At 35.4% G+C, this 72,089-nt stretch overlaps 3 protein-coding genes across 3 annotated transcripts; all 3 read right to left on the bottom strand.

The window, feature by feature from the left end:
* Positions 1–4,349: 4,349 nt before the first annotated feature.
* RIBC2 (Protein Tax-1) lies at positions 4,350–12,126 on the bottom strand (the record flags this gene model as incomplete). Its single annotated transcript, XM_012941191.3, has 6 exons — positions 4,350–4,412; positions 7,266–7,454; positions 8,287–8,629; positions 11,506–11,854; positions 11,890–11,971; positions 12,010–12,126. The coding sequence occupies 6 exons, from the start codon at positions 12,124–12,126 to the stop codon at positions 4,353–4,355; spliced, it is 1,140 nt and encodes a 379-aa protein (XP_012796645.1). The 3' UTR covers positions 4,350–4,352.
* Positions 12,127–22,426: 10,300 nt separating this feature from the next.
* Positions 22,427–25,037, bottom strand: MS3_00000869 (uncharacterized protein). Its single transcript, XM_051208465.1, has 2 exons — positions 24,859–25,037; positions 22,427–22,880 (listed from the first exon to the last, which is right to left on the bottom strand). Exons 1-2 carry the CDS (start codon positions 25,016–25,018, stop codon positions 22,645–22,647), a joined length of 396 nt encoding a protein of 131 aa, XP_051074678.1. The 5' UTR covers positions 25,019–25,037; the 3' UTR covers positions 22,427–22,644.
* A 16,885-nt stretch (positions 25,038–41,922) lies between these two features.
* CTDSP2_1 (CTD (Carboxy-terminal domain, RNA polymerase II, polypeptide A) small) lies at positions 41,923–71,583 on the bottom strand. The gene is made up of 7 exons (XM_051209242.1): positions 71,016–71,583; positions 65,361–66,208; positions 59,801–59,905; positions 56,813–56,869; positions 49,048–49,140; positions 46,421–46,606; positions 41,923–45,341 (listed from the first exon to the last, which is right to left on the bottom strand). The coding sequence occupies exons 1-7, from the start codon at positions 71,374–71,376 to the stop codon at positions 45,024–45,026; spliced, it is 1,968 nt and encodes a 655-aa protein (XP_051074677.1). The 5' UTR covers positions 71,377–71,583; the 3' UTR covers positions 41,923–45,023.
* Positions 71,584–72,089: the final 506 nt, after the last annotated feature.

Here is a 72,089-nt window from a genome sequence, read left to right as displayed (position 1 = left end):
TGTTGAACTGGATGAAAGATTCAGTAGACGCACAAAGTCATGACCAATAGGTTTGATTTTGTAAGGATTGATCGTGCACAGAGCAATTTGTGGCACTACAAATCATTGCTGAGCAATCGATTGAATGGAACTCGTCACTATACATCAACGTCCCTGACTATGAGAAAGCATTTAACAACGTGGATAGGAGATAACTATGGAATCTTCCTCGACATTATGATATATGTGAGGAGATCATCAACATCATATGCAATTCATTAGATACAATATCGTGCTGTCAGTACACCTCACATTTGCATTGCAATTGAGGATCAGTGTCAGTCAAGACTGCTTCATTTCATTCTATTTCTTCTAGTGGTCAACCAGATTATATAGGCCCACACATGTAAGAGAAGTAAGGAATACAATGAACAGCCTGGATGCAACTTGTAGTGTCAGTTATTATGTTAAGCCCATATACTGTATTCTAACTTTCGGACATCCCATTCTATTCATTCTACTTGAGCCATACTTTGACCTTGTTATTTATTCGCTTATCAATCTAGACTTTTTATATGAGCGCATATGTGTGTGCCCTTCTTATCCCATTAATCACATGTCTATAGCTTTATTTTGTTTGACTATAAATATTGAGTAATGCTTGACTAAAGGCGAGTTGGCTTACCAGTCATCTCCACTGCGCATCATTTTTACTTGGCTTCACCATGTGCTTGGTTGCTGTACACTTGAGGATTTTTATTAATCATTAACAATAAATTATCTCTACAACTGATGTTCGGACTTTTGAATAATCTCGCGTAAAATCCATAATTCTACCAGGAGATTTAGCCTGCATTAAATACTCAGTTTACGGGATATTATTTATTGGAGTCAGATATAGAGGACATTAGCCTCAACATATTGGTGAACCGCCGTTTCATCAAACTTCACAGATGCAATACAGAGTGACAATAACAGGTGAAAACAGTTGACATAACAGCAGCCTGTACAACAGTAGTCCTCAATATACACAAAGATAAATGCATGGTCCTGAAATACAACACGGAGAACGTCAACTCAATTTTACGTAATGTAAAAGCTCCGAAACACGTAGAAACTTTCACGTATCTGGTCAGCATCATTGATGAACGGGAATGATTCGATGTAGATATAAATGTAAGGCTAGGCAAATCAAGAGTGATATTCTTACAGTTGAAGAACACATGGAACTCAAAATAACTGCCAATTAATATCAAAGTCATAATCTTCAATACTAACGTCATGACAGTTCTACTGTATGGAGCTGAAACTTGGAGAACTACCACAACTATCATCAAAAAGGTACAAGTATTTATAAACAATCGTCCACGTATATTACTGAGTGTCCGCTGACCGGATACCATCAACAACAGCCTAATGTGGAAGAGAACAAACCAGGTTCCAGTTGAAGAAATTAGGAAGGTACGTTGAAGGTGGATAGGACATATGTCATGGGAAACATCATTTCGAATCGGGAAGGAAGTTCTAACTTGGAATAATAAAGTTAAAAGGAAAAGTTGAAGACCAAGTAATACAATGAGTCGAGAACTGGAGATAGACATAAAAATGAGTAGCGATTGACAGTAATCGGACGGGGGAGTCTGGGAAAATGTAGTTGTGATAATCCTGGTCGGTGGCCTACAATCTTTGAGAGTTAAAACGCTTAGATAACTGTTACACTTCCAGGACTGAAACTATAAGCCAAAACTTTTCTGTTAGTACTTTATTATTATGAGGAATAAATAAAAGATCATGAATTTACAGATTCCTAAAGCCGAATTCTCTTTATCCTATCGACACATCCGAAAGTACGCCCAAACAGTCAGTGAGTTTCTAAGCTGACAATGTGGATAAAATTAAAATGTCTAGAAGATATGACGGGGATTAACGGTAATTTATAATATACTGTGTTTCAGGAAAAGAAAGGTCGGTTTAAATGGGATTATACGAAGTATTGAGCGATGAAGGATGGAAAAAACTATTCAACTGTAGAATTGATACCATAATCGCATGAGATTATAGAGTAATTGCAGCAAGTTATGTAGTTAGTAAAAGTACTTCAGGTATATATATAAACAAATAAAATATAAACTACTGTTCATTTGTTAGTAGTACAGCGACCAATCAAAAAACAACCTACGAGGGATTAAAGTTAGCTTCTAAAAATACCAGTTCTTATCACAATTCTTGTAATTTATTTTATATTTTAATAGACTATTCTGCGCAACATTAGAGGCTACGTAAGGAGAATTTTTCTTGGTATTCCGATTGTTGGGACATGTTCATTCAGTCCTGATCTACATGGAAAATAATTCTTACTATATGAAGTAACTGATAGATGGATGCTTCTTACAATTTTAGATGAATTCGCCCACTTATTCTAAGTAGAAAATCATCGTGATCAGTTTCACATCACTGGTGTAATTAGTGGTAAAGACTGAAATTAACGACAGTTAGTGAGACTATAAGGACCAGTGATTTTCGTTTACTAAAATATTCTACACAGTATCTAATAAAGTATGCAATGCAGTGAAAGTCTCAAATTTTAAACATCTGTACGAACACATCAGTCCTCAAATATTTATTGATAAGAATGAACCACGTTTACTTTTGTCACTGAATTAAACAGTAGTATGGTCTATACTTCAAACAATGGAATTACCATAAATTAGAAACTAAGTTCTGAAAACCTGACTAATCTTAATGTGGGACCGAAATCCAATAACAGGTCATCAGTAGCTTCACTGATATAACTGCCTACCGTAGATAAATTTTTTCTCACTAGCTAGTAGCAAGAATTCGGACTCGTAAGATTCCGATTTTAATACTCGTTTAATTACATTGGAAATATTTTGTTGCTTCAAGTAATCTTAAAAGAAAATTCACTTTGTTGTTGGATAAATCAACTAATAGAACTTTGTTCATTTAACCGTTCTTTCTTATTTTTAGTAAGGAATTTGCCATAGTTGACCATTATCACAGATCATAGATGTATTTGATTAGGTTATATACTGTAACTATTTATAAAGTTGTGGTCTTTCAAACTTGTTGATTAAATATTTTGATACCTACTAAGAAATAATATTCAATGTGAGTTCATGAGAAAACGCTATTATTAGACTGTATTGTCTAAATAAATGAAGGGAAGTCACGGTGACTTGTACTCAAATGAAAATATTTACTTGGCCAAATCGAGTTGGGTTGCCATGATATTAATGACTTACCAATTCTACTGATCCTAAGAGATAGTGGATAATTAATTTAAACATTGAGTTACTTAAGGAAAGAGTATGAATTCAAGAGACTGAATGATCAGGTTTAAAATAATGGCCGATGTCCCAAATAAGGTGAAATGGTAGCTATCAGTGTTGAACTTATAGAAACACACAACTAGTTCAGTAATTTCATAAAATGTATGTAAAGTGACTACAACTTCATAGACAATCGGTTTACTATTTCATTAAATTCGATTATACGAAGCATTTATCCATTGAAGTTATATCTACAGCAGTTTTTGGCTTCATATCTGAGAATGATAATAACAAAATGCTTCAAACAACTGTTAACATATAATATAATTTCAGATTTCGGTTAGTCGAACGATAGAACATCTTTTTCCATAGAAGATAGATATTTTAAATTGGGATACCTAAGCGCTTTTGAGTATAGAATTCGAAGCAACCTTACGCTTCTACGAGCTAGATCGAATACCATTATAAACATATGTACATCTAAAAATGTATCTGCCATTCTTAACAATAACGCAAAACCATAAAATGATTTGAAGTCAAGAATTACCCTAACAGAAAATTATGAAAAGTTTACCTCACAACAAAATGAATATTTACCATTTAAAGTCCACTTCAAAGTATAATCAAAACGCTTATAAGCATTTGGTAGAAAACATCAATAAAAATTTTAAAAAAAACTGTAAAACGATTGTAATGACTTAACAAAACAAACAAATGAACTAAATGTAAAGAATTTTTTTAAAAAAAGAGTCGAATATTTCAAGGAATAGATGCTTTTATTATGTTGAATTTTGAACAAATTAATTAATCTAATAATAATAATAATAACAATCCCTAGTAACTCTTATACCTAAACATTTTTAAATAGCTGTAATATGTTGTTGTCAATAGATTTCAATTTTATTCATTACTATTAATGTTACTGTTTGTTTGAAATAAAGTAAAATAAAATGACTTCTTTTGAACTTTTAAAAATATTATTTTGAAAGTTTATTATTTCTAGAATTTTATTCGAAAAATTTGATCAATATGGAATATAACATATTCATCGATGGTAGTAGTAGTATATTATTATTATTTTTTTTAACGTGATGTAGTATTGAATTGGGTGAAATAATGACCAGTTGGTTGATTTGTATATAGCTGAAAAATGATTACAATTAAAAAATATGGAAAATAATGAATAATTTAGTTAAAACAAACATGATAGTAATTGCATAATTTAATATTAAGATTTATGTTATAATAATGATAGTTAATCATTACAAAATAATATTAAATAGAAAACTAGGGCATGCTATACAATAATTTCATTTTGTCTGGAACTTTCCAATGATACATTCCTATGATTTTGTGGATGGTCAAATCTATGGGTTTAGCTATAAAATTTTAGACTATAGAGTTGATATCAAGTGATCCATATGAACAACTTCAGCCATTTTATGTTATGAAAAGATCCTTATCTTAACATTTAGCGAATATCTATAAAACACTCAAGTTATCGTTTAATTGAACGATTTTATTGTATTGATAATGAATTATGAGTAATCAGAAATATATCTGTATACATATACTCCTACTGTTCATACTCTTTCAGTAGTAAATTTCAACAATTAATAAGTTTTTTTCAATTTAGTAGTTGAATTCATAAGTCAGTTGAAGCTAAGCCACCACAGGAGACCTAGAAACACTGGATGGCGGTTTCGTCCTAGTATAAGACTCCTCAGCAGTGTGCATCCATGAATCCAACTATTAGATTACTAAAATCTCCACAAAACCCTCTTCTATAATAATCATCATGTACTCATTGGTGATTGGCTTCGAGAGGTATTTCTTGGAGTTCTAGTGAGAAGCTATGACCAGTGAAGTTCAACCAGGTCTGTTGTGAGATAGTAACTCACTGAAGACAGTGGTAGACGGTGGAGCATTTTCGTGAATTGGTTGAAATTAGATATTAATACCGTTGGATGCCAGCTCAGTGGTCTAATGGTTAAGCGTTCGCGCACGAGATTGATGGGTCCTTGGTTCGAATCCCGCAGGGCGGGTCGTGGATGCGCGCTACTGAGGAGTTCCATACTAGGGCAAAACGGCCTTCCAGTGCTTACTGATTTCCTATGGTAGTCTGGCATTAACTGACGTATGGATTCAATTATTAAATTACTAAAATTTCCACAAAAAATATTGCTGAATACGTTATGAATATACTTTGTGAGAATTAAATTGTTTTATCCATAGATAATAAGGTTTAACTGACTATACAAAAAAATCATCAGCAAAATTGATTATATTGAAATGACCTAAATAAAACACTTTAATTGTATAGATCTTAATATTTCATGTTTACTTAGTAATTATTCCTTAAAAACTATAGAACAGAAACTTGTAAGTATATCTAATACCAGTGCTATTATGTGTCCTCTTAAATTAAAATGATAATATATCACCTCTCTGATCACACCCTAATAAAAGGAAAAAATGTTTGCCTTCTATTTTTGCATCTTTTCTGCATTTTTCTATCTAAAAGTATTAATTTTAAAATTACATGCATTTAATGCTTTGTTTTAGAAATTTACAGGGTTATATATATATATATATATATCATATAATTGCTAAAACCAAAAGTTTCATATGGCAGGATTCTTACCGATATGTTAATATTAGCAATATGAGAGATATAATGAAACATAGTTTAATATAATAGATAATGATACATGAAAGAAATCATATATTTTCGATGTTATATTACAAGTGAAACAGTTTCACATTTAAAAGAACTCAATGTAAAACAAATAGACATTCTTATAAGTAATAAATTTAGATAAATGTAAGAGAATCTTGATCATTCGGGAATGATAACATTGAGTTGTTAACTTAAATCTTTAATTTGGCTTGAAATAAAAATGATGAATATAAAATCATCAGAAAAATTGTTTGTCAAATGCGTTTTTTCACATTCGCCTTTATTTTTTATTTTCATAAAGTTGAATTAAGTTAAAAGATCAATACTTTGGTTACTAACGTAATCTGACGTTTTTAGGATAAATACTCATGGAACCCATTCTTAACTGAGGTATACTAGTTGCAATCCTTTAGTGATATATATATATATATATATATATATATATATATATATATAACATGCATGAAATCTTTTTCTCAACACTATTTGTCATTTAATTCACCTTGTAGGCTTGTAAACGTTTCTCTTCCAAGTTTATTCATAACACATATCTTAATATTTAATTTGTTTTTGGTCATACATTTTCACACCAATTGTCTGATACAACCAAAAGATTTATAACGGGAAAATTTAAAACGTTTTGCATTTTCCTGTTTCTCATTTTGTTTGATTTATATACCTTGATTTAACTATCATTTCATTTTAAATGTAGATTTTTCATTTTAAATGATATTAAGGCGTTCAACAAAGTCACTAAAATATTCCATCTAACAGAAAAAACCAATCGCACAAGATTTTATATAAGTGCGATATATCGCTTCAAGTTACTTTTTTGCACCAGAGCAAGAAAAGAAAATCAACGACAACGACTTGAAATAAAATTAATGATGATAGAGAATATAATTAGTTCGGTATAAAGGAAATCAAAGAGTGGTAATGGCGAAATAATATTCAAATATAGGAGTTTGAGGGTGATGATTGATAAAAATTGTACTAGTAACATAATATTTCAACCGTGTAACATAAGGCCTTTAATCAAAGAGGAGGATCACCTCTAGAGACTCAATAAACGAGTCTATATTTTATGGTACAGCTCAGACTGGAAGACAGTCATTTCACCAGTAGGTGCCATTTTGTTTTTTGGTCAGCAGAAGTCCTTTTTTAACTGATTACTGTGATAACAATCAAAACAAAAAATCATGATGATGGTTACTTAGGCAGCCATAGATAAAAATAATCTTATTATCAACGTTTTATAACTTTGAATTGAAGGGAAGATAATTTTATATGCATTAAAAAACGACTTCACAACTTACTTCTTTGTTCAAGTAATCTTGAAAAGCTTTCTGTTCATGAGCTAGCTGAAGATTTTTTTCAGCTACTTTTCGATTTATTTCACGTGTGGATCGTTCAATTTCTCTTTCTATTAACAAGCCTAGTCTAGATGATTTTAATAGTTGATTATCCCATTCTTCATCTTCTTGCTTTTGTCTTGCTAACTGACGCTTCAATAAACAAATAAATAAACATAAGAGATGTTCATTAGATGTTGGTCTAATTTATTGAGTACTGTATACCAATAACTCGTTTGTAGACTGATAACTTTCAGGCGACGGTCATGTTTCATGTAAAAACTCGAATGCAAATCCATAATAAATGTAATAAATTTAAAGTAACAAATAATTAACTAGTAAATGGGAGAATTTACAAATCTTACTTATTTTTATCTCGAAATGGTCATTGTTTAAATTGACTAACTAACTAACTTGAAAACTTATTATTTTAAAACATTTTCAGCAACATTAATCTTCTGTGCTTATCAGGAGGATAAGTTAAAAATTCATTTTCGCGTTGATAACCATGATGACCTAATGTTTTATCTGACTTTTGTTCTAAAGAATGATCTTTAAGAATGAGAAATTTAATAATTTTAAGTTCTTTTATTTACATTAACAGTTACAGACGGCTAATATCAACAGGATATTTGTAAGTTGTAACAGTAAAATATACTTGAATTTGTTGAAATAATATTGCGTGAAAAATGAATGAAACGTTATCTGATATATTTCTTAAATTTTGTGCCGTTTCGTTTTTGTTTGTGACCAAAGCAATCTCTATTTACCTTTATTTTAACGAATAAAAATAATTTTGTCATTAAATGCACAACATAATGCATAATATTTAGCCATTTTCTCACTAGGTTGAGCTGAGCAAAAGCGCATCCTCAATGCTTATAACCAGTAAACTTCCTAAAGCGATGTGTTAGAAAACCTATAAGAACGTTTGGTTGAATTTTGAATGCTTTAAACTCAATATTACTGCTAACCAATCTGATACCTCTCTTTCTTTCATTTGCTCCTCCTGAGATTTACGAATATCTTTTATTTGTTCAAGTGTCATTCCTTTGTAACGGTCAGGAATTATTCGATTAGTTCCAAAAGCAGATATTGCTTGAGCAGGATTCTCGCTAAGGAAATCACCATATATTGCATTGCATATCTCTGTCATATTGTCATCTTCTGTTTGTTTGGCTTTTAGAAGAGCTTTTTGGTCACTTTCTTCTTTTAATAATTTGTTATATCTCTGCATGGCTACATTTATTGCTCGTCGGCATTGTTCCTCAGCTTTTTGAAGTTCACATGCACGTTGATCTAATTCTCTTCTTTTAAGATCATACAATCTAGGTGTTTTCGAAATTCAGATGAAAAAAATTAAAACATTTCAAAATAAGAATCACCTTACTAAAAATAGAAATGACCAAGTAGTTCTGCTCATATTTCAACTAATATTCATTCAATAACGTGTTCCTTACTTCTGCTGCGTAAAATAGGCGAAAATGTAGTAGGGTCTAGTTTATTTGCGGTTAATTTAAACCAGTGATATACAAGTCAGAAGAAAGTAAACACCCAGTTTTCATGCTTGATGAATGTATATCTAATAGTCTATTGACAAATATAAAGAATTGGTTATCAGACGGTCTTGTAATTAAGCAAAGTGAAATTGTACACCGTTGATACTAGGCTATATAATACTGAAAATCAAAATGTTTCAGATTATCTGCTTACATATGTAGGCTTAACAAGCAGGAAACTCTATAGCAACGCACATGTTTGTGGGCATTCAAACAAGTGGTGGCGAAGCAGTTAATTTGATAATGTCTGTTGATGAAATAATTTCTATGAATAATCATCGACAAACTGTATCCGCACAAAGAGTTTTTTGGTAATTGCTATTGGTTATCAATTTTAATTACTACGTTTTCAGAGTAACTACAACTTATTTCACAAAAAGCAGCCGGGTAAATTGTTGTCGAACTTAGATTTTCTAATTAAATGCTTTTTATATTACCAAGGGCTGTGGTCCCCAAAATCAAAAGTTTTTATTAGTTTATCTTTTGTTTGGCTTCCTGTCACCGATAAAGTTTTCAGAGAGAAGAGCTAAAATAACCTGAATACTGCAGTATTATTAGGCATTATAACACAAGTGCAAGACGAACTGATTAAATTTTACATGAATGAAATAAGACTACCTGAGATGTTAAACTGATAAAACAAGACTAAAGTGAAAAAGAGTCGAATCATCTGTTTAAAGTTGATCTTTTTTGCTCAGAATGTCACCACGCAAATGTCTTGTAAACCACTAGGAATATTAGGTTGTGCAATTGTTTTATAAGGGATGCTATTCAATTTTCAAGGCATACCAAACAAGTTGATTAATTAAATGAGTAATTCGTCGTTGATTTTGCTTTTAAACGTTGCTAAATTCGTACAAAGCAAAATAATGAGTTGACAAAATATATATATCTATTTCAGACAATATACGTTTCAAAAGACCTTAAACATTGAGGTCTCATGCTAACAAAACTTAGTAAATTGTTTCTTGTAGTATTCTGTAGCTGATTATAAAATGCAAAAACGAAAGAAAGCGCTTCTGGTAATAACCACTATTAATAAACATCGCTAACTACCAACAAAAAAGCGACTAGTTAGTCAAAAATTCAGTTAGAATGGATTTTCATATTGTTCTGGTGCTGGAATCTGGCTTAGGCATTAGATTGACAGACAAAGGCGACTACCTTTAAATGAGCAAGCTAGTCGTTCCGGCTGATGAAGAAAAAATCACTGAAAACATATTACTAGGCCTAAATAAATTTATATTACTGCATTTCACATTGTGAAATGTTCAGTATAGTTTGCAAGAGACATGTTAATTCCGTACGACATTATACTCATTTTGAACAAGACCCGACACAGAACGTGATCGTTGAATTCATCCAACTAACTTGTGTTGAGTCGTGTGACCGATTAAAATGCCTATACTTACGGTATCTTTTGATTGTTTATCCATCTATTTATTTAACTGTTAACTATATTTCATTACTCTATTGATATATAAATATTTGGCACACGTTGATTAGGTGACACGTTGGACAGTTTGAACTCATATCAATAAAATGTCAAACAGACGTGCATAACGTAGTCATGGATTTGTTTCTGCTCCGACACAACTGCTGGTAATTGTAGTGACAGTTTTAACATAAGTAAAATATAATTAATGAAAGATCTGCATCACAATTACTTTACTTCTGCTGCGTCGATTCAATTCTTTTGTGACTGTACTGTACGTGTCGGTTAAGTTACTTGTTTATATATATTCAAGAATATTGCTAGTCGAGTTCTTATTCAGTCTTTTCGTCATCATCAATCGACTAAATGTGAAAACCATAACATAATCCTTCGTACTGAAATTATTTAATTTTATCAGGGTGGATAAATTATTACTTACTCTTGGAATTTGATCACGTGATAGTTAAAATACCTAGATCACACTAATTGAACCCTTGTAAGAAAGTGGTTTTTATCATGCTTTGTATAAACACAATCGATCTCTCAACCTAAATCTAAATTTATCTGGATTATCAAGAAGAGCGAATTTTTCCATCACCAGGCTTATCTTCGCAAAAGTAACCAAAACGAGAGAGAGCTGTACAGATCTTCTTTAGAGTAGCTCCAATTTAGAATTCCTGAAAATCTTGTGAAAAATTATAACTTAAAAGCCTTTCGCTGATTGAAACAAGAAATAGACAGCATGCAAGAATTTGGATTTGCGTTCAGATTCACTGCAAATTAACCGAAGTCAAAACACACAATACTTTCTAAATGTTCAAAATGCCATGTGGTCCCTGGATGAATTGAGTTATATAGGTTTAATTTAGTGTTACAACAAATGTGAACACCACTAAAATGTTGCATATCGAGGGAAAAGACTGTTAAATCTTTGCCTGTGTGTAACAGTTGTGTAGATAGTGTGAGTGACTTATGAAAACTCATCTTCGAAACCAAACAAAATCCCTAAAAAATCATTCAATCTAAAAACTATAGTATTCTAAAAACGACCTCAGTACAATGAAGAGAAATTTAAAAATTTTAGTGCACAGACATATAACAAGGTCATAAAAGATCACTTTTTTCACAAAAAACTCCAAATAAGTAAAAAGCTAATAAGGAGTAGTCACTCCTCACTGACTCCTCGAGGAGCACATAGATTTATATTTACCTGTCTGCCTCCTTCTTAGCATTTTCGGCCCTATTCCTTTCTTCAATCTGTCTGTCAAACCAGTTTTGTAACTGTTCTCGTTGATACTTCATTCTAGCCTTTAAATTCAAATCTTCACCATCAAACTTTTGAAGAGAGGCGACGCCACATCGAGGGTCATCATCAGAAACACGAGCAGGACGGTCTAACTTTAATGCATTGGGATCGTAAAGGTCAAATTCTCTTCTTGACTCAGGCTGCTGATGAACAGATCTGAATTCATTAAGATTCTTTGCGAGTTCTCTCTCATCGTCATGTTGTCGTTTCTCAAATAAGCACGCAATCTTGTCGTTGCGCGCTGCATCAGCAGCTAAGCCCCATATAAATAAACAATTATCAATTTACCATATGCTAAATCACGTTGTTTCTCGTCTAGCTCTCGAAGTTTTTTCTCCTCCACTTGATGTTTAAGAGCTTCGTCATCAATCTGTAGCATAGTGAATTCAATGAACTTTTAGAAATTACTCCAATTTGACGAATACGGGAGTCAAAAATACGTGCTTGACGCTCTTTCTCTCTTCTCCTTCTTAATTCAATCGCTGCTGCCTCTTTAGTATCTATCGGCAAATCAAGTTTATACATTGGAACCGACGGCCGTCAACTTTCGTAATCGTACCCTCTCGGTTGTTATAGTAATACGGTACATAACACTATGAGCAGTAGATATCATGATTTTGAATTGTCAGAATGATCTGCCTTTCAATATTCTTTACAATATTTCTGTTGTAAATAGTTGGGATGTTTACTTGATGCGTGGATTTCCTCATTGTAGTTTGTCTTCATTGGATAATGGATTGATAACAACCACGAGTGACTGTCTATATTTTTAACTTACTGTTCAATGTATGAGATTCATACTCAAAAAGGGGTCGCTCTTATATCATGTTGCTAAACCATTTTGTCTAAAAGATGCTACAAATATTCAGGGTTTGACAAAAGTTTTGTCTGTAGGACATTAATACATAATAGACAACTCAGTCGGGTCAAAAGTCAGAGATGAATGAGTCCGATGATATATTTTGAAAGTTGCCAATACATTAAGAAGCATTTGATCCGGTCTGACCAGTAGTTCCAAGGTAGGCGGACGGACGAGAACCAGGGCTTTCAACGTGGTATGGTCGCCGTCATTCTCTCGTGATCTTGTGCGGATGAGTGAACAAGTATCTTTAACTAGGATATGTCCAGCTATAATTGTGAGGTCAGTATAAATATCAAAGATTTACAAGTTCATTCATTTGTGGGTTTATTTGCTGCGATAGCTCATTCATTCTTGGAGGGGTTGTGATGAATCTAAGACGCGATGAACCAGAAGTTTACACCCAGCAACCATGTCTTTGATAAACACTATTCTGATGGCTTGCTATGTTCAGTAGCATCTGGTTTTCTTTCTTTGGCACAAGGGGCTATATGGAACAATATAACAATAAAAAATGTACAATTAAAGTTTTGACTCATTGTATTGTTTGTCACTTTCTATCTTTTTCCGTCATCCCGGGAAAAGAAACAAATTAACATGTAAGTGCGTGTCGAAATACACTCGCAATTGCATAAGGATACAGAACGTGAGAAACCAATTCAGTATATGAGAGTATGCATACCAAGCGACAGCATGAACAATATTAAGACAAAAAGGTTGCTTTTGGTTTTTTCCCCATAGGAAAAATAATGAACACATGTATAAGCATATTAGAGGAAGATGATATTGATGATGGCACAAGTATTCAGTGTTTGACAACGCTTTTACCAGCAACACCTTCTAATATAATTCGTACCCACCAAGAGAAATCAAAAGACAGAGTCGAAGAGATCGGAAGAGTGTATTTGGTGATTACAAATATATCGGAATTCTCTGATCTAATCTGGCTAGCGATTGCGGTAGATGTTGAGCACAGCGTTACCACACGTGATCTGGTGCGGATGCATGACCGAGCGTCTTCAGCAAGGTGAGTCCACTAAAACTAATCTGGTCAGCATCCAATGTCGAAAACTTACAGAGCTATTTATTTTGGGGATTTATTTACCGCTGCAGATCACTCCCCTCCCCCTAGTAGGGTAGTGATGACCCTAGGACGTGGCCAGCCAGAAGTTTAAACCCAACGAGTTTTGTCGCTGGCACACACTCTTCTGATGGCTTGCTAGGTTTAGCAGCGTCTGGTCGTCTTTCCTTACTATATGGGACCGAGGTACAACATAGTAAAAACAGAAAAAGTACGATGAAAATCCCGGCTCCTCGTAAACTGCATCGTTCTTTTCCAGCCGTCCTGGAAAAGAAAAAAGAAAATGTAAGTGCATGTCGAAATACAATCGTATGTGCGTAAAAACACAATGTCGACGAAAAAAAAGGAAAATAAACTCAAGCACACGTAATAGCGTTAAAAAATTTTGTTTTTTTGTTTGTTTTTTTGAAACAAAAAAATAAATATATAGGCATATTAAAATTGTTTTTTTTAAATATTATATATCGTAAAAAGAAAGATCGAGATAATGTAAAGTGTCGAGTAGTTTCTTACGTGCAGTAGTCGTTTAAATGTTCTGGAAATCTTACTCATCTTCCAGAACGCGTCGTTTTAAGTTTGTTTTCAGACACATTCTGAGTATCATCGCCAGTGTTGGTTGTCGGTTGAGGAATTATGAGTGTAGGAGTCGTGTTTTGCGATTGTACCGAAGGAAAGTCGACGTGAATAGGATTTCCTTCTAAATACGCTGCTTTTAAGCGATCGATGCTGATGCTATTGTTTGTTCCGTTCTTATCGACTATATAGTACTTAGATTCACGTTGAAGAACTTTGAAAGGTCCTTCGTACGCTGATTCGAATGGTCGTCGATGCGAGTCTCGACGAACGAAAACGTGTGTACTATATCGTAAGTCAGGTTGAATGAAAACATCGGTGGATTGCGGTCGAGTGGAAGCAGGTTTAACTGAACGCATCGCGTTTGTAAGCCTGTTCGTGTAGGAGGTTAGATACATGTTCATTGAAGAGGATGAAGGATCCACGAATTCTCCTAGAAGTCGAAGTGTCGCTCCATAGACGAGTTGAGCCGCAGTGTATCCAATGTCAGCTTTCACTGCATTGCGGATACCTAGTAAGACGAGTGGAAGAGCGTCGGTCCACTGAGAAATGTTTGCAGCTGATAGTGAAGCTTTTAGTTGTCGATGAAAACGTTCTACCGACCCGTTTGCTTGTGGATGGTGGGCGGTCGTTCGGAAGCGAGTGATTCCTAAAAGTGTGGTCAGACAACGGAAAATTTCAGATTCGAACTGACGTCCGCGGTCTGTAGTGATGGTTGAAGGGCAGCCGAAGTTTGCTACCCATCGTTCGACGAAGGTGCGGGCCACTGTTTCAGCAGTGATGTCCCTGATAGGTACTGCTTCTGGCCATCGAGTGAAACGGTCCACGCAGGTTAAGAGGTAAGCGTATCCATTTGAATCTGGTAACGGTCCTACCAAATCCAGATGAACATGGTCGAAACGAGCATCGGGAGTTTTAAACGAGCCTAAGGGAGATTTATTGTGTCTGATAACCTTAGATTTTTGGCAGCTTACACAGGAGCGTGCCCACTTCCTCACGTCTTTATTCATGCCAGGCCAGCAAAACCGTTCTGCTATAAGCTTGATGGTTGCACGAACACCTGGATGAGAAAGTTTGTACAATGTATTGAAGACATTGCGTCGATAATGTTTCGGCACGATCGGGAGATCCCTACCTGTAGATGTGTCACAAAGTAAGGTTTCCTTACCTTTTCCCATCTGTTTGATGCGTAGTTTAAGGGTTGTGGACGATAACTCGTGCTGAAGATCACTGTCTTCTTTTTGAAGCTCTGCGAGTTTAAGAAGGTCGATTCCTTGGAAACTGTTCAAGGAAGTTATGCGAGATAAGGCGTCTGCAACTACATTGTTTGCTCCAGAGATGTGTTGAATATCTGAAGTAAACTGCGAAATGTAGTCCAGTTGTCGAGACTCACGGGGAGAGTACTTGTCTGAAGGAGAGCTTAGAGAGAAGGTGAGTGGTTTATGGTCAGTGAAAAGAGTGAATTCACGACCTTCGATGTAGTGTTGGAAATGCCATACAGCACAATACATAGCTAGGAGTTCCCTACCGAATGTGCTGTACCTCGATTCAGTGTCTAGCAACCTTCTAGAGAAAAATGCCAATAGTTGCCAGGAGTTGTTAACCCATTGTTGTAAGACTCCTCCGATTGCTGAGTCGGATGCGTCTACTGCGATACTAATGGGTGCGCGGGTGTCCTGATGTGCGAGCATTGTTGCTTTAGAGATGAGTTCCTTAATTGTGGAGAATGCTTTTCGTGTGGTGTCGTCCAAATTAATGAATTTCGCATTTTCACGAAGTTGGTCGGTAAGAGGTTTCATGAGTAACGCGCATTTCGGTATGAATCGTCTACAGAAACTTACAAGGCCGTTAACCATTCATAGTTGCTCGATCGTGGTCGGTTCTGGGTAATCCAGAATGGCCGCCACTTTGGTCCTAAGAGGTCGAATGCCTTGAGCATCTATAGTGTGTCCCAGAAAGTCTAACGAGTCGGTTCCGAATTGGCATTTCTGAACGTTTACAGTAATGCCATGTTTTTGAAGTCGTTCGAAAACAAGATCCAGATGCTTGAGATGTGATTCTCTGTCCGGACTTGCGATTGGGCAGTCGTCAACATACGCATGTACGAAGTTCAGACCTCGAAAAACGTCGTCTATGAATCGTTGGAATGTTTGAGCAGCGTTTCTTAGACCGAAAGGCATTCGCGAAAATTCATGGAGTCCGAAGGTAGTAATGATGGCGGTTTTCAGTATGTCGTCTGTGACCATGGGAATTCGGTTATACGCTTTGACCAAAGCGATTCTCGAAAAGGCAGTTGTACCTTTCAAGGTAGCTGTCAAATCGTGAATGTAAGGCAACGGGTAACGATCGGGAATGGTTTTCGCATTCAATCGCCGATAGTCACCAGTTGGACATCAATCGTTGCTGTCCTTTTTAGGGACCATGTGCAACGGAGATGCATGTGGGCTATTTGACGGTCGTATGATTCCTAAGTCCATCATGTGATCGAACTCGTTTTTCGCCTACCTTAGCTTCCCAGGGGCTAGTCGTCGTGCTTTAGAGAAAACAGGTGGTCCTGTAGTTGTGATGTGATGTGTAACGTTGCTGGTTACACACGGCAGTTTCGGTTGCGTTTAATGAATCCCAGGGTACTTATCGAGTAGCGGTTTATAAGGTGGGTCTTTCGTATGCTTAATTATGACTGGGAATAATCTGCACTTAGAAAAAGAAGTTACGCAAACGGATAATTTGGTGTTTCCGTCTACTAGCCTCCGTTTGCGCGTATCAATGATTAGATTATGGTGTTGTAGAAGGTCCATTCCAATGATTGGTATAGAAACATCTGCAACAACGAAGATCCAGTGAATGGGTTTGCGTAAACTCACGTTAAGGTAAACGTACATTTTGCCATACGTAGCGATCGGTTTTCCGTTTGCCGCCTGTAAATTTAAAGCCGATTCGTGAAGCCGGTCGTTGGGATTCGCTGAGAGAACGCTAACTTCTGCGCCAGTGTCGACGAGGTAGCGAACACTCGTTGTCACATCTGTGACGTACAACAGACGGCTATGTTCGCCGGCTACGGTTGCCGTTAACGCGTGCCGGCTTGGAAGTTTCCCGAGTTGTTTTTCGAGTCGATCGGTTTTGAGTTGGGAAAATTGCAGGGTTTTCTGCAATTTCCGGAAGACTTTTCATACTGGTTATGATATCAGCACCAGTCGGGGTTATCCGTCTCTCGTGGTCTAGAGACAGATCGCTTACGTGAAGTGCTTCTACGTGGGGTGTGTGATCGCTTACGGTCGGTACGAAAATTAAGATAACGCGTAAGTGTATGACATAACTCGGTTATGTCATTCTGAGTTCTTTGACTGAAAAAACCTCGGTAGTAGAAGATTTCGTAATTTCTAAGATACGATTGGCAGATGTACCCAGCTCGTCCAAGGCGTTGTTCTGAAACGAGACCAGGACCGCTTGCACCTGTTGGGGAAGTTTAGACAAGGAAAGTTGTTTGAATAGGCCTTCGTCGAAAGTTCTTAGGCCAATAACCTCTCTCATCCTTTGCAACATGTCCGTCGCAGAACCGTGCTGCAGGTCTACGTTATTAAAGAGTTGATCTAACCTTTGTCGATCGGTTAGGTCTCCTCGTTTAAGAATGGAACGCTTTTAGGTTTAGTACGGGTCAGAAACATCACTAGTAAACATACTAGGTGTTACGTACCTGTTGGATTCCCACGGTAGTGCCTTGACTACTGCGAGGAATTGTGCACGTGTGTCGATCACGCCGTGCTCGCGGAAGTCGGCTTTTGTGTAGCAGAACCAGGCTTCGATATTGTCGGGTCAGAAGGGTATGATTTGGAACGAGGGTGGGGACATGGTCTTAATCTTAAATACCTTAGGAGTCTGTTCGATCATAGGGTAATATTAAGTACGAGAATACGAGGAAAAAATATATAGATATACTGAGACACGAGGAAAAGAATATCACAATGTATAGAAATTAAAAAATAAGGCAATAATATATAAAAATCCCAAAAAGGAACACACTCACAGTTGCAATTGGGTGTACCAGATCGCGTCGGTCTCACCAATGATGATGGCACAGGTATTCAGTGTTTGACAACGCTTTTACCAGCAACACCTTCTAATATAATTCGTACCCACCAAGAGAAATCAAAAGACAGAGTCGAAGAGATCGGAAGAGTGTATTTGGTGATTACAAATATATCGGAATTCTCTGATCTAATCTGGCTAGCGATTGCGGTAGATGTTGAGCACAGCGTTACCACACGTGATCTGGTGCGGATGCATGACCGAGCGTCTTCAGCAAGGTGAGTCCACTAAAACTAATCTGGTCAGCATCCAATGTCGAAAACTTACAGAGCTATTTATTTTGGGGATTTATTTCCCGCTACAATATCTTTTGACGCGCTTAAATTAATTAACTTGATATCCAGCCAAATGATTGTGAACGTGAAGGAGAGACAAAACAACAAACTTATACAATGTCCTATGTACACTAGTTGATAAAGTGCTCCGCAATCTTGCCGTTCTTGCTGAGCGCATTGCTTGAGCAAGCAATCGGATACCAGCGGCGTTTTATCGTCATTATTTATCAGCAATGACATTATGGTCGTAAGACCTGTATCGTTAAACTGATCGCGAAAAATATCGACAAAGTCACGGTTTCCTTCCAAGCGAACCGAGTTTAGGACGGTGAACGTTGATGTTATCTTTTGTTCCGTACCTATGAATGGTATAGTAATTAGGTTTGCAATGAAGAACTTAGAAGGGTCATTAATATACAGTTTCGAGGAGTCATTGTAATATATCGCGTCGTAAAAATTTCGTGTACTAAGTTGTAAGACAGCTAGAGCGAGAACATCATTGGACTGCGACCTAATGTGAACAGATTTAACAGAACGCATAGTGCTTACGAGCCTGCTGATGTAGGAGTTCAGATCCACATTCGTTGATATAGATGAAGGACACGAATTCTCCTGAAAGTTCAAGTCTTGTTCCTGAAAGGAGTTGTGCCTCAGTGTTCGACGTCAGCTTTTACTGAATTTCGAATGCCAAGTAACACGAGTGGAAGAGTGTCAGTCCATTGAGCTAAGTTGGCACGTGAGAGTGAAGCCTTCCACTGTTGGTGAAATCGTTCTACTAACCCATTAGCTCTTAAAAGTAGATGATTGTGCAGAATCGCGTTGTTCTTAGTGGGAGTGTCCGGATTTTAATTGGCGTTCACGGTCCGTAGTGTTCGTTGAAGGGCAGCTGAAGTTTGCTACTCATCGTTTGACGAATGCGTGTGAAATTGATTCAGTAGTAAAGTCTTAGGTATGCGTTGCTTCTGGTCATCGTGTGAAACCGTATACACACCGGAAGAGAGGAGTATCCACCTGAATCTGGTAAGAGTTCCGGCAAACTAAAACAAACATATAAAAAGGTAGCGTGGGGAGTTGTGACGGAGTTTAAGGGACATTTGATGTGTTCAATCACATTAGATGTCTTGCAGCATACACGAGAGTGTACTCACTCCTCTACGTCTTTACTCATACCAGGCCAGCAAATTCGACCTGCTATGAGCTGGATCATTGCTTGAATACCTGAGTGCGTAGGTCGATGCAACGTATCGAAGACGATGCGTGGATAAACTTTTGGGGTGATTGTGCGATCACTAGTATAGATGTGTCATATAGTAAAGTTTCCCTATCTGTTTTCATCTACTTGATTCGTATTTCCAGGGCTGTTTAAGATAATTCGTTCTTTCTTTTCGAAGATGGGCGAGTTTAAGACAGTTCATACCTTGGAAACAGTTCAGGGGACTGGTATGAGTCAAGGCATCTGCAACTACATTGTTTGCCCCAGAAATGTGTTGTATATCTGAAGTAACACTGATTTTGAACGACTCGAGTAAACTTCGTACACAATACAAAAAATTCTGTGGAACAGGCAGTAAAGGGTAAACGTAATAAAAGAAGAGTAGCGTGAACTGAACTTGTAGAATGATGGATGAGACTATTTTGTAATAGGTTATTTCCCTTCGTACCCGAAATGAGACATCCAATTTTGGAAATATATATGTTGTACTAGTACGTCGAGTTCTTCCTCCCGAGACATTCACTGATCCTGACTTGGGTGCTGTTGTTAAAATTCTCTCCTACCTGCAACTAACCGCTGAAAATACGTACTGCAGCAGTAGTTTGGCTTATTCGAATAAATCATGACTTCGTTCTACCATTTACTGCCCTCAGAGAAACGATTGTATTTCGATCGTTATAAGAACATCGTGACAGCTGCTAACCAGCCTTCCTAGAAAGTAATAGTTCTACTTTACAGTACCTAGGATGATTTATATGAAAGGTCTTCTTGGAGACTAAACAGGTATAAGGAGCTATAAGTTGTAAGTAATTACTTTATTTCACGATCATGTCTGTAAATTACGCAAGCTCTTCAATGGACAGTGAGCCCCTTCCACCAGATTATTCTCTGCCAGTGTGAAGTCAGATGTTTAAATGCTCTGAAGACTAAGGAGAGTAAACCCTTGAAATATTTTTGATTGAGATAGTGAATCACCTTTTGAATTAGCAATGAGAAGAGGGCAGGAATTTGAGATCCAATAAGGAATAAAAGTCGTGGATACAGGACAGGAAATCGCTGATGATAGTCAGAATAAACGTCAAGGTTTTTGGTGGTGAAAAGTTTGATGACATTAAGTCAACATTCAATAAACATCCATCGGAAGGATTAGACTTTCCAGGTGATGCAATGTACGTCAGAGTACCTTATTTAGATGATAGTCTAAGCAAGCCTCCTATGTCAAGATTTACTCGAAATTACTATTATAGGCTCGCAGTCTTCTCTTGCTCTTCTCTTTCAAAAATCATTGTGTCCATGCTTTGTTCACATTCTCTCCCGACATTATTATCCCTTTGGTCTACAGAAATATCGTCTAACTACTAAATGTTATAATTATACAAAATAACCCCAACAATACTAATATACTCTTCTCATATTTAATGAAAAATTGTCTACTAATCTCTCAAATGATGTTAGTTTATGATGAAAACTCTCTAGAAAAAGATAGGTTTAAAAGATTAAGATGTTTCCTTCTTGATTACCTTATGCACTTTTATGTTACAATGGTGCCAAGATACACTGACTCATAACATCTTATCAGTAGCCGCACACGACTTGACACGGTTTCGGTATCAGGACCCTCACGTTTAGCACTGGTATTAAAATTGTAAGTTTCTGATTCCGCATACCATGACTCACAAAAAAACTTTAGTTGACTCGTGGGATAACATGGTCCACATCCAACATCATCGGTGAGATACTGCTTATATTCTGATTAAATAAACATTACTGGCTACTGTTTCCTAGAAGAACTTAAACAAAACCTAACCGGAAGCTAGCGGGTTATGAGTACACAATAACTATTGATTTATACAGTTTTTTTTACTAAGGTTGGGTGTAATCTGTAGATACTTTTCAAGTGATTTTGAAAGATAATCCTAATCTAAGATTCTAGTTTTTGTTTACTGAAGTTCAATGTTTTTGAAAGTATTATCTTTTAAACAAGAAATAAAGGTAAATATTTATAATAATAACAATCATAAGTAAAAGTAGAGCGATGACTCTAATTGTTATTGACCTCTCAAGGAAAAAATTAATATAGTTTCACTTCTAACTAAATCAAGGGAATAATTGAATTGATATGATTGTCATTTCAAGAAATTCTAAGCTGTTAAAAATTTTAGCTAATTTTCCGTGGTCATAAGTAACTGTCGTACTCAAATATGTAACTACTCTTCTGATCATCTCAGATTAAGAAAGTACAGAGGATTTTATAATGACAATTTTATCTTGCTATCATTATAATTTTCTGATCAACTAGTAAACGAGTTGTGTTTTTGTCGAAAAACAGTAGATTTTTAAGGAAATAATCCACTGAATGATAGTCAGAGGGATTCAGTAATTTTGAATATTGATTAAACCATTTCGATGGAGGTGAATAAACTTAGTACATAGTGCATACAATATAAAGTAGTAGGATCTTAAAACAACCATGTAAAATCTTGAACTTGGGTTTTCTTCTTGTGACACTCATTAGAAAGTTACTCATGAAAAGCTGAACTCTCACTAAGATCCCTAGAGGATAACATCCTTTAACCCTAATAGGGCCAAAGGAATATCACTGAGCTCTAGCCGAATCATCCGGCTTTCAGGTCAATGAATGTCGAACAGTTGACTCATCCTTCTGAGGGCAACCGGGATGTATGTTTCGTTAACATCATCGTTCGATCAAGCCAATGTCAGATCACTGGGCCATAAAAGCTATAAGAGACATTTTAAACAAAAGTGCTAACATAATTGTTTTATATTTCAATACTTGAAATTAAAGTTAAGCAGTAAATTTATCAAAACTAATGCTTGTGGTAAAAATACACATTATATTTCTCCATTTATAAGTGATTCAATCTGAACACCTTTATAAATATTTAACAAAACATTTAACCTTACATCATATTTTTGTTAAAGTGAACAAAATATGTTAAACACAGACTGCTTTTCCTGAATCTCCATTATCTTTAACTTGAATATTAAAATCTCGACACATTTGAATAAGTACTGGGTCAATTTCACATTTTAGGTCCTCGAAGGCTGGTGAAATGCATTGACTCAAACGTAAAGTACAACTTCTAGTTTGTTTACATAAATTTCTCATTTCATTGACTGTGTCTGAGTTGACTGTGGATGATCCGAGTTTTTGTATGTCATTCTTCGAAACTTAACAAAAAAAATACAATTTAATTAATATTTGTTTACATTATTTTGAAGTGAAATAATGAAGATTATTATCGTTTGATCAATAAAATTTAAAATATTCTGATTTTTCTATTGGTTTAACATGCTAAGATTTTATAGATAAGCACTTAATCATAAGAAAACAAATTCTTCTTCGACTTATCATAAATGTAAATAACCCGCTGTACCATCCGCTTGCCAACTGGCTTTTCAAAAATATTGTCATTACAGTTATTTTTGCTATTCTTTTCTCATCCTAAATGATGGTATCTGATTAATTTTACACCATTTGCTTAATTATTTACGCCTGTTACTTCTAATGGAGCATAGGCCGCCGACCAGCATTCTCCAACCCACTCTGTCCTGGGCCTTCTTTTCTAGTTCAGTTTTCCCATGTCTGTCTCCGTTTCTCGGCGTAATGTGTTCTTCGGTCTTCCTCTTTTCCTTTGGCCTTGAGGATTCCATGTGAGAGCTTGTCTTGTGACGCAGTTGGGTGCTTTCCTCAATATGTGTCCTATCCACTTCCAGCGCTTCTTCCTGATTTCTTCCTCCGTGGGGTTTACACCATTTATCCTACTCTTATTATTTCTCACTTAATGCACAGGATTTTTGCACATTACATAATTTCTGACCAAACAGTTGGCTTTTTTTAAGAATCCTATTAATTCTCTTCCAGTTCATTATTTATATTAATTTTTATAATTACTGTCAGAGGTTCAACTCCGCCTGTAGCTCTTCTAGAGTTACTGATGGTTCCAAGCCCGGGTAAAGGAGGAGGGTTGGGCATTATTTAGCGACCCCATCCCGTAGAAAACTAACTCACTAAAAAACATTGACCAGAAAAAATAATTCAAACTCTGACCTGGGAGTTAGAAGGTCTTCATTTAAAAGAACTATGACACCTCATGGTGAAAGCCGAGTTCCTTCGGAAGCCACGAGGCCGATGCCCCTTCTAACAACCAAAGCAGCAATTTTTATAGATACATGGAACGTCTGGACAATGTGGGAGACCGGGAAGACCAATCAAATGGCAACGGAAATGAGGAGATACAAATTGGCAGTACTTGCATAAGTAAGTGTGTAAGTCAGAGGTTCATTTGACCCGTAATTAAGTTCAAACTACACTCTATATTTATAAACACAAACTAGTTTTACTAATAATCTTGAAATGTTAGGAAACTTGTTTGCTCTAAACTTTCCAATTCTTTTTGTTCATTAATTAAGATTATTAACTATTAATTTGATGAGAATTTATTAGAAAAATATTCTTCGTTCATTTATAGTAAACATTTTGAATTGGTAGCTACTCACTTCGTCCAGCGAATTCATATTCACAGTGGTAGATACCAACTTGATGGGAAGTGAAAAATCAAACAAATTTTACTTATATGATGGGAAATTATATTATGATAATAAAGGACTAAGTTTGTGAATCAAACAGCTCACCTGTTATCTGCTTTCTCGATGCAACTATAATGATTATTGACAATAAAGTAATCTAAAGAAATATGACTAGACAACTGATGTAATTTGTCGATACTAGGTTCATTAATGTCCGAAGATGTTAATTAATTAATTAATTTTAAGTGACAAAGACGAAAGTTATGAAGTCCCAACTTGTTAGAATTAATTTTTAAAAATTATAGAGGTGCATACAATTAAGAACGTCTATAGTGTTATTGAATTGTAGAATCAGTATTCACCTTTTTTGGAAGGACACTATTTTTAAATTTCATTTAATTCTTTATACATAATATTTGTATCTGAGATGTTTACTACTGGAGTAATATCAAATTTTAAAAAATTTTTTTATTTCTTTAAAGGCATTATACACTAGATTTGCATTTTCTTATAAATAAACTTATCATTAGTTGACAATCACTGATTGTATGAATAAGTATTCATTAGATTTTTTATTATCATTTATAAAATGTATGTAGAAAACTGAACTGTGACTTACCACATTCCTTTTTACCTAATGCATAAAGTAGGCAGCTTTCTTCCATGACGGGTAAGAATTCGCATGTATTATTTTGTACCAAACAACAAGTTTTAGTATTGAGGTAGGAGAATATAATATGTACGATGATTAGACTAAAAACATTAAATGTTGAAGACATTTCCAATAAAAACTACAGCTCTAGTTGTGATATATATATATATATATATATATATATATATATATATATATATATGCATTATAAGGTTGTTCTTTACTACGTTTTTCTATTTCTATCATTACCAAATAATTTCTTTCGTTTGTAGACATTTATTAGTATTATGGTATGAACGTTAATAGTGGTGAAATATGCAGGGAATGGAATATTATATCGTAGAGTTATTTGAAGATTTATTTTATTTATTCATTTTAATTGACGTGAATTTGAAAAAGAAATAGAATTAACGAAATGAAATTCAGTGAGTTACAAATGACAGTTATGCGAATAATATTCAACATGTTATTTACAAAATTACATGTAAACTACTGAATAAATGATTGACAATAGAATTTTGTACAGTGCAGAATTTATTCCCATCATGTTTCTTAATAATAAATGCCTGATTACTAAAATATCTTATATATATTAAGGCAGAAAGTCCTATAGATTTTATATTTCCAAGACATTTTCACTACTAGCTAAACATTTTTGCCACTGAGAATGGAAACTCTTCCTTAGCTGGTCTGACTTTGAATACTGATGAGTATTACAATTAGGTAAAAGTAATTCATTTTAAACCAGTGAAAAAGACATTTAAAAAGCATTCAGCAAGCTATTTTCTATATCATACAGATAAGTAAATAGTTTTAAATGAATTAAAACATGATTTGCAACATTTTAAATTCACAATTCAATATAATACAAAAATGCCACTATATCAAAGACCAGAAATATGCACTTGGTAGTATTTGGCTTGTATCTTCCCATTGAGGTTTAAGACTACAATTGATCAGTCTGTTATCGGCATATGTGCATACTGTGCGTATGCCTCGATATTGCGTTAATTCACAAGCCTTTTGTAAGCAATGATGGATAGTGGCTAACAATCGAATCCAGGACCCGCGTTTCCTCCTATTTGGGACTCGTCAGCTGGATGTACCTGCATCTCAGAGTTGATGTTCACTCTGGGACTCGAACCTAGTACCATTCGCTTCAAACACCATCGCGTTATCCACTTAGCTACTGAGCCCTGATAGCCACTAGAAATATAGTTAATAAAATCAGTTTTATAAGTTTTATCAACCAGAACCAACTATTTAAAGAAACATGTTAGACATTGTTTTTCTTTTGTTGATTTTTAAGATTATTGGAATTTGTATTCTAAAAAAATTCTATATCAAATGAAAGTAAGCACTAGTAAATTCTTCAATAAGTAAATACTATAAAGTGTTACTACTAATAATAAACTTAGAATGAATTCAGCATTCTATTATATTGGAATCATAATTGATAATATGATTCACATATATTTCATTATATATTGTATTATTATTCAACCAGGTCTTGTATACATAGATAGATAGCCCAAATCACAAATAAGTTGATAAAACCAAAAGTTTTGATTTAATTTTGTTTTTTTAAAAAAAAGTTTATATCACAAAAATTAAATTTAATTTTTTTTCACTTTTTATTTAATGTTACCATTGAATAAACTTAGAAACAAAAAAACGAAAACTATCGTCATCCACTATGTATTGTTAATACAAATAATAACTAGGTCAAGTGAAGTTGTTACGTTTAAAATATGTATCTTTTTGTATTAATAATAATAATAATAATAATAATAATGGCAATCCTACTTTTTATATGTATAATCTAAACAGATCTTAATAGTCGTATCAAATGTGTTATTGATAAGAGGTAAATTATTTTACTGTTTAAATTATCAAGCCATTTTTAAAACTATATCATGAGAAGTAAACATGTTGTAACCATACGTTAAAATCTTGGAAAACATCTCTTATTACTTAACTATAGTTATAAGAAAGACTATAAACTGTAGATTATTCTTAATATGTTGTACAGCATAAAACTCTTTTCATGAAATTGGAAATGTTCAAAGTTAAAAGTTAATCTTCTTTAAGAAAAAATCTAAAATGATGGTATATTTTTTTTAGGTATCATTACCAAGGTTTGATTTGATAATTTCGAATAAGTTGAGCATCGAGTAGATTGTTATAAATAAAAATAATAGATTTGTAATATCTTCAGAGAGGAAGTGACTTACACTAAGTCATGAAACGTCAGAAAATCTCATTTTTCTACGCATTGAGATATTACATATGATATTTTTTGTTTTGTTTTTTATTTACGAATCAGGTTTCAATAAACTAAATAAATTTCTAAATATGACATATGATATTTATAAATGATAAATATTTTAAAAATAATACACGTTAATCTTGTTAAATGTAAACATTTTTGGTGTATGTAATCTGTTTTTATTAATAAATGAACCCTTTATTTACAAAATTCATGGATATGCTTCGGCGATACATCACTCAACCTAGATATTACCATAAATGGAGAAGTGCTATCTAGGTTACATACAGTAGTAGACTTGGGACTTAGATACTCCCAAGACTTGTCATTTACAGAACAGATATTAAAATAGACCTCTAAGTCTCAACGTCTAATAGGTTACATAACTCGAAACCTTTACAACAATGAGTCACGTATTCTAATGTACAAGGTTTGTGCTAGACCTCTTCTAGAATATTGCACGTTTATTCTTAGCAGTGCGCGCATAAAGGATAAATTAAGGCCGAAATCAGTACAGAGACGATTTACACTTCGTCTTCTTGGAGCTGACTGTACGTTAACTTATAATTCTAGATGTAATAAACTTGTAGATAATTATCATTAATTCGATCCGGCACACGAAATGACCTTAATTACTCCGTTAATAAATCAACGGGCTGTCCATTTAAGAAATGTTAAAAATTCCCGGCTGATACATTGAATCGCTGTAATACATGTACCACCTAAACAATTACTGAACTAGTATACTTAAAACTTTTTTATATCACATGTTTGTTCTGTACATCTAATGTTAGTATTTATATCAAACTGATCATGCCTGTAAACTGGCGTGAATTCTGTAATTATTATTTTCAGAATATAAATTATTATATTATAAAAAAATTCATGAACACAAGCAGATAACAGGTTGTGATAGACAGTAATACAATTTGTTGTTTGACTATAATTATTTGATCGAAAGGTCATAGAAAAATAGATACAAAAAATCGAGAACACTCAGAATTCATAATAGCCAATTACACAAGAGAAGTGAACATTTGATTTTGATTGCTTGGATGTTGTTTCAACCATATTAATTGCTCATAATATGGATTTTGCCGAACTACGTCAGTTGCACGACATAACTGAAATCAATACTGATAAATCTTTATATTCTACCTCCATTGATTTTCACAACTGAATTGATTAATCAGATCTTGTAGGAATGTTACTTCCTTTCACAAATATATTGACAGTGATTGTCTTTAAGGTTGATTATACGCAAAACATTTGTTACATTACAAGTCCCAAAAAGGAAAGAACGCATATATTCAGTTCCATCGATAACCATTATCCTCAACATGACTTTAGGAGGATAGACAATTTATTCTAGTCTTATACAGCAATACTTTTTTAAAAATCTCTTTCACTAGTTATAGTATAAGTTAAGTAATACTGTATTTCAACATTAAGAGTATCAGAAATACAAATCATGGTTACAAAAAGCTATTATAACGATAATCGTCTATTTAATATGATTGGAATAAATAATTTTTCACCGTATTTAGGGTAAATTTGACAATGAGTGAATCGTCCAACTTAAAAATCAAAAAATAATCAACAGGGTGAATATAACATTACTTGTACAGTCTCCTTAGTAAAATATGATCCACCTGAAATATAACTGTATATTTCGGAGTTGCAGACGTTGAATATAACAAAAATACTGCGAAGATTTGGTGAGCAGTTTTGGTAATTATTTAGCTTAAATCCTAGTAGATTTACGGGGATATGGCTTTGATGTGCAAAAAATGTTTTTTATTTGAATACCTAAACTAACGTAAATATCCCATATGAACCGTGAAATCTTCATCAGAGCTCATAATTACTAAGGCGATTTTTTTAAAGGTTAGTAAAAGCTGAATATTATCATCACGCACTAGAATCACCCGCAATAAACACTAGAATATAGAAATAACTGGATAGCTGTTATACTTTGGTAAAGGATTGTTTAGAAATACATATCTACAGCCTCAGGCATAATGATGGATTTGGGGATCTTCAGGTATTTCAGCTGATACCAATTCTTGATGATATCTATATTGAAACTGGTGTCATTTTAATGAAGAATATTTTCACAAACATTTTGTACTACATATATGAAAATCACAATTTATTAAACAAGCAGAAATTTTTTGATCGTGAATAACCTTACAATTATAAGTCGATTTTCAGCTATTTGTTTAGACATTAATGCTAAAAATAAAATTTTGCCTTTCTCGGTTTTTCTGTCTATCATTATTTTGATCCTTTTTGCAAAAGCGTTTTCTAGAATAACTACACTGTTTATGTCAATTATTGTATGTCATACGAATCCACACCAAACAACCAACATTACACTAGATTTCTACGACTTATCATTGTATTACTTTCCTAAATGACGTCCTCGACTGAGAAGTAATATTTCCATCATTATATATATATATATATATATATATATATATATATATATATATATATATATTGTTGGAGTTTTCTTCTCTGAGCTGGATCGTTTGGTCGTGGAGCTTTCATCTTTCTTCTGAACGACACCATCAGCAAAAACTCCAGGTAAAAGTGAAGTGTTCGAATTTCTTCACATGTGGTTCATAGCTTGTCCTGTACACCTCGAGGTGTGAAGCACATGTGGAGAAATTCAAAAACTTCACTTTTACCTGAAGTTTGGGCTGATGATGTCGTTCAGAAGAAAGATGGAAGCTCCACGACCAAACCATCCAGCTCAGAGAAAGAAACTCCACTAAAACCACCCACCTGAGCTACAAATCTTATCCACCATCTCAAAAAATATATGTAGAGAGAGTGATAACTCCGCCCGTATTCCTTCTTATATTATTATCGCTTCCATGTTCCGATAAAAAAGGAGAGTTGGACATAGCGTCAGCAACCTCATACTGTGCAAAACAAACTTGCTAAAAAGATGCTAATCAGAAAAGTCATTTCAACCATTTAAACTCTTCCCTGGGAGTTGAACAATCTTCATTCAGAAGAATTATGGCGCCTCATGATGAAGGTCGATATTCTTCGTAATTCATGACATCGATGCCCCATCTAACAACCAGATCAGCAATTAATATAGGTACATGGAATGTCCGCACAATGCAGGACACCGGGAGAATCATTTACTTAGCTACGAAACAACTTGTGAGACCAATTAAACCCAAGTTAAACAAAAAAACATTCGATCCACATTGAATTTTGTAGTACTTTAGTCATGAAGAAGAAAATGCCTACCACACACATGAACTTGCAGTGATGCTGTCCAGAGAAGCAAAAAAGCTCTTATAAGATGGGAATCACATGGATTTAGGATCATCAAAACATCATTCAGAACAAAGAAGGAGTGGGGCAAAATGAATGTTGTCCAGTGCTATGCTCTAACAAATAATCACACTGCAGATGATAAAGATCAGAGGCCGCAGTTGATCGAAGAGAATTGTTTAGGAAACAATCTGGCCATCCTGATGAGAAACCTAAACTCCAAGATCGGAATGAACAACACAGAGTATAAATATATCATGGGACGACATGGACTGGGAGAAGGAAATGAGGATGGTGAGAGATTTGCAGATCTGTGTGCACAGGCGCATACACAAAGTTACATGGGTCTCACCGGATCATCCTGCGGAGAACCAGATATGTCATATTTGTATTAATAAAAAATTCCGAAGGACAATGGAAGATGTGAGAACCAGGAGAGGAGCTGACATAGCTTCAGATCACCACCTGGTTGTTGCCAAGATGAAACTGAAGCTAAATAAACACTGGAAAACTGGACAAACAGCATTACAAAGGTTCAATACAGCCCTACTACGAGATACTAACAAACTCGACGAACTCAAGATAACTCTCAACAACAGGTCCCAAGCCTTACAGGATCTGCTGGAAGAAGAAGAAGAAGCTACGGTGGAGGACAACTGGAAAGGTATCAAAGAAGCGTTAACTTCAACGTGTCAGGAGTTTCTAAGCTGCAAGAAGTATAATCGCATGGAATGGATCGCTATAGAAACACTGGACAAGATTCTAGAAAAGAAGAACAAGAAGACACCAATTAGCAACTGAAGAACACGAGCAGAGAAAGTCAAAGCACAAGCTGAGTACATAGAAGCAAACAAGCAAATGAAGAAGAGCATTAGAACCGACAGGAAGAAATACGTGGAAGAGCTAGCAAGGACAGTGGACAAAGCTTCAAGAGAATGAAATGTGAGACAACTATATGACATAACGAAGAAACTCCAGGGAGATATAGTAAACCAGAGAGATCGGTTGAGAACAAAGAAAGAAAGACAATCACCGAGATTCAAGAGCAGTGGAACAGATGGGTAGAATAACTCGAGGAACTCTTGAATAGACTAGCTCCAGTGGATCCAACTGACATTGAAGCAGCACATACAGACCTTCCTCTAGATGACACTCCACCAATGATCGAATAAATCAGCGTGGCATCAGACAAAACAAGAGTGGGAAAGCAGCAGGACCTAACAATATACCAGCTGAAGCACTGAATTCAGACACTGACGTAACTGCGAACATGCTCCACGTTCTATTCAGGAAGATTTGGGAGGAAAAACAAGTCTCGATGGACTGGAAAGAAGGATACCAAAGAAAGGAGATCTGAGCAAATGTGCGAACTACAGAGGCATCACAATACTGACAGTACCAGGAAACGTTTTCAACAGAGTGTTGCTGAACCGGATGAATGACGGAGTAGTTGCCCAGGTTTGAGATTCCGTAAGGATCGGTCGTACACAGACCAAATTGCGACACTACGGATCATCGTCGAACAATCACTTGAGTGGAACTCAACACTATACATCAACTTCATTGATTATGAAAAAGCGTTTGACAGTGTAGATAGGAGAACATTATGGAAACTTCTTCGGTACTATAGAGTACCTGAGAAGATTGTCAACATTATCTGGAAGTCATACAACAGACTACAGTGCAAGGTCGGACAGCTGACAGATACATTCCAAGTAAGGATCGGGGCCAGACAAGACTGACTACTCTCCCTTTCCTCTTTCTTCTGGTAGTCGATTGGATTATGAAGACCTCGACATCTGAGGGAAAACACGGAATACAATGGACAGCTCAGAATCAATTAGACGATTTGGACTTCGCAAATGACCTGGCCCTCCTATCGCATACACATGAACAAATGCAGAAGAATACAACTAGTGTAGCAGCAGCCTCTGCCTTGGTAGGCCTCAACATACACATAGGAAAAAGCATGATCCCCAAACACAACAAGGAGAACACCAAACTTATCTCAATGTTTGGAGAAACTCTGGAAGGTGTAGAATCTCTCACGTACCTGGGAAGCAACGTTGATAAACAAGGAGGTTCAGATGCAGACGTAAAGGCGAGAATTGGCAAAGCAATGGCCGCATTCCTACAATTAAAGAAGATATGGAACTCAAAACAACTTTCAACTAATATCAAAGTCAGAACCTTCAATACCAACGTCAAGGCAGTTCTACTGTACGGAGCTGAAACTTGGAGAACTACTGCAACCATCATCAAGAAGGTACAAGTATTTATAAAAAATTGCCTACGACAAATACTAAACATCCATTGGCCGGATACCATCAGCAACAGCCTTCTCTGGGGGAGAGAACAAACCAACTTCCAGCTGAAGAGGAAATTAGGAAAAGACGATGGAAATCAATAGGACATACATTGCGCGAATCGTCAAACTGCACAACGAGACAAGCCCTAACTTGTAATCCCAAAGGGAAGCGGAAAAGAGGAAGGCTAAAGAACATAACACGTCGGGAAATAAAAGCAGATATGGAAAGGATGAATAACAAATGGAAACCAGTGAACGTATATTTTATCGATAATTCAATAAAGAAATTAAAACTATGAAAAGCATATCCTTCGTATATACTCAATTAATTTCTATATATTAAATATATCGTTATATGTAAAGTCATATGATGTTTCTGCTGTTTCTGCATTTGAAGGGAAAATGTTCTCTTTACGTTTTACATCAATTATTTATACATTTAATTACTGTCTTTATGATATAACCTTGATATTAAATCAATAGAGAATATAATAAATAATAATCACCATACAACAGAAGTCAAGATACAAAACAATAAATTTGGAACTCTACATTCATGTTAAAATACAAAACAAAATAAAAGTCTAGTGCAAAAAAAAGAACAAATTTTACCTGATACATACGTCGATTTTGGTAAACTTTAACACATGTCTGTATGCTGGTCTTAATGTAACACAGGATAGAAATGAGAGATAAAACTTGTAAACTATATTGATTCTAGCCTACTTTTTTTCTACCGTATTACTTTCCTTGTTTCAGTACAGTTGTTGTTCATGTTTACTATAAAACAATTTTTAAATCCATTAAACATAAAGTGTTCTTGATGAAATACTCTCTTCTTTTTTTCAATCTTGTATCTAGTCTTGATTAGGAAATGTTATTAACTACAATTTTATTCATCTAGAAAATGCTGAAAAATTTAGTCAGATGATTGTTTTTGTTTGTCCGAAAATAAAAGGAAGATACCGACTTATAAGCTTGTTAAAGTATTACTTAACTAATTACTTGTCAAAAGCTAATGATCAGTGAATAATGAATATTATTAGGCTTAGTATTCTCTATGAAATAAAATGAGTACTAGAGTTTTAAGAATATAAAGTGAACAAAGATTTCAAAACAACTGAATGAGTAAATAAACCAAACAAAATAACTTCTCACATAACATACGCATATATCGTTTTTTATAATTTCGTGTGGTTTTATATATGGTTCCAAACATAACGTATTCATTTCAATCTTTTCTTATTAATCTACCTGGTGTTATTTCTGGTTTAATATTTACAATCTTTATTATTTCTTAAAACTCAACACATCAATTATTTGTTTCATTTAGATTACAAATTTTAATGTTCACATCTTTAGTTTCTAATCTCTTCATTTGTTAATTAACTGAATTTCTTCAAACTACCATTCAAAATTGCTTAATATGCAATAATATCTGTCTAAAATAGTCAAACAAACATTTAATTTTAATGGTTGGGATCACCATGGTAAACCTAGAAGTACTGGACGGCCGTTTTGTCCTATTGTGGGAATCTTCAGCAGTGCGTATCCACAATCCCGCCTTGCGGGTCCTAAGTTCGAATCTCGCGGGGCGGGATCGTGAACTGCTGAGGGGTCCCACAATAGGAAGTGACGGCTGTCCAATGCTTCCAGGTTTTCCATGGTGACCCTAACCATTGAAATTACCATAATATCCACAAAACCCCTACGGATAATAAACATTTAATTATTAGAGATTTTTTGTGAATGTATGCTTGAAAATTTAAAGAAATCTAGTATTTAAACCTTTGAATTGTTGAAAGTCATTTGCTTGAATCACTTCCCGTAATAATTTTAGATAATGTCAAAGATATTAATAGAACTAAAAGTCTTTATTTAATTGAAATGCTTTACATTAGTACTATTTAGATATGATTATTCAAGGAATATTTTGAGAATGTAGACCAAAAGATTTTTTGCCAATTTCTTTGTTAAGAATTCTTTTTCTTTTGAATTCATGAGTCAACTGAACCTAGACTACCATGGAAAACCTGAAAGCATTGCATAGGAATCCATTTTAACCTGACTCATTGTATTGTATTAAGTGGATAATACATTTTTGTTCTAACTGATAATGTTGTTTTCCAGTTGAAGTTGATTTAATCATTCTTGATCGAATACATTTGTACATCCAATGAAATAAAGGAAATTAGCCAGATATGTATACATGAGTGGCTTAAGCAATTGCCTTTGATTATTAAATGGTTGTAAAATAATTCTGAAATCATCAACTTATTTTATACCTTCAAGATTGGTGTGATTTATAATATTTCTGCTAGTTATACGTATAGAATCTGGTTACACAATTTGTGTTGCTTATCTCACTATTTTAACCCTAAGACTGTAGCGTGGTGTCGAGTTGAGAATAACTATGAACACCGCTACAGAGAAACACGTGCCAAGTAAATCAGATGGCGAAGGTTGAACGTAACCAAATAAATCCATAAGATCCACGAGAAGCCAAATACCAGAAGGCAATTAGTGGACCAAATCGAGATATATATTTGCTGGCGATCTCGTGGTATCGAAAGGATACCGAGATCGTGCCAGGATACAAGCTTGGTTACAGAACGTAACCGAAATCGTGCGAAGTCACAATCAAAGTGTAAGAATAAGAATGGAAGCACAACATAGCTGTCATTAGCACAGTCAAACAAAAGCACATTAAAACAAACACTGGTACAGTTGGTTATAATAATAATTGTTTTTATTAAACCAGTCGTGTTCTCGTGATAAATGTGAGTCACTACAAGACTATCGACCCTTCAAATGTTACTTGTTAGCATTTTGGTTAGTTTGTGTTTGAATATTTTGAAAATACTTTTTGGATTATTGATTAGCATCAGATGGTAAGAAATGCAGGATCATTGAACGCATGTTTCATTTTAGTTGGAAAATCTTAAGCTGTGCATACCCACAGTTAAACTTGGAATTACGCCCAAGATTTCCTAATCTCTTGGCTATCGCGTTGCCTTTAGACTATTCAGTTGGAAGTTGAGTTTATAGACAACTTTTCATGTGTTGAATGATTTCTCTATTGAAGTAATGTCATAGTAACGATCAAATAGAAGAACCTGTAGTGTCAGTCATTATTTTAAGCCCATATATCTTATATTCTAGTTTTCGGACATTCCATTTTATTCATTCTACTTGAGTCATGTTTTGACCTTGTCAATTATTCACTTATCAGTCTTGACTGTTTTTATATATGAGCGTATATGTGTGTACACTTCATGTCCCATGACTCACCACATGTTTGTAGTTTATTTTTGTCTGACTATAAATACTGAGTAACGCTTGATTAAAATGGAGTTGGTTTCCCAGCCATCTTCCATACGTGTCATTTTGCTTTGCTGTGCTTCATTCACTTCATGTACGAAATATATGTATTCTCAAGTCAATTCTCGTTATTCGACTTATTTAATTCCGTTATTGGATAACGCGATTTAAGTCGACGATTATATACGAGAATCAGCGATAACAATCATTCGTACATTCTAAATTGGAGTCAGATTAATGGGCCGCCACAAACCAATATGTTACAGAGCTGAATAGTATTCAAAGGAATAAGGGTTGGATGATGGTCGAGAAAATCCTTCTCATTTTGTGTCAGTGAAAGGTCATTTAAGAACAAGCAAAACAGCAGTCACTTCCTCTTAATTTTACTAGTGTTAAATTAACTTACTGACAGGTAACGTTGATTCACATGAAATTGGATGAATGTAGTCAGTTTTACCCTATTTTTCAAAAATTTTTCAGCTAGTATAACGTATGAGAGAAAGAAGTCAATTATTCTTTGGCTCCACAGACGCACACAACGTTCTTATTTTATGTTTTAACAAGAACGTTTTGGGTATTTAAAAAACCAAAGATGATAAACTAAGAAAGTGAAGCAACGCAAGGCAGTGAATGAACCATTTATTCCAAATATATCCTACGGATGCATTTTTTAAAGCAGTACACACTATAAAGCAAGGAACCTTCATTATTGATATTTCGTGAAAATGTAACCCATTTAGTAATACACTACTGACAATTTATAAAGTGGTTTATGTTTGAATTGTGAAAATGGTTTTTGTCAATTATATAACATAATGAACGAATATTTAGTGTGCTTTACAACAGAAACAGAAAAAATAATAAAAATAGGATGAACTATCTGACTAAGATGAGAACTTGAGTAGTTCTACGTGATGATACATTTCTTCTATCATAGGAAAGTCTATTGATAAGCCAATAAATTGTTCGATTTACGATTTATTGAAAGCAAGTTGACGTAAAACTGAGGACCTACGCTGCTCCATACTACGTGATATTTAATAAATAGTGAAGGAATGAAAGCATACCATTCAGTGATATACACTGATGATAATTATATCAAGAAGTTGTGTGTTTTCTAAAACTCGTCCGTTAAGCACTAATACTATCTAACGTATTCTGGTCAACAATATTGAACATCATTCCAAAATTACCTCTTACATCACAGAACAACTTTGTGAACTAATCAGGTGATACGTATAGTTTTTAGTATTGTAATTACTTCGTTTAAAACGAGACTTTGAAGTCCCTCATAATTTATGAATGAAGCTACTATTTACCTTGAATTTAACGATTTAAATTAATTCACTGGAAAAAAATCAGGTCTTCTGTAGAACTTTTGACAAATAATGTGTAACGAACTTCCTAAGGAAGTTACACTAAGCAGTCCAATGGAAATTCTCGGGTTTCATTCTAGACTAACTATGCTAGTTTATATAGAAATGAGGGGTTAGATAAGTGAGCTATGTTCTGTTAAAGCGTTTCTTTTCAAATTAATCTGTGATATGTATGTGATGTGTCAACATTTAATTTCTCGTATGTAACTGACGGTTAAATGTCTGGATTAATTTTATATTTTATTTCCAGACGCACTTCTAGAATCACCCTTCTGAGTGAATTTTAAACTGAACTTGTTGATAATCTATGAAATGTTCTTCTTGTTCAGGAGGTCGATTAATAGTTTAGGTAGATTAATTAAGTTGAAGAAGAGTCCGTTTACTATAAGGGGAATTCATTTTGTTTAGCTTACCGGGTAATTTTACTAATGACGTTAGGTATTATTATTTTTTAATCAGAATAAAATAAGACTCAGCCAACCGATGATTACTTGTATTAATAAAACTACTCATAATTTGCATCATTGCCAAGGTTAGAATTGATAGTTGTAAATAAATCGATTATTGAGTAGAATATGAAAAGAATAACGATATATATTCAGTATCTCAACGAGTAGAAATTAGAATTTCCGAAGTAATCAGTAAAAAATATCTTACGCCTGTTACTCTTCGTGGGGGAGCATAAGCCACCCACCAGCACTCACCATCCAACCCTGTCCAGGGCAATCCTTTCCAGCTCTTTTCTCCTGTAGCTCTCCCACAGTTACTGCCGGTCCCAATCCCGGGTAAAGGAGGAGGGTTGAGTATGGGGTTAGTGGTCCTATCCCGTAGAAAACTAACTCACTAAAAAAACGCTAACTGAAAAATATCACCTAACGAATTTACCGTCATCAATTGAAACATTTTTAACAATGATCATTTGTAGAAAGATTAGAGAAGATGAATGATTTTATTGTTAAATAAAAGGTTCCACCATGTACAGAAGTGATCGAAGTATGTATAGGTAGATCATAGAATGGATGGTATACTGCCCTATAAGTGAGATCTGAATGTTCTTGGGTTCTGTTTAATGAAGGGTTTCGGGTATTAATTGTGAAAAGATCTCTGACTAGAATGAAATAGTTATTCAGTGCCAATAAAGTTTATATTTTACTACAAAAGAAATTAGTAATTAGTATAATTTTATTATTTATAAAGTATTAATTTTTATAAAAATATTAACTAATAAGTTTTACATAAATATTTAATAGTCCATTACTCATTATTTTATATGATCCTTTTAATTAATGAAAGAAATTTATGAAGACTAAATTCGTAGTAAGCAAATGGAGAGAAAAAAATCGAGAGAAAAAAAATTTAAAAAAAATAAAATAAAAACAAGATCAATAACCGAAATTCATAGCTCATATTAAAATGTGATATAGTTTGACAAATACAATTAAAATTAATTCAGAAAAAATCAATTTCAATCCAGAAATAATATTTAAGTTATGCTATTCATATTAAGAATTAATTATCTTCAATTGACAAGCAAATAAACGTGGAATGAAATGTTCTAATTCAATATTCTAGAAACTTTTTAACCATTTAAAATAATGTATACTTGTGATGAACAATAACCTTAATTATTTAGTTAGCTTAAATACCATTAGTCTGATTGGAGAATATATATATATATATATATATATATATATATATATATATATTGTTGTGAAGACTATTTTCATATAGTGTCTATATAGTGATGATCAATATTCTCATTATTTTCTCTCACTCACTCTCTCTTTCTTCATATATATAAATCAAATGGATACAATATAAAAAACCGATCAGTGAAATGAAAATCGACATCATATTTCAACTTCTAGGTTAACAAGTCATTGTATCTATGTATATGAAAGTAATTTTGGTATATGATGAATCACGTGTTTATTTAGGTCAAGATAATCAATAAAATTAAAAGGATATTGATGAGGTGAATTTTATAGATTTATAAATATTGATTTTAAATATTTAGAAGAAGAGAATCTTACTTTTAATGCATTTTTTCACAAGTTTTACAATAAAGAATTCTTAATTAAATATCTAAAATGATAATTAGTCATTACAATATCAACATGGTTATGTTATCTATAAAAGCTTGATAATTCAAATCTAATGATCTTAAAAGAAATAATTGCCTTGAATTTAGCTATTATTTTGTATGATTAATTTAGATGTATGATAGTAGAACTAAAAAATTTATTAAAAGCATAACTCTTCATTTATATATCACTATTTTAAGTTATATAGAGATGAAATTTTAACAAAGTCTAATTGAATTTATCAAGTCAATCTAAATTACCTATGTATCATTTTATAAATGGACTAATTGTTATATCTAGAGCTTAGATTCTTAATATATCGTGTATAATTTAAGCATTCGAACGCTAGACTCCTCCAAGTTGCAAATAGGAAGACAGAAGAAGATTGGAGAAAGTGCTTGTTGGGCAAGAATCAAAATGTACAGAAAAGCATAAGTATTTATAGATATTAGCGTTTGTTAAATCAACATTATAATTCAGACAATCCGCAAAGAGTCATATTATACTGCTAACCAATAGTGGCATGCCATGTTGATATTCCAGGAAGCTCCATTACGTTCTGATTGGATCGAAGTCTTCGCGTCTTCTAGAGTCTTTGAAGGCTTCGTTGTAGTTCTTGGAAGTCGTCCCAACACTCATGCTATTGAAATATAAGTGATTTTCAACTATTCGATAAATTATATCTCAGTAATTTACGAGTTTAAAGAGGAAGCTTACAACTGAGACAGTAGGATCAAGGACATTCAGATCTCACTTATAGGGTAGTATACCATCCAACCAGTTAGTTGGGATTCTATGATCTACCTATACATACTTCGGTCACTTCTGTACATGGTGGACCCTTTTACTCAACTCCCTATCAATAGGTTATAATGAGTGAACGAATTTTATGCTAGAAGGAATAAAGACCATTAATAGGAATTACTGAGGATCTTTTATACTTGTTAAACTTCACTCTTTCTAAGAGCGCATTCGAAGCATGTTATATGCTTACTTTGAAATCCGAATTTCAAATTTGAGCCATTTACAAACTTTCACACTGTGTACGCATTTTATTCATATTATAGTAACACAGTGAATCAACTGTTCAAATTTCAGGAGGAAAACTCGACAATAATAACATGTAATGCAACGAGTTTTCTTGAAATTGAGGGATCATCCTGCTGTAGCATGTTATTGGGCACAAAATTTGTCTGGAAGCTTTTGAAATTACAATACTGTTTGTTAGGAATGTTGATATAAGCGAAACTTCATATATCTTTTTGTGCTCTCTCAATAATCATGCATTATATGGTGGCCATTTTAAGTTGGAATATTTTGTTATCTGACTAATGGGGCTAAAATCCAGTCTCTTCGAATTCGGAGATTAGTTCCGTCAATACGTTACCAGCTCTATCAAATCATTCATTTCAACAGTTTGTTCATCAACAACGTTTCGTTGTAACCTCTGTAAGTCAATAGATGGAGACCTTTGATGACATGGTTTAAAACCAGTTGCGGTAACATTGATAGATCCACTTGATATCTTTTCTACCGTCTTGAGTCTCAATATTCCTATTTATCGTATTATATTGCTCGTGCTTTGTTTTATTCCATGAGTAATAATGTTATTCTGACTCCTGTGTTATTCATCTTTTTGTGCTGGTATGGTGTAGAAATTTGTACCAGGTTTTACGTTTATTACTGAACGTTCAGTTATAGTGCAGAATTTTCAAAATATCACCTTGCCTCGAGTCATGAAAATAAATCATTGTTAGTATATGTAAGACAGCTTCGGTAATGAAAAATAGACTAGTTAAAATAATAGCTATTATATCCAACATACTAACATTATAAATTTATCAAAACAATCTCAAGACATTTTTCATTAGCGTTACCAGTGGGAATTTGGGTTTTTTTCTTAACCAAAAAATAGTCATTTTCTCGAAAATATTATTTTATTGATGATAAGCAGGTTGAATCTATCGGTTTTTGGTAAATGTTTTAGTACAAATTACAAGAAATGGTTGGACATTCCGTAAACAATCATAGATTGAGCAAGGTTGGATTTCATTTCGGAATAAAAACTTCTTGCTAAATACTTAGTAAATTGAAATAAGATTCTAGTTGGTCAGTGCCAACTAGTATGAAATATAGGTCAAGGTCATCCTGTCAATCGTTTCTAACCATTAACCACATTTCCAACTAATGTTAACTGATTCACATATTTTAGTTAATATCTTGTTTATCTCAAGAGTACCAAAACAAACAACTTGACACCAACTACGAGATTTGTTCTACTTCTGAGTTCATCAAACAACTGCCTAATCAAGTTGAGTACAACTACCTGGATGAATAACCCAATGACTTCAAATAATTTTTAGTGGCCTGAGATTTGACTCCATTTGGATCTTATGATGATTGATTGCTATTGAAATATACATATCCTGACTACCCTCGTATATAATCATTGACTTAACTCAAATGAGTGTATAACGGAATTAAGAAGTCAAATACGAAAATGAATTTCGAATACGTATATTTTGTACAATCATTGATCGGAACAGACAATCAGAGAGACGTGATGAAGGGAGCGAAGAAGAGAGAACGAAATGGTGTGCAGTAGAGAAGGCATGTAAACCAACTCCATTTAATCAATATTTATAGCTAGATAAAAATAAGCTACAGACATGTGATGAGTAGGATAAGACGTCATACACATACGCTCATCTAAACAGTCAGAATAAATAAGCCAATAAGTGACAAGGTCAGAACGTGGTTTAAGAAGAATTAATAGACTGGCTTGTCCTGAAGCTAGAATAAGTTATGTGGGCTTACATATTCATTATCCGATCTTCAATGGCGGTCAAATTTGGGTGAATTGCATATATGCTAATCATCACAAAACTTCGGTTTTTTACACTTTAAATCAATAGAAACTTGACTAAATGATTTAATTAATACACCATAAAAAGCTTGATACGGATTTAGTGAATAAGTATACTAGTAACATTCAGTTTGCTATACAAATAACTCCTGTAAAAAGGAGTGTCTACTTAACCCAACTTATTTGGAAAGACTACAATAATTAGCCATTTAAAACAGAGTTTTCCGTTAGGGTGGTGATAAAGTCAGATATACTGAATTACCTTGCTGGGGATAGCATTTTGTAATTTATTCTGTACTACTTAGATTAAACATTTCCTTATTAAAATCTACTATGTGCTTCTTCGTTTTTCTACCTCTGCTAAAAACTTTTCCCAGTATGTTAGGTTATTTCATTCCTTTATTTTGAACAGGTTTTGTGTATATTTAAGCAAAATAATTGTCTTCTGATTAAGAATGGAATACACCTCCCAACTTCATTGTCTTCAATTAAATATATTTATTATTCTAGATTGTAACCTAACAACGGCATCATCTGACAAACAAATGTATAACTTTAGACCGGTGTTAATAGACTAGTTACATCATGTAGGAAATTTGTAGATCACTTAAGGGAAATAATGTATATAATTTGACCTAGTAGACACATATTTATGAACTAAACGTAATGGCTAACGATAATAAGTTTAAATCCATGTAACATCATATAGAATTGGGATAGTCCATAGCACTTTATTTCCTAGAAGTAATCTTGAATTTTAAAATTAACAAGCACCTTTCTTTATTAAAAAAAGACATTGATATTTTTACTTTTATATTTAAAGTTATTATCTAATAAAAACAAATAAAATATTGAGGGAAAAAAAGACATGCTGGTTCTAAAGTAATAAATTTATGAAATGGGAAATATTTGCCTAATTTATTAATTAACAGGAAAATAAGAACGACAACAATAACACAAATGAATATTTATAGATGACCTGGTATAAACCAGAAACATTACACAATTCAAATACTATCCAACATTAAGTTTCATACAGAACAAATATTGAGCAAATCTAGTACACTGAGGTATATAAGCTCATATCATTTTATAACCAAGCACACAAATACATATTTCAAACTTGTAGGCTAAGAACAGATAGAACTGACGAGTAATTTAGCCAAATAGTGAAAAAGATAACAATAGTAGAAGAAAAACCAGGATAATCATTCAATGACGACTTCTGAGTACAAAAATCGCTGACTGTCCTAAAATGTTCTGAAAAATCAAGTTGCAATCGGAAACTTAGGTCCGATATTGAAAGACTATGACAAATCAATCGGAGTAAACGCTTACATACTTTAAATAAAAAAAGAATAAAGACAGAACACAGACTATATATATATATATATATATTCTTATGTGATGTAAAAAAGAATGGGTAATAAACTATTTGGAGTTAGGAATAACCAAACCTGGGTATGGACGAAGTGGGTTTACTCTACAGATGACCTATTTAAATAATAGGTTAATATATCATGAAGATTCAATAGAATATAGAATATTTATGCAAGAACTTAAGGCGCTTCGGTGAAGAAATGTGTAAATGAAGAAAGAGGGGGCACTAAAAAAACAATCGGATTATAATAATGGAGTAAAATGAAGGAAGACACTGATTATAGATGCATACATTGAGCAACAAGTGACAAAAACTGTAGGTTTTACGGTAGAGAATAAAAGTAAAGATGAGGATTAAAGTGGATATAGAGAGTGAATATGAAAAACGAGCGAGTAAATAACTCAGTGAAAGAGGACAAATGAAGAGCATACTAAAGAGAGAAACTAAGAAACAATTTTATGAAAACATTTTTATACAACCAAAAACAAATAAACCTGAGTTCCACGAAAAAAATCACATTCTTCCAGACTTTTAGAAAAAATGAAAAGAATATGTTATAGGAGAATCAATTGCATAGTACATCGTCAAGAGTGGAACCTCATAATTGAATCAAACAGAACTGACGTAAATCTACAACAATTAACGAAACTAATTGGAAGAGCAATGAAAACACTTACATTCCGATTATATATATATATATTACAAATGTTATCTATTAAGCTTACGATAGTTGCATAGCATTATTATCAGACTGGTAATTCACTTAGAAAGAATAAATAAAAACAAGACAGGTGGTTGTATAGTAAACAAATGATGAGAATTTCTGCAAAGTCTTTACAAGGCAGTGAGTGTGATATCATACTCCGAAATAAAGTAATCAAAGTAAAAAATACTCACAGTGAAGATAGAGATGTTTAACAGAGTAATTTTAGTGAAGTTTAACAAGTTTTCAGATATATATAATTAAAGCTACATTTTTGCACAGCCGTAAAAAAATAGACGTAAAAAAGGCAAAGGCCCTTTTTCATAATGCACATTCAAATCACGGAATGCATATGCATTATAAACTGTAATGTGTAATAAATTGTGAGCGTTTGGAACAAAGAAAAATTCTTGATGGAGAAGAAAATGTGTACTATTGTACGTTTAGTTGTAAACAACTCGTTGACAATTTCCAATCCAGTGCCTTGAATTGAAATCAATGTGTAAGTAGCCAGATGTTACAACTGGTTAAGAAAACCGATTATGATTTAAAGAATAATGAGGTGACAGAACAGCATCTTCTTCGTGATAATTCACAGCAATATCGTCATCTTCAAGTTCTCCACCTTCACTATCTTCTAAAGTGTTCATGTCACCAGGAAGACTATGATTAAATAGTAACAACCATGTAGGAGTGGCTGGTTGCGCAACAGCTGCATTTTGTGGCGGCCTGAACTCTCTCAGATAATCAACAACTGTGCGTGCACTAGCTAAACCGGTAAGATAAGGTATCAGCTCACATAAAGCTTGATCAGCTAAATCACCGAACCATGAAACGATTTGGAGCTGAAAGATGAAATAATATAAAAAATAAAGATGAATACACACTAATAAATGCAACATTACTAATTCATTATTTTCGAGGTAGATTTACTTCACTGAAGAACGTCTGCACAGTATGTAAGTAACATTTCCCATACAGAATGTATACAATTTATTCTAGTTTACGAGTCTGTCATAGTTACCAGATTACATTCTTGTGGGATTTAAAGGGATAGCTAATATATTTAATGTTAATTTTTCTACGATTGATAGTAAAAAGTACCATATATTTAACAGAATTTTAAATCTGTTTAAAGAATAAAACTTTCAATAATCAAAACATACCTATTGAGACATAAGAAAAGAAAAACTGGTTCAGCAAGGAGCTCTATTTTTCGGCGAATTCATGGTCAACACATGTCTCAATAATCTTGCCCAATCAGAATTTAGAGCTTACTAAATTGATTTGACATTACCTAAAATTCCACATTCAACCCATCCTATCACCAAACAAACCCATAACATTCCTGATTGATGAATCATTAAGCAAAAGATCGATCTGTACAAACAACTGTTTTCTGGGATGTAAAAATCAGAAACGAGGACAGCTGAGATGGACGTTCCTTGAATCAACTAACTTGGATAAGTTATTATGTACACTAACTTGAAATACAGTGTTCAAATAAGTATTCAGAAAAGAAAAAACTTTACGACATATGTATAAATAACAACCAAACAAAGAACTTTCAAAATATAGAACGACTAACGCGATCGTAACGTAATAAACAGGCAACTGACACCTACAGGTATAAGTACGAAGAGAATATCTAAGCTATTGTGTGACAACTACTGACATTACAAACCTATGTAGAATGAAAAAAGATGTTCTTTATCAACTCATAACCCGGTGATGATTAACAGTTGAGTTGAGTGCTTAATAGAAGTAGATGAGTAAAATGGCAACTAAATAAAAACATATATCAGTAGTGTATAATGACACGAACTAATTCTATATTTATAAGGAGTATAGATGAGATGAAAAAAGCTCTTTAAAAAAATATAAGTTTGCTAGTAATTGAAAGTAACAGTCAAATGACACGTACTGCATTACTTGGCTGGAATAAAAATGATATGGGAGAATTGTCAACGATGCATATTTGTTCCACATCTCTTCCCAAACGACTCAAATCCTTAATTAAATTGCACTGATGATCAACACATGCCTCGCGAAATAAGCGATGACGAAAATACGACGAGGCATCAATGTAATCACAAACAGGATCAGCATACTGAAATAGGAGAGTGTGAAAAATATTAGTTTATACGTAACTGGAAGTCATAAAAATGAGCAATTTACGGTATGTATATACACGATAACCGACTTTTTATGGCTCTTGAAGTGTACTATGAAAGTAATGATTGACATTTTGCGAAAGGCACAAATATATACAAAAACGGATGAATGATAACGTATTTATACACAAAGCAAATCCTTGAAAAACACTACGGATAAACAAGAAAAATTTAAGGAGACAACCATACAAAATACAAATATAAAACCATGAGAAAATACTTGTGCCAAAAATGTGATTATCCTCATATATAACCACATATACTACTTATAAATCACTGTGATTACTGGTCCATTTACTACAATAAAACGATTAGAGAAAAGATGTCAAATTGTGTAAAAAAAAAATGAAAGAGATATATTTGAATGAGGTCGGAAACAAATGATCGACAAAGTAGCAGATAGATACGTCAGATAAAATAAACAAAACAAAGTTTATAGGTAAGAAATTGAACAACTTCTGTAGCACTTTGATGATACTTTACTTAATGTGGTGTAATAGATGGCTTAATGGAAGTCTAGAATCAGTGTTGATTAAATGACTACATGACTGAAAAAATGTTCGCTTTAGAGAACTGAAGTTCGAAACCTATCTGGAAGAATCAAAATAAGATAAAACCGTTGTTAAACTGAGTATAGCACAACCAAACAAATAAAGTACTATTTATATAAAACACATTCAATCAATATACAATAACAAGCTATTTGTCGGATAACAAACAAATTATCGGATTTGGGGAGTACAACAAAACATTTGTAACTAAAGATGGGCCATACCGTAAAAGATTAATCTGCGGCGATTGACTTAAATGTTTCGTATATTTAATTTTCATTCGAGTGTTAATTATATATTGTACTCAGAGTACCTTTAATGGTAATTACATTCCATCATTACAGTCTCAAATGATTCTTTATGCTTAAAGTGTTATTTACAACGAAAAAATGACAAAAGGAACCATAAACAAATAGGAAGTGAACAAGGTTTTAAAATACAGTGCCCACAAAATATTAAAAAGTTTCAAATACAAAATCAGTAACACAGAATGTACAAAATATCTGCATAATATATAGATATAAACGCGTAACTCTAGACTGAATAAAAAGCTTGCTATACTTGGGATTTCGCCAGTTACACACACCATTTAGGCGTTAATTGTTGTTGGGAGGGGACTGGGGGCAAAAAGCACCCTTATTTTTATGATGTTTACATTTATTATGTCCTGCATGTTCTGTGCAGGATTGTGCTGGAACACATTGAATGACCATTTTTTTTATCTAACCTGCGTTAGTGGACATTTGGAGAAGACTCTGTGATCCTCTTGTGTAAAATTATAAGTATACTAACGTTCTTATTGTGATTTTTGCTTCCATCCAACCTTGTTTACTTGAAATAAAACTACTTTCCTGCCCAACCATATTCTGATTTGGGGGCTTGTCTAGTGAAGTAAAGTGTCAGTGTTATAACTTGTGGTCATGTGCCCTATTAATCTATGACGCGATGATACCGCCAATTAGTGGAAAATGATTTATCGACCGGACCAATGACGCATAAAACCCGTACGAGCAGTCTAGAGCCTTTAACGGCCCTGTTTCCTGCCTAGCCCTGCCTATTAAGTTCATAACACCAATATCAGCTTCCACGATATGAATTATGTGAATTATTATATACAAACCAAACAGACCACATAGTATCATAAAACAGAAAATAACATTTGTACAAGATCTAGCCGAAAGTGGCTGTGAATGTCGAAGATAGTAATTGAAAGACTGGACATAACTCAAGAATGGTAAATCGTATAATGATTGTTCATAGGTCAAAATAAAGTTTATAATAAGAGGAACACGAATATGAATAGTTTATTTACTTAACAACTATACAGTAAAAAAATATGTATAGTATTAGTCCAGAAATAGATTCCAATATTTACCATTCATTATTCTCATTGGGATATAACAGTCAGAATAATATTAAGAAATAAGAGTAAACGGGTCGTAATAAGAGAGATTACAGCAAAAATGTACCGCTGATATAACTCCTATTATGCTATAAGAATAAACACTGTCCAAAGTTAATCCAATCCTCTTGTTACTGTGCGGAAAACAGAGGAAATTTTAAGTGCCAAAATCATTAGATCACATAGGATGTTCAAATTTACGTGAAGGATAAATGAAGCTAAAATGGTCAGTGTTTTATTTTGCAACAATCGGAAGATGGAACCTTGATGAAGGAGAGAAATTACGTGAAAATATAAAGGGAAGTGGAACAAATGGAACAAAAACCCTTCCAAAATGAAACAAAATATTTATTATTATTTGTAGTGTATATATATATATATATATATATATATATATATATATATATATATATATAAAACTAACCTTGCGAAGACTTGCTGTGAACATAACGCACTCAAAAAGTGGTCCAATAGCTTTAAGAAACTTATCAAGATACGGTCTTTTTCGGACATACACCTAAAAAAACGACGAAAATCAAACAACGCTATTTGACAAGATTAAACAAAAATTATTACGTTTCCTTTCTTGATACAATCAAAATACTAGTAATTCGTAAATGTTTGAAAGAAGACCTAGCGAATTCCTTAGAATCTAAGGTAAATTAAAGTCAGTCAGTTAGCTACAACGTAGTACCAGGCACATATATGCTTCGGTTCAAGCAATTCGATGTAACGGTTATCAAATAAGACTTAAAAATATTAACATACAAAGTACCCGTCACAATGAGAGATAGGTAAAGATATAAGAGATTTCATTAATAAAACGGGAATTGAAGTCTAAACTAGAGACAGTATTACTTAACTTATCCAATTTATTTCCTTCACCAACGTAGAAACTGGGACATATATACATTTTTTTCAAGTTGCCATACAACACCAGCACAGTGAAATAAGGTTACCAGGATGAATGTCAGAGTAGTATAAGCAGTAGTATCAGCGACAGCAAAAAACACTACGTGTAAACATTACGATTCGAGAAGATTGCATGAATAAAAAGTAGTAATAGTGGCCGGTGACTTTAATGCTCAAGTAGGTAAACTAGGCGATAGGGAGAGACACCTAGGTGGATCTTATAGTGTCGTGGCTCAAAGAACAGATAATGGCGACCGTCTGTTGCAGCTATGCTCAGATAGCCGCCTGTTTCTTGCAAATACTAACTTTAGGCATAAGGAAAAATATCTTTTAACATGGAGACCCCCTAATTCGTCCCAACGTTGGACCCAAATAGATCACATCGCTATCAGCCACCGATGGAGGGGCTCGATAGAAGACTGTCGCTCATTCTGGATCACATGCCTAGATTCAGATCATGCTCTAGTGCGAGCACGTATTTGCTTGCGTCTTACTGGACGTAGGAAAGACGCTGCAAGGAAACATCTTAGGGCCCTACTTAATGATAGTCAAGCTAAGAATATATTTCAGGAACAACTAGGAAAACAGTTACGCAGCCATGTATGTGATGCCCACTCTGAGGCAGCATGGAATGATATCCGAAAAGCTGTGGAAACAGCAGTGATATCTACCAGTAAGGTAACCCGTAAGGTTAGGGAGCAACACTGAGTCTCAGCAACATCTATCTCACTGATAGATGCTCGGAAACTCATTCCACCTGGCTTTGAACATAATGAAGAGCGGAGTCAGCTTAAGCGCAAGCTGACAAGAAGTCTACGCAATGATCGTAAACAGTGGTGGGTAGCGAAAGCAAGAGAGATGGAAAAGGCAGCGGCAATAGGTAATAGCAGACAATTGTTCAGACTTGTTAAGGAAACCGGTATTAGGAAACCGACTGTTAGCGAAACAATCTCAGAGAAAGATGGACATATTATACATTCTCAATCCAGGAGATTGGATCGATGGGCAGAAAATTTCAGGGATCAGTTCAACTGGCCTTCAGCCACACTTCGGTTTCCCACGATCTCCAGTCAACCTGAATGGCAATTTAATGTAGGTCCTCCGTCTCTTTACGAAGTTGAAAAAGCCATAGGAAATCCGAAACGAGGGAGAGCAGCAGGCCCTGACAGGTTTACTCCTGAGATTTTTAAGGATGGTGGTCCAGTATTAGCAATGAGATTAACCGAGGTCTTAGGTAGAATTTGGGAACTGGACGTAATCCCATCTGACTGGTCTCAATCACTGATTGTGCCAGTCTATAAGAAAGGACAAAAGTCCTCTTGTGACAATCACAGAGGAATCAGTTTGACTAATATAGTGTCTAAAATATTAGCTTCAATAATACTTCGACGCCTAACTAAAGCTCGTGAAGAGCAGACTAGAGAAAACCAGGCTGGTTTTCGACCTGGACGTGGTTGTATAGATCAGATATTCACACTACGTCAGGTTCTAGAACACAGACACTCGTTAAGACGCCCCACAATGGTAGTATTTCTCGACCTTGAGGCGGCATTCGACTCTGTTGATCGTAAGGTTCTATGGCAGTGTTTGTCACTGAAAGTAGTACCAAAGAAGTACATTAACCTTATAAAGGCTCTCTACTCGAACACAACTGGTAGAGTGAGAGCTTATGGCGAACTGTCATCAGAATTGATTACCTCAAGTGGTGTTCGTCAGGGCTGTCCACTCTCCCCATTCTTGTTGAACTTTGTGGTCGACGTACTTTTAGAGATAACACTCTCCTCATCTAAATTTCCAGGAGTTGAACTTCTACCACGAGATTCACTTTCTGACCTAGAATATGCCGATGGCATAGTTCTATTTGGTGAAGACGCCGACAAAATGCAGAGTCTTCTGACCACTCTAAACAACAATGCAGGCATGTTCGGGATGCGATTCTCCCCCCCGAAATGCAAAATGTTACTTCAGGATTGGGTTACATCGACACCCGAACTGATGATAGGGAGTGAAGTAGTTGAGTGTGTCGATCGCTTCACTTATCTTGGAAGTCTCATCAGCCCTTGTGGTCTGGTGTGTGACGAAATCTCAGCACGGATACAGAAGGCTCGACTAGCTTTTACCAACTTGCGTCATTTCTGGTGTAGGCGAGATATCCGTCTACTAACCAAAGGACGGGTTTACGGCAGAGTTCGTTCTGTCACACTTTATGGCAGTGAAACATGGCCGGTAAGAGTGGAGGATATTCGTAGGTTGCTAGTATTCGATTATAGGTGTCTTCGAAATATTGCTCGTATATCGTGGGACCATCGAGTAAGTGATGCAGTTGTTAGGAAACGGGTACTAGGTAAGGATGGCAAATCAATTGATGACGTAGTGAAACTTCATCAGTTGAGGTGGCTGGAACACGTGTTACGTATGCCCAACCATCGACTGCCTCGACGCGCGATGTTCATTGGTATAGGAGTAGATTGGAAGAAAGCTAGGGGCGGCCAGACCAAAACATGGCACAAGTCCATGAAGTCACTGACAAGTGGTCTGAGTCATGTCGGTAGGTGTAGACTACCTGGTTGGGGACCACGAGATGATAGCAACCGATGGTTAGAAACCCTGAATGACATGGCTCAAAATCGTTTGCAATGGCGCAGGTGCATCCACTCTTTGTATTCTCCCAAATTTTGATCTTATTCCTCCTTGTCTCTTTTTTTTCTCCTCTCAGATTTATTTCACTGTATTATACTCTTTAAGTATCATCTCCAAACACTAATCTTCCTGATTACTGCTTATACTCTTGCTACCTCTACCACTACGGGATTTGAATCGACAACTGCATCTCTGTGCTAATGTGGTGTGGCAACTCGGACTGATGTCCGTACGTACGAAGTTCTACGTTGTTACTGACTGACTGACTGATGAATAAAAAGTAAATATTATTCTGAAACTCAGGATCTAAGGCAATACAAAGAGTGAATGTATTTAAACCATGTCTCTAATGATTGGTTACGATAATCGAGCAGACCCCAACCAAGTAGTTTGCACTTACACCTATAAAGTTGTCATGAGAACTGGAATCAACGTAAGTTACCAAACATTGATTTCAGCTGCGTTACAGATACTAAATACACAATTACAGCTCTGTAGCCAACTTATACCAACAATCGATGGTTAAATGATAGGATGATATGGCTTGATCTGATCACGTTTAGTATTCGCGTAAACCATTCACCCCTAATCACGTAGAACATAAGTGTAAACAGGTGTCCTCTAGCTGATTTGGCCTAAATCATGCAATGTATTATCTAAGTAAGAGTAACGTGAACCAAAAGGATAAAGCTGCTAAAAAAGTTCTTTACACAATCCAAGGAAAGCTACAGTATATTAAACAAGGATGCTAGAATTCTAAAACTGAATAAGTGGAAACCTATGGATGATCAGTAAAAGTTCTGCCTAAAACAATAGATTTAACGAAACCTGTGTGACTAAGCGAAAAAATAAAAGGAATAATATGCGCATTACAACTTAGATTGCATTCACTTTTATCAACGAAAATCAAATTATCAAGAAAACAAATGAGTCATTCGAAGCACACCAATTTATAGTTTGTCAAATTGTGTGGTCTAGGCTACGTTTCATAGGTTGGTTGATACACATAGTAAGAATAGAAAATTACAAACAGAGAACGCTCGATTGCATGTGTAACTATGCTAGTCTCATATATTGATTTAACAACAAGCACATACATAAGAGCGAAAATCCACTCATAATCACGTGAGCAAATTTAGCACAGAGAAATTTAAACAGACACATTATTGAAACGAATGCTGACTTTGTGAGAAAATCAAATGATCAATTTGGACATCATTTAAAATCAATAGGTACTCGTCACACTGTATACCACAAGTCGAATGAACAGCTTCTTTAGATAGGAAATTTATAATTGTAGGTAAACAATGGTAGCAAACGAAAATTCAAGAGTAACTAACATCAAAGGCCTTTGAAATTATTAATTTAAGTGAATAACTGAAGTGTATATAAAATTCAGTGATGAATTTGTTTCACATATTGATTAACTGTCATTACTTTTTTATCATCACCGTTAAATAGTAGGCGTTCTATTTAACTCAAGCAAAAAAAAATGATTAGAAAGTTTGAATTTAGTGTCAGATCTTCAGAATAGCCCTAAATATAACCACTGATGACAAAGAGTATGTTATTGGAACCCACACACCAAACACAACCACGGAAACTAAAAACAGTGAACGGTGAAAAGGTAATTAAGTTCAGATTCAACCGCCACTGTAGACTAGATAATAAGTAGGGTTTGTTTTTGATCACTGAATCGAATAAAAGGGCCGTTTATATTAATACTACTTAACGATTGTACCGATGAAGTTAGAATGAAATCGGAGGTGAGGTCTAAAAATTACAAGCAAATATGTATTTTGAGAAATCGATTTAATTTGAATTGCACGTCATTATAATGGCAACAGAGGATGAGAAGATACTATGTTGAAATACTCACAGCATCGAAAATCTGCTGAAATCCTCAAAAAGGACTAATAGGGATATTATTTAACCGTATTCAGCATTGCATCAATATTGCGAATCACCAGGTAAAATAATATCTCCCAACGTACGTTTATGGCTGACACTTAATGACAATAAACGGTTAAGGATAATTGCAACAAGGGGTTACGTTAATTTGTTTGGTGGACAAGTTCCCTTCAGTGTATTTTAGTTTGGCTTAGTTTACCTTTTTATGAGTTGAAATTGCCTGTCACAATCACTACATTTGAAGGTTAGAAAGGTTCTGGTAGGATTCGTCTTTTACTTCATCCTAGCTGAAGTCAGCAAGAGCGTAGGTAGAGAGTAAGAGGCTACGTGTGTATCTATTTTTCAAGTACTTATATCCCCGTTCAATAAAACAAAATGTAACTATCAGCTGAGATTCTGTTCATGAATGACTGCTCTACTTCAGAACTCGGTACCACACTTACATCCGTAAGAATACGAAAGGCCCCTAACGGGTCTCTTATTTATTTATTTGGACACATGAATATTGGTACAAGAGAGCGCCAATATATATGCGCCACACAAAACAATGAAAATTCGAGAGGAATACAAAGAAAGAAAAAAAAGCTAAGGAGCGCAACAAAAAAAGAGAGAACAATAACGAAGAGATTGGTGTAAGGTAATGTGCTAGTAATCAGGGAACGCAAAGGTACAATCGGAAGAAATCTTTCAGGTAAGGGAGACACAACCACTTTTTATGAAGAAAGTAAAAGAAGGTTACAGCAGGATCGCCACTGGCTTCTATTCTGAGCCATATCTGATAACATCTCTAGCCACTGTGTAGCACCATCTCTCAGACCCCAACCAGGGAGTCGTGAAGGACCAACAGAAGCCAGTCCTTTGCAGCTTTCTTTCATGCCACGACACCATGTCATGCACTGACCACCTCTCCGCTTCTTCCAACCAGTCCCAGAGTCGGCAAATAATGCACGACGTGGAATTCTCTGAGACGACATTCGGAGAACATGTCCAAGCCACCGAAGTCGGTGTTTCAAGATGGTGACACCAATTGAATTATCATCTCTGTGCCCGAACACACGATGCCGAACCTCTGCATTACTGACATGGTGTTGCCACTGGATGTCAGCAATCCTTCGGAGACAGCGATGATCGAACACAGAGAGTCGTCTAACGTCGTCTAACGGGTCTCTAGACATGCGACAACCGACTTCTGATAGCCAAATACACAGTAGTAGCGTTCATCTTGTTGTGCTAATGAGGTATGGTAACCTGGAACGATGTGTATATGTGCCCGGTCCTACGTTGTAGATGACTAACTGAGTCAAATATATTGGTCTTAGCAAGGTTAAATCAATGAGATTTCAGTCTTGCAGGTGGGTTCGAGATACATTACATACAATTCGAACACCGAATGATACACGTTGTTCGGGGTAATGTTTTAGACCAAGGTTACCATGTTGCAAATGAGAAGACATATGGAACTAATGTATGATTAGTAAGAAAAAAAGTATAAAATGAGTAAATAGCTTGATTATGAGCAGTATTGATTAGTGTTCTTAGTTAAAGCCAACGGTAAACACCTCCCCGTTGCCCAAATTGTGAAAAAAATATTCTCGATGGGCTCGGCAAAGCAACTGGTTTACTATTTAAAGTACTGTCGACCGCAGGACAGTTGCTGAAGTTCGGTTATTTTTTAATGCTAGTTTATACTTTACAAACCACATCATATTTTTAGAAACAAATTTCCCAGTTTGTCTTCTGTCTATCTATTACCATATGACAATTCAGTCGGCAACAGAGCCTAGCTCAAACAATGTGCTTGCTGTTTATTTTCCAACCGATATCTAATCGACCTGTCTGGAATGGTAGAGCCCAAAGGAAGAATTAGCTTTGCGTCTGATCATTACATTACTCACCACGCATTCAACATACATCAGCAAATTGCGAATTATTTCATCTCACTCAAAGTAATACTATGAAACTAACGAGAGTAGCCATGTAAAACATTTATTTCTTTATGACTACCTTCTTACCCAAGACCCTATAATGAAGATGACCATACTCCTATTGAGGATTTATGCTTTAGTTTTAATTGTTTCTGTTCAAATAATTGATCGGAAATGTCCATAAACGTGTGTGATGAGACACAATAGGAAGTATTATACAAATAGATCATTTATGTTCAGCAGTCAGCTAGCAATCTATTACACATCCATAACCTGAACGATTAATATTTAGTTAGTAAACCTGGTAGTTGCAAAATAATCCACAAGTAACCATGTGACATTTCACAATATAAGATGTTTTCGACTTCATACCAAGCAATCACGTTGTAAGACAAATTCACAGAGATAAACCCTACAGAATGAATCTAAGTAATAACTTTAGTTCAGCAAAGAAGGTCTTTTTTCTAACTGTCATTTACTAAGGCCGTATGATCGTATTTTATACATAAGCGTCTATAAAGTAGGGTGTTGGGTCATTAACAACGTCGAGGGTCGATAAAAAATTCCAAGTATCAAATACAAATTACGTAATAGTCGAAGGATAGTCAGAAACAGTAGACTACAATATCTGAAATTATTATAGATACGACTGTAAATGATAACGTCTAAAAAATTCTGCCTAACCGTTATTTGTCAGATGACGTATAGGGGTTTTTATGCAATAAATTTGGATAAATTAAGTGTGAATGAAGATAAACTAAATCAAATTATCACATGTCTCAAAAGTACAATTTGACTAACTTGTTGAATAGTGCCATTGATTTCCACGGGAACAACAAAATCTGCGTTTTCTACATACTGGAATATGAAAAAGATATTTGAAGCATATGAATCTTGTAGACATAAACAGATATAAATATATGACAAAAGTTCTAAATTCCAAACTATTCTAATAACCCAGAAGATATGAGTTAAAGAACAAAAATGTTAAACCGAGACAACGAAATTCTCATATCTGTTCAGATCTAATTAGAACGAACAATACTATATACTGTTGAAGAAATGGATTTGATTAGGGTGAACGCATATCTTAACATTTTGTTTATAATCAAAAAAACTACTTTTACGTTTAATATATTTCTTGATATTTGTAATAAATCCATTTTATCAATTATCTAAGCATAGGTCTCTTAATTTGTCATTATATTACTTCGTAAACATGCATGAATATACTTCACATTACTAACTGCATAAAGTTGGAAAAGAATGTCACCGGATTCCAACAAATAGGCTCAAACTAATATGTATACAACGAAATGACCGGATCCCTCATAAAGCTGAGTAAGAGATCTGAAGAAGTGTGACACTGACAAATCAGTAATTATGAAGAAAAATAACTATTCTCATACGGTTAATTTTTCCTCAAACTTATGTACGCTTATGATAAAAACTCTCAAAGTGCCTAAACAAGTAGACATAAGTAAAGCGCCGGACTCACGGAACTCCACAATAATGATACAAACAAATTAGTCTGCAAAACAAGAACATAACTTTGACCTGATTCACCAGAAATTAATCGTTTTAAAGCTTTCCCCCTACGAATGACTTTCAATCACTTTTATGGTACAAACACTGCAAATATGCCAGATAGTTAAAGTTTCTTTCGTACAGTTTGCTTGAAAATCCAATGTTAATAGTCAAGTAGGCAAAAGACGCTCGGACTTCTGATACACTGTTCATAATGCAGAAGTTCTAACAAATAAATGTAATTAACTATTGTCACCCATGCTTATTGAATATTCTAGAACACTATTCAAAGTTGTACAGATACATTTATTGATTATTTCCCATTAAATCTTGGGGATCTTCGAATCGAAAACTCATTAGACCGTTTAGTGACCGTACTAACCCTATATGTTTTAAAGTCCACACTTCTGTTAACTATTTTTATATTGCTATACAATATTGCAACTTTAGCTTTTTATTTGACGTCGCATATTTGCGACAGATTCTGAAAGAAGCTTGTCATGAACTTTTCTATCTACCTATCAAGGGTTTGATTAGATATCTTTTTTAGGCAGTATACTTGGTTGACATTTTTTTAATACAAACATTATTACCATGAGATCAAAGTGTTGTGTATTGCAGATACTATCAGGCATATTTTGAGAAAAATACTTAATAACCTGGTTTTACACCTAATGATATAAATGGTTTGTCAAATAATAGTTAAAATTCGTTTCAGAATAAAATATTGTTGTTACCGAAGCACTTAGTATCGTAAAACTTGAATTTTATGATATACTTTCTGGTACAAAAAACACTCGAAATAATATCCTAGCGAAGTCACACGGCTCTGAATTTTATCGCACACAAATATGAAGCTATACAGACAGTCGCCTAATAAAGTGCGCACATATACGGGCGAATGTAAACAAACATCAACTAAATACAATTGATAAACAGTGACAAATATAAACTAACTATATAGTACCAATGAAAAGGATTCTCGCTCACTTTCTAACGACAGATCGATTACAAAGCAAAAAGTAAGGTAAACAAAAGAGATACTATACCGGAAAAGTTTACTTTATAAACTAAAATCATTTTCCAAACAAATCAAAATGACCATAATATTTATTTGAAGAAAATGTAAGTAAATTAATGGAAGGTATTAGTGATCACTCATTTCAATTTTCCTTGAGATTAAGTCGATGGTTTTGGAACGTGAAGATTGGTATGGCATATTGTTCCCATGACGAGTACATTACTGGAGGCCACTAGCTACTGGTTGCCCAAAACAGGTATTTTAAAAGTATTTAAGAATATATATTGGTACGTATGTCACGATGCTGGGACTGGTTGGAAGAAGCGGAGAAGTAGCCGCTGTATGATATGGTGCTGGAATATGAAAGGAAGCTATGCATGACTGACATGTCAGTCCATCATAACTAACTGGTTGGGATCCTAGAAATAGTGCAACTTAGTGATTTGAAATGTCAGACACGGCCTAGAATAGAAGCCAATGACGGTGCTGAAGTTCATAAAAATGAGAACTTTAACCAAAAAGACTGTTGTTTCTCTCACTACAAACTATTATCGTTCACTTATTTATATTCGTTTGTTTATTTTGATTATAGTCTCCTTCCTTTCTCTATCTTTTTGCAATTTCATCTTCTTATTTATGTGGCACATTTGTTTTGGTATCCATTGATATGGCGAGTAATAGCTTAATCATTTGGAATGTGAACGACGTATGAAATTGACTTTTTTTCAATCGTGTGCGTATTCATCACATCTTAAGAAGGACTACAGATGATTAATTGTATGATATTGTAAATATGCGTTCGCACAGTAAGTTATTGAATTATTATTGTCAAATACAACTCAGTTCGATTTATACAAATCTGACTTTAATCCAATTGTAAATAAATCATATAAAATGTGAGGTATTCTTAAATCATTTCGATTTATTTTGGGAGTCAAATAAATCCTTATTGTCAATCTTCGCAACTTTTCTCATGTGTTCAAGTTACCGTATAGATTTACCCTGAGGTTATTAGAAGTATTCAGTGAGAAAACATATGATCCATTTGTATTGGTTCGTATTTTAGATAAATTAATATATGGAAACAAACCGAACACAACTCATAGATTCCATCGCTGACAACAATCTATCTACTTTATATACTATCAAAACTATTTACTTAACTAAAGTGATTCATGAACAACGATCATAATTAATCACGAAGAAAGTATTTGAGATTAATTGAATGAAATAAGGCTTACTTTGAAGGAACTATGCACCAATGTCTCATCCAAGTCCAAAACTAAGCACTTTTTATTCACACAGTCTGAGTCAACTTCACCCAATAGATCTATTCCAGGTGGTAACTGAAAAAGAAAATAAATGGATTTAGGGCCTTTTCGATAATCTTGATAATATATGAATGCTGAATCAAAATAATTCAATGATAAAAATGGAATCCTCACGAATTGATAGTTATTAATTTATAACAATGTAATTATTTGTCAGTCAGTAACAACGTAGAACTTCGTACGTACGGACATCAGTCCGAGTTGCCACACCACATTAGCACAGAGATGCAGTTGTCGATTCAAATCCCGTAGTGGTAGAGGTAGCAAGAGTATAAGCAGTAATCAGGAAGATTAGTGTTTGGAGATGATACTTAAAGAGTATAATACAGTGAAATAAATCTGAGAGGAGAAAAAAAGAGACAAGGAGGAATAAGATCAAAATTTGGGAGAACACAAAGAGTGGATGCACCTGCGCCATTGCAAACGATTTTGAGCCATGTCATTCAGGGTTTCTAACCATCGGTTGCTATCATCTCGTGGTCCCCAACCAGGTAGTCTACACCTACCGACATGACTCAGACCACTTGTCAGTGACTTCATGGACTTGTGCCATGTTTTGGTCTGGCCGCCCCTAGCTTTCTTCCAATCTACTCCTATACCAATGAACATAGCACGTCGAGGCAGTCGATGGTTGGGCATACGTAACACGTGTTCCAGCCACCTCAACTGATGAAGTTTCACTACGTCATCAATTGATTTGCCATCCTTACCTAGTACCCGTTTCCTAACAACTGCATCACTTACTCGATGGTCCCACGATATACGAGCAATATTTCGAAGACACCTATAATCGAATACTAGCAACCTACGAATATCCTCCACTCTTACCGGCCATGTTTCACTGCCATAAAGTGTGACAGAACGAACTCTGCCGTAAACCCGTCCTTTGGTTAGTAGACGGATATCTCGCCTACACCAGAAATGACGCAAGTTGGTAAAAGCTAGTCGAGCCTTCTGTATCCGTGCTGAGATTTCGTCACACACCAGACCACAAGGGCTGATGAGACTTCCAAGATAAGTGAAGCGATCGACACACTCAACTACTTCACTCCCTATCATCAGTTCGGGTGTCGATGTAACCCAATCCTGAAGCAACATTTTGCATTTCGAGGGGAGAATCGCATCCCGAACATGCCTGCATTGTTGTTTAGAGTGGTCAGAAGACTCTGCATTTTGTCGGCGTCTTCACCAAATAGAACTATGCCATCGGCATATTCTAGGTCAGAAAGTGAATCTCGTGGTAGAAGTTCAACTCCTGGAAATTTAGATGAGGAGAGTGTTATCTCTAAAAGTACGTCGACCACAAAGTTCAACAAGAATGGGGAGAGTGGACAGCCCTGACGAACACCACTTGAGGTAATCAATTCTGATGACAGTTCGCCATAAGCTCTCACTCTACCAGTTGTGTTCGAGTAGAGAGCCTTTATAAGGTTAATGTACTTCTTTGGTACTACTTTCAGTGACAAACACTGCCATAGAACCTTACGATCAACAGAGTCGAATGCCGCCTCAAGGTCGAGAAATACTACCATTGTGGGGCGTCTTAACGAGTGTCTGTGTTCTAGAACCTGACGTAGTGTGAATATCTGATCTATACAACCACGTCCAGGTCGAAAACCAGCCTGGTTTTCTCTAGTCTGCTCTTCACGAGCTTTAGTTAGGCGTCGAAGTATTATTGAAGCTAATATTTTAGACACTATATTAGTCAAACTGATTCCTCTGTGATTGTCACAAGAGGACTTTTGTCCTTTCTTATAGACTGGCACAATCAGTGATTGAGACCAGTCAGATGGGATTACGTCCAGTTCCCAAATTCTACCTAAGACCTCGGTTAATCTCATTGCTAATACTGGACCACCATCCTTAAAAATCTCAGGAGTAAACCTGTCAGGGCCTGCTGCTCTCCCTCGTTTCGGATTTCCTATGGCTTTTTCAACTTCGTAAAGAGACGGAGGACCTACATTAAATTGCCATTCAGGTTGACTGGAGATCGTGGGAAACCGAAGTGTGGCTGAAGGCCAGTTGAACTGATCCCTGAAATTTTCTGCCCATCGATCCAATCTCCTGGATTGAGAATGTATAATATGTCCATCTTTCTCTGAGATTGTTTCGCTAACAGTCGGTTTCCTAATACCGGTTTCCTTAACAAGTCTGAACAATTGTCTGCTATTACCTATTGCCGCTGCCTTTTCCATCTCTCTTGCTTTCGCTACCCACCACTGTTTACGATCATTGCGTAGACTTCTTGTCAGCTTGCGCTTAAGCTGACTCCGCTCTTCATTATGTTCAAAGCCAGGTGGAATGAGTTTCCGAGCATCTATCAGTGAGATAGATGTTGCTGAGACTCAGTGTTGCTCCCTAACCTTACGGGTTACCTTACTGGTAGATATCACTGCTGTTTCCACAGCTTTTCGGATATCATTCCATGCTGCCTCAGAGTGGGCATCACATACATGGCTGCGTAACTGTTTTCCTAGTTGTTCCTGAAATATATTCTTAGCTTGACTATCATTAAGTAGGGCCCTAAGATGTTTCCTTGCAGCGTCTTTCCTACGTCCAGTAAGACGCAAGCAAATACGTGCTCGCACTAGAGCATGATCTGAATCTAGGCATGTGATCCAGAATGAGCGACAGTCTTCTATCGAGCCCCTCCATCGGTGGCTGATAGCGATGTGATCTATTTGGGTCCAACGTTGGGACGAATTAGGGGGTCTCCATGTTAAAAGATATTTTTCCTTATGCCTAAAGTTAGTATTTGCAAGAAACAGGCGGCTATCTGAGCATAGCTGCAACAGACGGTCGCCATTATCTGTTCTTTGAGCCACGACACTATAAGATCCACCTAGGTGTCTCTCCCTATCGCCTAGTTTACCTACTTGAGCATTAAAGTCACCGGCCACTATTACTACATCCGAACGCCTAGCTTTAAGGAGGAGGTCGGAGAGCTTTCTGTATAACTCATCTTTTACATCATCTGAGCTGCAGTCAGTGGGAGAATAGGCAGAGACGACGAAGAGGCAACGACGAGTGTCCCTATCGTTTCGGATTCTTACTGCTCCGTTCAGTCGGACAGCGCACAAACGACTGTCTACTGGGATCCACTCTAAGAGAGCTAGTTCTGCCCTAAGACTCAATGATATACCTACACCGGCGAGGCCACGGGAAGCAGAATCAGGGCTTCCAGATACATGAAGTGTGAATCGAGTCGGTTCTTTATTTTGGCTTGGTGAGGTCAAATAGATGACGCTACTCGGATCCTGTATGCGCGTTTCGGAGACGCAGCACACATCGATGGCGCGGGATTCTAAAGTCCTAGCTAAGGAAGCCTGTTGCCCTATTTGGCATAGTGTTCGTACGTTAAAAGCTCCTACGTGTAGTTTAGGGCGTGGTTTCAGGAGACCAGGAATAGCGTTCCACGTACTCGAATCGTTTGCCCTAGCGGTGCGAGATGATAAAGAGACGTGAGAAGGGTTAGTCATGGAGATAAGAGAGGTATTAAGAGGTGTAGGAAGGATTTGAATGTGACCAACTTGGTCTCGTGTGCTGTCACGGGTATGAGGGCTGATATCACTTCCCGGCTGCCCACACCGTGGAAGGGTATTTCTTGAGGAACCTGAAAAGGAAATTGGATTAGTGTTGGTCTTAACGACCTGGGAGCGTGACCGCAGAGCCCAAGGGACAACTGCTTGAGGCCGGTCGCGCACGGCCTTTTTGTGGAAGGTTTTTGACGTGTTAGCTCCGTTCTTCAAAGGGCCTTACCGCCGGAGAAGGAAATCCGTGAGGTAAGGTGAGGTGTGACATTTTTAGGGTCGACCTTTTCTAGCCCCACCCCTCCTTGCGGGAAGGCAGCATCGCTGTCATGCTGGTTGTCCGAGGGAAACACCTTATTGCTGTCACACCCCTCTACAGTCAGCAGTACGACTTCGCCCTCAGACCTTGAGTTGCTGCTTTTAGTCTTACCGTTCTCCAATCGACCTGCCTGGCATGGTAGAACCTACAGGAACATATGTTCCAGCCAATATAGCTCGCTTGGGTCATCACGATAGGCAAGCCCGACCACCACGTCAAGGTAGCAGCTTCGGTCGGGATGTAATTATTTGAGGTAAACTCTTTCAACTATCCACTTATCAAAACAAGAAGTGACGTTTACTTAATGCTTATCAACACAACTAAATTTTAATACATCTTTTACTGAGGCTTCTGCATAACTTCTAATATATTCATCTGACCAGTGAGGCGCTTTTGAAACCCGATAACTTTAGAGTTAGTAGTCAAAGACGACTTAGTCTGTCTGAGTCCCATATTTAAACCCGAATATAATAGGAAATAGCCTTTAATCATTCAATCACGTGAATCCCCGACCATAAACGAACTCATGGAACAACTGAGTGGCAAAAAGCAAAAACAGCATGTCCCCTTATTGGAATCGGTGTTCGAGTTTCTAACTCAGTTTATATATGGTCAGCTCACAACTATTGAAGCTCAAAAGCACATCCCTACCAAGTAGGAGATAGAGATTGCATACAGGGCATTTAAGGCAAGAAGTTCGGACCGTCTCCATTGGGCTCAAGGTACTATTGACAAGTAAATGTCTTTGACGATGAACAGGTTGTAAAGAACGAATATTTTCTGGATCAGGCTGACAACTATCAAGCTACTTTACTGATCGAAAGAATAGAATTTCATTGGACAAAACCAAAACCCTCATGGTAGATTCCTTGTAGTACAGATTGTGGTCTGCTATAATAGTATTTTCGAGAACTGGCGACAACTGTTATATAATTTAGGTAATAGGTAACTCTATGAATGTCAGACAGTTGTATCTATTAGTTATTAAGACAGATGGGGTGGCTTTTATATCAAGTAGTTAGTATTTAATCACTTTCATTTGAAGACAGGCATCATTAAGATATAGTTTAGAAAAAGAATGTGAAGAGTCTGAGACAATAAGCAAACTATCTGTGAATAAAAGCACTTTAAAAGCAGGTGAATCAGTGCAGATAGGTAATGGTCTGTTTGCCTTCAGAACCACTATTTGTTCAAGGAGGGTAAAGAATAGGAGTTATAAAACATATTTGCTGATGATAATATTTTTTCGGCAACTTTTGATAAGACATGTAGGGGAACGATGTTAAAACACTAAAGTGGAGAACTTTTGTGTCATTGCACGATGACTCGAACCGATATTAAGAACGCTGATGAAATATTCGGGTAGTTCAGAAGCAAGATCCTCAATTTATTGGAGTGGCTTGCTAAATTGCACATAAAAATTGTTAATACATTATCGAACAGAATAAAATCAAGCTAATCGGGGTTGGGAAGGTTTAAAGCAAAATGCATATGCTTAGTTTCACTCTAAATAAAATGATGTATTTTATCAGAAGGGGGTTTTGTTGAGATTTTAGTAATTTAATAGTTGAATTCATGAGTCAATTAAAGCTAGATTTATTTTTCTCAATTTCGAACTTACATGGTCAAGATTTTCGGAAGAAGCATCACCTTGTCCATTATTTCTATCGTAATTGATAGCATATTGGTCATGAGGATAGCTGTCCGGGACAAGATGATTACCATCAGGGTTGTCACACTCAACCCATGATGAATGCAAAGGCTGTAACTGTTGGTGAATCACGTGATGTGCAGACTCAAAACCATTAGTATTTTCTACCTGTGTAGTAGGACTCTGACATTCAGTGTTATCAGTAAGCTTTATGCCGTATGCATCATTAGATGTGTTACGTTTTAAGGCTGAAAATTGGAACGGATAGTGCGACTTAGATGTGTTGACATTCATTCCGACAGTCGACCGCAAGACTGGTGACTCTACACGAACATCAGGATCGCTGAAACTGTAACCATTTGATACTGAAGCCGAATGGATAGAGCTATCAGCTTTTGATCCTAAAGCATTCAACACCATACTGGGGAGAACAGGTTGGAAAATTGATGCAGTAGGTATGGGTAATTCTTCGGTAGATGACGGGGGCGCTAATTGGTCAGCTTTACATCCGGTTGTGTCGTCAACTGACAAACCCTTCAATTTTCCGGAGCGTTTTTTGCTCCCAGATTTTGCCGGTTTGGTTGACTTTTTATTTACAAGATCATTTACTTCATTGAAGTTAGATTTACCGTCACTGGGAGATGGAGACTTTGCGGACAATGTTCCTTTAACAGAAGAGGAATCCTTTCGTTTCGACGGTAGTGGACGGCAAGCTTTATCAGGAAAACAACACAGAAAACGTCGCCATTTGTTCTGAGGCTTTGTATCAGTATGACAAGGCAAAACTTCTTTTGGCCCTTGCTTGGAAATCTCATGAGCTTAAATGACAATTAAAAAGAATTAACATAATTGTAAAAACACTATATGTATTCAAAAATTGTATTACTCAACCAACTTTAAAAACCTAAGGTCGTCAATACAACTAACAGTAATGTGGAATACACTGTCAGGCAGTCGCAGACAACCTATGACATGTCAAACGTGTTTATCATTTTAAGTTACCATACCTCACATCAACAAAAAGGGAGAAACTGGAAATGCGAACGCTTCAAATTACAATCCGTCTCAGATGACCAATTTAAATGCCCTAATTTTATCTGCGGTCTACAATCCTCAAAAGATGCACATACCCATACACGTTCTCTGAGTAAAATTGACAATACAAACAGTTAGTGAAGAATGTCGACGGTTAATAAACCTTAGATATGATACTGCAATGCTTCTGCAACCGGGACAGTCCAGTGGAGTACATGAAATGACAGAGTCAAAAAAAAACACCCAACCAATGTTCTCAAGTCAGTAGTAGCAAGGAAATGCTTCCTTCAATTTGTTGGCAGTGATAAAATGGCATTTTGCCTAACTGTCATTTCAAGAAACGTCGCTGTTATCAATGCCACAACATCGGACGTATAGAAAATTGTTACCAGTTGCGCCCTAGGAAAATTAGATCTACAACAGGACGGAGAAAATCCCTTCATGTCAAGAGTCATTGAATTTAGGAAGCCTACCCGCAACATTCAGAGTTACAGGTAGAGCTAAAAGAATATATATACCTTTACAAATAGATGAATATCCTACAAGGCTACAGTCAGATACATGTTATATTACTATAATACCAACCAAACTATGAAGATACCTAGGAAAAGCAGAATTCCAGAAAACATTTCGGACTTAAAAATGTGACTAGTGGAATATTGCATCTTAAAGGACTACTACATTGGAAGGTTACATATCAGGATGAAACTACAGCCAAACCATGCTGTATTACCGAAGCCAACTTGAACACACGGACTTGACTGAATTAGTACACAGCCTATATTCGCAATGATTAAATAATATTTCCCTGTAAGTATAGAGTCAAAATATTTCGGAGTTTTCTGGGATGAAGCTTGATACGATAACCAATGGCGAGGTGAAATTCAAGACCAAAGTTATGAGAATTGCTTCTCAGATGTCAGAATCGCCTACAGTAACAAAGCCATTATCGATGTTATCCGAAGATGAGTAAATCACAGCTACGAATGGGAAGATAGAAACACTACCCAAGTTGGTAATTAATGTAAACGGTCCTAGAGAGGTGGAAGGTACAAAACAAGAAAATGTTTTAGTTAGGGCCGTGGCATTCAGCTCAATCGATATCATGACTTCGACAATCACAGTCCAGATCAAAGAAGACCGAAACAATATAGCTACAGAGATTAAGGTAACAAGTTACATCAAGAGTTTGATCGTCAAGCAGTACTCGTAAGTGGTGGCTGAAGGTTTTTGGTTAGTCAGATGGTCGTAATGAAATCGAGAACCAGTCGAAGAGAATCGCAGCGGAATCCCAAGTTATGAATGTTACCAAAGAAATAATACATAACGAGAAACTCAAAAGCCACACCTTGGAAGAACACAACTTTACACGTTGATTTCCTAACCAAACACTGTTATCAAACAACAAAAGTCAGAGCGAAAACAAAAAGAAACTTCATTCTTTTGGGAGGTGTTAGGAATAGAACAAATATATAATTCAGTGATGAAATATATTATTTATTTATTTATCTTGCAGGTGCTGTACACACATTAAATTACTGATTAACTACCAATAGTTCGACTCATCCGAAATTATTGACTGACCAAACATTTAAAATGATGTATTATTTATTAGTTTGGATGTCATATAAGTAATTGGTGAACAATTTAGTCTGCTTTCAACCTTGTGTTGACAAAGAAGTTTCGTTCCGTTGCAATCAGCAGCAGCTAGAAATATTTCGCAGTCGTATCACTAGCAGTAATCGGCATCTAGTTTTAAGTCAACCTTGATAAATCATTCTGTTTTAAGACATTACAAAAAGTATGAAATGTAGTCCGAAATGAAATCTAGGGCAGAAAACTTTTACGTAGCGTTAGAGCTGTGTTTAAAAATAAATAAAAAATGAATGCAATACCGCCGAGACAATTTTGAATAATTTTACATAAAGTCTTTAGTCATAGACAAGGATTGTCGCTCAGATTCCAACCAGGAAGACTGCACTTCCCAATACAGCTAAAACAAGTAACCAATGACTTTACCTCATATCTTGCTTTGGGGACGACTGGTCTTCTAACGACCTACTCGTATGCTAACCAACAATGCGTATTGGTACGTGTGGTGGCTGGATATGTAACACATCACAATTACCTTAGTTTGTGAATGCTTATTGTTTCAACTGTTTTATCATTTCTACAGACCATTTTGATGTCAGTTATCGTTGAAGGCGTTCAAAAGATTATTGTCGCTTGATTCTGGATCGTACGTATTTTTGCGTAGTACTTAAAGCAGAAGCCCACCACAGGAAAAACTTCCAGACTTCATTATCAGGATGTGAATGTCAGTGACAGTCCCATCTTAGGAGCAATCCCCTTATAGAAAAACCAAGAAGTCATATAGACTAATATGGTTTCAACTCCTATAATTATTCGAGGCTTAAATTAAGTTTAGAGAGAGAAAGCTCGCGTAAATAAACCGTTTGGGATCCGAACGTGAATATATTGATTAGACATTCTTCCTAAGTAACGTTTTGGAGAGTAGGCATACTTATCTGTTAGTAATGACCCACTTTACTGGTTGACAGACTTTATGATAGTATCCATCCATGTTGTCTCTTAAATATAAGATCAGTCGAAAAAGTTTACAGTTAACTATCATCTGGATTGACTAGGTCTAGTGACGATCACCAGAATTACCTGCTTTACTTAATATTAGCAGACATCTTAACAGAAGCTATACCTCCCTTGCCTACCCTTTCTAAGGTTTTATCTGCTACGATAAGACATTGACTAAAATTACGTGCATGGCATTGTTCTGTTTAGGGGTAACTGGAAAGTCTTCTGACTAACTTGAGTACTGGTTTAATAATATTTGGGACGTTTCTCACTCCCTAAATTAAAAATTTTCCTTTGCGGTTAGTTAGTGTTAATGTGTAGTTTAACCACAGATAGAAATAAATGGGTGTTGGTAATTTGAGAAATAGCAAACCGGATAACAAAGCTTTAAAACTTCGTCGGTCGCGAAAATCAAAACTACTTGCTCCGGGGTACAGCGATAGTACTAATGTGAAAAAGACATCGACTGGGAAATCAAAACCTTACATTAATCTATGGTGGTTAACTGATAGTCATAGGTGTACTGATACATGCATACTCCCTGGTTGAGATCTGTATAATAATCCGATTCATAGTTAGAGCCTTTTTCGACATATCTCTCATTGGTCACAATAGTGAAATTGCATTTACCTTACCAACAATTTTATATCAGTCAGTTATTTTGGAATCGTATCTTCATATTTAGTTTCGTACCACCATTGGTGCAACCAATTCTTAAACTCCTCAGCTATATATTCAGTTCTGACGTACCATCTTAGACCAGTGTATGTGGGCGTATCCTATACTTTTGTGACACACCTGCTTCGGTTTGGGCACCTAGGCAGTGTCCCAGCCCACACTCAAATCCAATAATTTGTGTGGTGCCGTTATATTGTGTTGCTCTCCTGCAGCAATGTTTATGTGTTTAAATAACTAAATTTGTGGCCGACTAACTATTTAGCTACCAGTACCTACAGTTGGTTAGATCGCTCAGAAAGATCAACTCATCATTAAAGACATCTCCAGAAGAGGTTGATTAACAAAGAGTAAATGGCCACGTTAAATTATGGAAACAAGTTGGCGACCGAGTACATATTAACACCAACGACATCATTGTTTGAGGGATTACAGATACAGCCGGCCAAATGAAGGTTAAGTAAGTCAAGAGGGTTTCATAGTTATGACCTAATGGTTGTACATTAAGTAAATAAGCGACAGAATCAGGAAGTAAATCCGGAACTATGAAGTACATTATTTACTTACCTCTGTTACCTTTTATGGGTCATAAGCCGTCGACTATGGTTCGTCAACTCTGTCCTGACCCCACCTTTCTAGTTGTTACCGATTGATATTTATCCTTTTTGTTTCTGCCTTTAATTCATTTGTCTTGGAGATTTTCGCTGTATATACGAGGGTTTTCTCAAGCCACGTATTCGACTATAATTTGAGTTTAAATTAGATATTCATACAGTGATAATAAACTACCAACTAGAAACTTGTGCTAGGAAGTGTAGACTTAGTTTTTCCTAGAATGAACGTACTCTAGTACGACTCGTTATGGAAGAAGTTTCAGAGCGATCCTTTGATTTATAAAGTTTGTTCTACAATTTTGACTTGGGCATTAGAGTTTACAAACCAAATTAACAGATCTCATAACGACTAGCAAAAACAATGGGACTAAAACGGATGATATACAACGACTTGTGAAACACATGACAACCTCGACAAGTCATTTAAACATGTATTAAACTAACATTCATTCAGACAGTTCAAATAACTTCGAACTTCAAGCACTAAACTCAATTATTAATCGTTTAACACTATTCCAGTTTCACTTCATACGCTGACTGGACAGCTAACACAGGGAATGCAATAGTTAACATATTAGAAGAATTTAGACATAGTTATTAAACAATACTATATGATCATGATATATACATTTAGAAGAATTCAAATCTGTACATAAATATTATATCTGAACTAGACAATACGAATGGGTCGAAACAATTTGAAGCTTACCTGAAGATCTTGCACTACAGTTACTATGTGAATCAGTGTATCCCTCGTGTTTAATTATCTTCAAGGAAGGCGTGCTGTCACTAATTGACTGTGTCCTAGAGTGCGAACGACAGGCTGCTTCATAAATAGCAGCACTAGCAGCCTCGAGATTCAGAGGAACGGGGGGAGGAGAAAGAACGAGCCTTTCATACTCTTCAGAAGAAATATCCCCCAAATGTTGAATGTCAATCGACTTTTGTCCCACTGGGACCAATAAACTGCCATTTTCGGGACGAGAACTTAAACACAGACTTTTGCAAGGCTCTGATGACATATCATCTCCGGAATATGATTTTTTGTTTTGATAAGGTACACCGTCCATAAGACCCAATCATCTAGGGAGATAACAAGCTGGAAAATTTGGCCTAGGACAGGCGGGTCATCGGCGAGAGGTGAAATCGTTGGTTGATTAAAACTAAACTCTGCGGTAGTTCAAATTGTTGAAATGGCTCTGTACAGAATGGAAGGAACTTTTCGCCTAAGGGACTTCTGTGTCTAGTAGCAGGGGACTACCAACGCCTACAGGTAGTAACCCAGGCATATTAACGATTAAAGAAGATAAAGAAGGAAAAGTTGCTAATTTATAGCGAAACGCTCTCCTTAGTCATTAAGGTGTGTCATTTCATGGCTTGCCGTTGGATACATTCCAGAGTGTCCTTAACATTTTTGAGTGAGGGAAAACACTATGTTTCCGCACTCTAAATGGGGACAAATAAAACTGTTGAAAATTATATGGAAAGCCCATCCGTGAAAATGGCTGAAAGTGCGCTTCAACTTTACCAGTGTAAGATTTACGCGAAAAGCATTTGTGTCACAGTTAGCATAAGACTTCAGACCATAGGGTGCCAACACTCTTAGATCTTTTTCAACTTGGGACACCTCTGAAGAGGATTTACCTGAGTTGCAGTTGTAATCTGCAACATGTCTCAGATGGACTATTTTACACTTTGAAGTGTTAGTGGTAAGTCCGTTGTCATCTGTCCAACTTTGGAGTTTAGTTAGATCTTCTCGAAATGCCATTTTATCCACCTGACA

Source organism: Schistosoma haematobium, chromosome 1, assembly GCF_000699445.3.
Source record: "Schistosoma haematobium chromosome 1, whole genome shotgun sequence".
Lineage (NCBI taxonomy): Eukaryota > Metazoa > Platyhelminthes > Trematoda > Strigeidida > Schistosomatidae > Schistosoma > Schistosoma haematobium.
This window is presented reverse-complemented; position numbering and strand designations above follow the sequence as displayed.

What these genes read in the sequence shown, in the direction of transcription:
- MS3_00000869 (XM_051208465.1), bottom strand. Translation starts at nt 25,018, where the DNA reads ATGTCTTCAACATTTAATGTTTTTAGTCTAATCATCGTACATATTATA. An exon ending in ATTAGGTAAAAAGGAATGTG is followed by an intron (nt 22,881 to 24,858) that starts GTAAGTCACAGT and finishes TTTTTTGTTAAG; the next exon opens with TTTCGAAGAATGACATACAA.
- CTDSP2_1 (XM_051209242.1), bottom strand. Translation starts at nt 71,376, where the DNA reads ATGGACGGTGTACCTTATCAAAACAAAAAATCATATTCCGGAGATGAT. An exon ending in CTTCCGAAAATCTTGACCAT is followed by an intron (nt 59,906 to 65,360) that starts GTAAGTTCGAAA and finishes TTTCTTTTTCAG; the next exon opens with TTACCACCTGGAATAGATCT. An exon ending in TATTCCAGCCAAGTAATGCA is followed by an intron (nt 45,342 to 46,420) that starts GTACGTGTCATT and finishes TTCATCTTTCAG; the next exon opens with CTCCAAATCGTTTCATGGTT.